Below are 72,089 nucleotides of genomic sequence, written 5' to 3'. Positions count from 1 at the left end.
CAGGTTGCATCTCTACAGTTTATATGTATTGCATTAAACCCCATTTGTAATCATTTTAATGAGCAGGTTGCATCTCTACAGTTTATATGTATTGCATTAAACCCCATTTGTAATCATTTTAATGAGCAGGTTGCATCTCTACAGTTTATATGTATTGCATTAAACCCCATTTGTAATCATTTTAATGAGCAGGTTGCATCTCTACAGTTTATATGTATTGCATTAAACCCCATTTGTAATCATTTTAATGAGCAGGTTGCATCTCTACAGTTTATATGTATTGCATTAAACCCCATTTGTAATCATTTTAATGAGCAGGTTGCATCTCTACAGTTTATATGTATTGCATTAAACCCCATTTGTAATCATTTTAATGAGCAGGTTGCATCTCTACAGTTTATATGTATTGCATTAAACCCCATTTGTATCATTTTAATGAGCAGGTTGCATCTCTACAGTTTATATGTATTGCATTAAACCCCATTTGTAATGATTTTAATGAGCAGGTTGCATCCCTACAGTTTATATGTATTGCATTAAACCCCATTTGTATCATTTTAATGAGCAGGTTGCATCTCTACAGTTTATATGTATTGCATTAAACCCCATTTGTATCATTTTAATGAGCAGGTTGCATCTCTACAGTTTATATGTATTGCATTAAACCCCATTTGTAATCATTTTAATGAGCAGGTTGCATCTCTACAGTTTATATGTATTGCATTAAACCCCATTTGTAATGATTTTAATGAGCAGGTTGCATCCCTACAGTTTATATGTATTGCATTAAACCCCATTTGTATCATTTTAATGAGCAGGTTGCATCTCTACAGTTTATATGTATTGCATTAAACCCCATTTGTATCATTTTAATGAGCAGGTTGCATCTCTACAGTTTATATGTATTGCATTAAACCCCATTTGTAATCATTTTAATGAGCAGGTTGCATCTCTACAGTTTATATGTATTGCATTAAACCCCATTTGTAATCATTTTAATGAGCAGGTTGCATCTCTACAGTTTATATGTATTGCATTAAACCCCATTTGTAATCATTTTAATGAGCAGGTTGCATCTCTACAGTTTATATGTATTGCATTAAACCCCATTTGTAATCATTTTAATGAGCAGGTTGCATCTCTACAGTTTATATGTATTGCATTAAACCCCATTTGTAATCATTTTAATGAGCAGGTTGCATCTCTACAGTTTATATGTATTGCATTAAACCCCATTTGTAATCATTTTAATGAGCAGGTTGCATCTCTACAGTTTATATGTATTACTTTAAACACATTTTAATTCATAACTGAGGCTAAACCTGGCAAAACTTTAGAAAATCTTTAGAAAAATTTGCAATGCACACACAATCCCTGGGGTTCCCTACCCTCAACAGACACATTTGGGATATAACAGTTCTGGTTGCAGTCCATTTTTAAGTACAAACGTATTTATAACAAACAGTCTCAGTGTGCCTTGCTTCTTATCAGCATAGGCCTTATTCAGGGCCAATTCCAGCTACCAAAGCACCACAGGAAAACCTGACGGCCACAAAACACCACTAAACGGAGATTAATTCTTTTCAAAGCACACAGTACAGTTGTACAGTTTTAACAGTTTTACAGATATTATCAGATGTTATTGCGGGCCGCCATTGGCCCCCGGGCCGCACTTTGAAAACCTATGCTTTAGAGTATCCCAGCTAGCAAAACCGGATTTCTCAAAATCAGGATATGGGCTTATCCGGGGGTTCTGAACTCCAGGATATGATGTTTCAATGCCCACAACCACTCAAAGTCCGGATCATAGCCGGGATACCAAAGTGCAGATAAACGCAGTCACTGATCATCATGCAATTAGCCAAGTTAGTTAGTTATAGCCAACTCAATACAGTAGGTGTCCATCTTGGTATATGCAATTCCAGTAAAAATCATTAAATTATTTATCTCCTAAAAACATTCAGGTGATGTGAGTACGATTTCAAAAAAATATCAGTTTCGAAAATATATCAGTTATTTAGTAAACACTCAAAGATGGCTGTAACAATACAGGCCGGTAAAGACTTAGTTCCCATATAACATGCAAGATGCCCCTTATCCAATACTACAACAACAAAAAACAGATTTAGTAATATCTGTGAAAATTAAGATATCAATATCTTCGATTGTTGAATAACAAAGCAAACATAAATTTAGCAAAACGAAAAAAAGAAACTAGGGAAAGACGGGGAGATGTGAGGACACGCTGAGCTGTGGTTTTCCACTATTTCTCTGTGTACTTCTCTTTCGCTGCTGCATGGAAGAGCTTCCCTCCTAGTTCCTCCAGCTGCTCGCGTTTGTCCACAGTCTGGTACAGTCCAGCCGGTACTTTTGACAGTCCATGCAAAAGCCCATAAAGCAAGGGCGTAGGTTTGGTCTCAGCTTTGGTGGGGACACATCCCCAACTCCTGTTGTCACAATACCAACATTAGTGTTTCAATACCAATACTAAGTGAAGAATCTCAATTTCGATTTTTTAAAACTTGATTTGGTTTGTGTGATTTGTGAGATCATTCACATCAGTGGCAATCATAGAATTTGATTGACCCTCCACACACACACACACACACACACACACACACACACACACACACACACACACACAAACACAAACACAGACATACATAGAAAGTGATGGTTGTCATCAGTGTTGGGCAAGTTACTTCAAAATCGTATTATGTATTACTCATTACTGTCATTTCAAAGTAATTTGTTACATTATAATATGTATCTGAATTGTAAGGCATTACCCTACTATTGTATTACTTTTGAGTTACTTTCACCAAAATATCTAGAAATATGAATTTGGAATTCTAAATGCAGTTTATTATGCTCAATGCAGCTCATTGCACTTCTAATGGAGGGCGATGTGGTATAACATAATGACTGAGCTAGGCTTAAGGCTAACAACAGTAGAATGAAATAGGCACAGTGATGGCCTGTCATGATGCAATACAAGGAACAATCATAGCCAGAATTTTGTTAAAAGCAGACCAAAGGTCAAAGTCTGGTCAATTGTGATAGAAATGCTGTAACTTTAGGCTTAGGCCTACTCATTAAAATTAACAGAGAGCCCACTACCTGTATATTGCAACCCAAAACTTAGACATATCAAGATTTCTGAAACATGTAATATGTATTTCAAATACAAAATAGTATTTTGTCATTTTAATTTTATTGGGTTGAAGGAAATGGCTCTGTATTTTGTATCAAAATACTTTATTGGTGTGTATTTTCGTATTTAAAAAATACTGCAAAATACTATATGTGAAAAACACATAATGAATAATTGGTAATTAGGCAACAATGGTTATTGTTTATCGCAATCAGCTAATGTGAGAACAGCTGTGTTCAACGACATTCACAGCTTTTCAGTGACGGCCTTTGCTGAAGCATCAGCTCTGGTCTGAAGTATAAGTATATATACTCTTTTGATCCCGTGAGGGAAATTTGGTCTCTGCATTTATCCCAATCTGTGAATTAGTGAAACACACTCAGCACACAGTGAGGTACCCACTAATCACAGCGCAGTGAGCTGCCTGCAACAACAGCGGCGCTCAAGGAGCAGTGAGGGGTTAGGTGCCTTGCTCAAGGGCACTTCAGCCATGCCTACTGATCGGGGTTTGAACCCGGCAACCCGCCCGGTCCTGGAAGTCAGGCTAACCAGTAGGCCACGGCTGCCCTGAATCACTGGTGTGAAGTCGTTACACAAGTAAAGATGAGCAAGGTTACCTGTGCAAGTTCACATAAGGACACCGACAAAGGCAACAATGTCCTTTTGTATCCAAGCCAATTAACAGAAAAAATGTCAGATATCTCAGTGAACCACAATGACATCAATAGATGGTAAGGTGTTGAGTGTGTTTGAATTCCCTTCCTTGTAGCATCCTTTTCTGCATTGGACAGTGGGGAGAAGTTCACCTTGTTTAATTAAATAACAATTCTATTTCCTTATTAGCTGCATACTTGAGGTTGGAGATATTAAGGCAAGTCAAGTTTCTCACATACTGGAAGTTCAAGATACAGTATACAGCCTTATGATTTTCTTATTCAGTTCTACACTGGACTTGAATTACGAAATTCGGCACAGATACACAATTATGATTTGGCCTATTGGTTAATTGTAAGTATAAGTATATTTTAATCTCTGCATTTAAGAAAATATAATCTCTGCATTTATCCCAATCCGTGAATTAGTGAAACACTCAGCACACAGTGAGGTGAAGCACACACTAATCCCGGTGCAGTGAGCTGCCTGCAACAACAGCAGCTTTCGGGGTAGCAATGAGGGTCGGGGTTCAATCGGCAACCCTCGGTTACAAGTCCGGCTAACCAGTAGGCCACGGCTGCGAATTGAAAGCTCTGTCAGTTGTTTTGGATAAGCATCAGCTAGATGACTAAATGGAAATGTAAATTCTTCAATTATTCTTAATTCTGATCACACTACATGAACTTGCATACGGTATATCCAAAATGGCATGGCGGGGCCAAATTGTATTGTTTTTACTGTATAGTTTATAGGCTCAATGTTTGGGATAAAAAAAAAGCTTTTTGCAGTGCTTTCATACTTCCTTGAAAAAAGTATTTTGAGTATTTTCTAAATACAAAAATACAGTATTTTATTTCGATACATTAAAAATGAGGGTAGGCCTATTAGGTATTTTATTAGATACATAACTGTCATCGTAAAGGTAATGGTAAGGTAAAAAAACGACCGAAATGTAGTGTTGAAACATCGTGTATGAAGCGTTATTAAATATGCAAACACAGATCCCCCCTCCCCGAAAAAAAAATCTCCCGTTTTGGAAAGCTAAATGTTGACAGGTAAGGAAATCATAGAAGAAATATCTGGTGTCTCGCAATGTTTTTTTTAATTTCTATGGAAATGCACTTAGTTTATCTTTTATTTCTTTGCATTGTGCAGGCTACATTCACAAATACACTGCAAGATTGGCAGCCTAGTGGCATCTTTTCTGTGCTATAGCCTATCGCGACTCTCCGTGCGGCACGCCATATTCAACATGACTCCTAACTTTGGTTGAAAGATTGCAGAAGCTAGGTTTAGCTGTGACAATATCCTGGGTAATCCTAACAGCTAATGTTATTTTACACAGTAGGCTAAAATCCGAATTTGAAAGCCTGGTTACTAGTCATGGTGATTGTATGGCTAGTTTGCCTACTTAGACTCTGCATAATGAAAAAGCTTTGTATGTCCCCTTTCTTCTTCTTGGGTGGCATAGCTGATCTACAAACCACAAAAGGGGCAAACATGTACATGCTGAAGGGCAAAGGGAATATCAAAATGTTTTACTTTGGCCTTTTTATGGGTATGTATTGGCAGACAGCCCTGCAACTTACTGTTGTCGTTGACACACCTGCTTTTCTTGACTGCCACTGCAAAGTAGCCTGTGCATTGGCATTCTTCATGCGTGTAACCTCGTGTCAGATAACCCTGGCGTTTCTTGTATTGTCGTGCTGGCTGTGAATGATCAGCAGTACAAATAAGTGCAAATAAGTTAGCTAAAATATTGGTGGGGACCATTTTGTCATCTTAAAATTTTGATTAGGACTAGTCCTTAGCGTCCCACCCTAAATCTAAGCCCATGCCATAAAGACATCCTGCTATTAGACCTGTTACCTCTCCTACAGGACACAAACACACACTACATGTCATCAGCTCACCTTTAGACCAGCACCTGTTCTTCTAATCAGCTTGATCATATATGATCATATGACTTCTGCAATGTTATTAGGGAGTATTGCCTTGCAACAGATACTCAGAGGCAGATGTGGAACCTGTTCTGCAGGTGTGTTTGTATATTAGTGTGCCATACACTGAACCCTGGGCATATTCCACTTTGAAGGCAGAGATTTTACACCATACACACTCTGCTTTAAAAATTGAGAGATCAATTCTGAAGCATCAGCTCTGGTCTGAAGTATAAGTATATATACTCTTTTTGATCCCGTGAGGGAAATTTGGTCTCTGCATTTATCCCAATCTGTGAATTAGTGAAACACACTCAGCACACAGTGAGGGTACCCACTAATCACAAGCGCGGTGAGCTGCCTGCAACAACAGCGGCTCAAGGAGCAGTGAGGGGTTAGGTGCCTTGCTCAAGGGCACTTCAGCCGTGCCTACTGATCGGGGTTTGAACCGGCAACCCGCCGGTCACAAGTCCGAAGCGCTAACCAGTAGGCCACGGCTGCCCTGAATCACTGGTGTGAAGTCGTACACAAGTAAAGATGAGCAAGGTTACCTGTGCAAGTTCACATAAGGACACCGACAAAGGCAACAATGTCCTTTTGTATCCAAGCCAATTAACAGAAAAAAAAATGTCAGATATCTCAGTGAACCACAATGACATCAATAGATGGTAAGGTGTTGAGTGTGTTTGAATTCCCTTCCTTGTAGCATCCTTTTCTGCATTGGACAGTGGGGAGAAGTTCACCTTGTTTAATTAAATAACAATTCTATTTCCTTATTAGCTGCATACTTGAGGTTGGAGATATTAAGGCAAGTCAAGTTTCTCACATACTGGAAGTTCAAGATACAGTATACAGCCTTATGATTTTCTTATTCAGTTCTACACTGGACTTGAATTACGAAATTCGGCACAGATACACAATTATGATTTGGCCTATTGGTTAATTGTAAGTATAAGTATATTTTTAATCTCTGCATTTAAGAAAATATAATCTCTGCATTTATCCCAATCCGTGAATTAGTGAAACACTCAGCACACAGTGAGGTGAAGCACACACTAATCCGGTGCAGTGAGCTGCCTGCAACAACAGCAGCCTTCGGGTAGCAATGAGGGGTCGGGGTTGAATCGGCAACCCTCCGGTTACAAGTCCAGGCGCTAACCAGTAGGCCCCGCGGCTGCGAATTGAAAGCTCTGTCAGTTGTTTTGGATAAGCATCAGCTAGATGACTAAATGGAAATGTAAATTCTTCAATTATTCTTAATTCTGATCACACTACATGAACTTGCATACGGTATATCCAAAATGGCATGACGGGGGCCAAATTGTATTGTTTTTTACTGTATAGTTTATAGGCTCAATGTTTGGGATAAAAAAAAAAGCTTTTTTGCAGTGCTTTCATACTTCCTTGAAAAAAGTATTTTGAGTATTTTCTAAATACAAAAATACAGTATTTTATTTCGATACATTAAAAATGAGGGTAGGCCTATTAGGTATTTTATTAGATACATAACTGTCATGCGTAAGGTAATGGTAAGGTAAAAGCAACGACCGAAATGTAGTGTTGAAACACGTGTATGAAACGTATTAAATATGCAAACACAGATCCCCCCCCCTCCCCGAAAAAAAATCTCCCGTTTTTGGAAAGCTAAATGTTGACAGGTAAGGAAATCATAGAAGAAATATCTGGTGTCTCGCAATGTTTTTTTTAATTTCTATGGAAATGCACTTAGTTTATCTTTTATTTCTTTGCATTGTGCAGGCTACATTCACAAATACACTGCAAGATTGGCAGCCTAGTGGCATCTTTTCTGTGCTATAGCCTATGCGACTCTCCGTCTGCGGCACGCCCATATTCAACATGACTCTAACTTTGGTTGAAAGATTGCAGAAGCTAGGTTTAGCTGTGACAATATCCTGGGTAATCCTAACAGCTAATGTTATTTTACACAGTAGGCTAAAATCCGAATTTGAAAGCCTGGTTACTAATTAAGCCAGATTGTATGGCTAGTTTGCCTACTTAGACTCTGCATAATGAAAAAGCTTTGTATGTCCCCTTTCTTCTTCTTGGGTGGCATAGCTGATCTACAAACCACAAAAAGGGGCAAACATGTACATGCTGAAGGGCAAAGGGAATATCAAAATGTTTTACTTTGGCCTTTTATGGGGTATGTATTGGCAGACAGCCCTGCAACTTACTGTTGTCGTTGACACACCTGCTCGCTTGACTGCCACTGCAAAGTAGCCTGTGCATTGGCATTCTTCATGCGTGTAACCTACGTGTCAGATAACCCTGACGTTTCTTGTATTGTCGTGCTGGCTGTCGGAATGATCAGCAGTACAAATAAGTGCAAATAAGTTCGCTAAAATATTGGTGGGGACCATTTTGTCATCTTAAAATTTTGATTAGGACTAGTCCTTAGCGTCCCACCCTAAATCTACGCCCATGCCATAAAGACATCCTGCTATTAGACCTGTTACCTCTCCTACAGGACACAAACACACACTACATGTCATCAGCTCACCTTTAGACCAGCACCTGTTCTTCTAATCAGCTTGATCATATATGATCATATGACTTCTGCAATGTTATTAGGGAGTATTGCCTTGCAACAGATACTCAGAGGCAGATGTGGAACCTGTTCTGCAGGTGTGTTTGTATATTAGTGTGCCATACACTGAACCCTGGGCATATTCCACTTTGAAGGCAGAGATTTTACACCATACACACTCTGCTTTAAAAATTGAGAGATCAATTCTGAAGCATCAGCTCTGGTCTGAAGTATAAGTATATATACTCTTTTGATCCCGTGAGGGAAATTTGGTCTCTGCATTTATCCCAATCTGTGAATTAGTGAAACACACTCAGCACACAGTGAGGTACCCACTAATCACAGCGCAGTGAGCTGCCTGCAACAACAGCGGCGCTCAAGGAGCAGTGAGGGGTTAGGTGCCTTGCTCAAGGGCACTTCAGCCGTGCCTACTGATCGGGGTTTGAACCGGCAACCCGCCGGTCACAAGTCCGAAGCGCTAACCAGTAGGCCACGGCTGCCCTGAATCACTGGTGTGAAGTCGTACACAAGTAAAGATGAGCAAGGTTACCTGTGCAAGTTCACATAAGGACACCGACAAAGGCAACAATGTCCTTTTGTATCCAAGCCAATTAACAGAAAAAATGTCAGATATCTCAATGAACCACAATGACATCAATAGATGGTAAGGTGTTGAGTGTGTTTGAATTCCCTTCCTTGTAGCATCCTTTTCTGCATTGGACAGTGGGGAGAAGTTCACCTTGTTTAATTAAATAACAATTCTATTTCCTTATTAGCTGCATACTTGAGGTTGGAGATATTAAGGCAAGTCAAGTTTCTCACATACTGGAAGTTCAAGATACAGTATACAGCCTTATGATTTTTCTTATTCAGTTCTACACTGGACTTGAATTACGAAATTCGCACAGATACACAATTATGATTTGGCCTATTGGTTAATTGTAAGTATAAGTATATTTTAATCTCTGCATTTAAGAAAATATAATCTCTGCATTTATCCCAATCCGTGAATTAGTGAAACACTCAGCACACAGTGAGGTGAAGCACACACTAATCCCGGTGCAGTGAGCTGCCTGCAACAACAGCAGCGCTCGGGTAGCAATGAGGGGTCGGGTTGAATCGGCAACCCTCCGGTTACAAGTCCGAGCTAACCAGTAGGCCAATGCTGCCGAATTGAAAGCTCTGTCAGTTGTTTTGGATAAGCATCAGCTAGATGACTAAATGGAAATGTAAATTCTTGAATTATTCTTAATTCTGATCACACTACATGAACTTGCATACGGTATATCCAAAATGGCATGACGGGGGCCAAATTGTATTGTTTTTTACTGTATAGTTTATAGGCTCAATGTTTGGGATAAAAAAAAAAAGCTTTTTTGCAGTGCTTTCATACTTCCTTGAAAAAAGTATTTTGAGTATTTTCTAAATACAAAAATACAGTATTTTATTCGATACATTAAAAAATGAGGGTAGGCCTATTAGGTATTTTATTAGATACATAACTGTCATGCGTAAGGTAATGGTAAGGTAAAAGCAACGACCGAAATGTAGTGTTGAAACACGTGTATGAAACGTATTAAATATGCAAACACAGATCCCCCCCCCCGAAAAAAAATCTCCGTTTTTGAAAGCTAAATGTTGACAGGTAAGGAAATCATAGAAGAAATATCTGGTGTCTCGCAATGTTTTTTTTTAATTTCTATGGAAATGCACTTAGTTTATCTTTTATTTCTTTGCATTGTGCAGGCTACATTCACAAATACACTGCAAGATTGGCAGCCTAGTGGCATCTTTTCTGTGCTATAGCCTATCGACTCTCTCTCCGTCTGCACGCCCATATTCAACATGACTCCTAACTTTGGTTGAAAGATTGCAGAAGCTAGGTTTAGCTGTGACAATATCCTGGGTAATCCTAACAGCTAATGTTATTTTACACAGTAGGCTAAAATCCGAATTTGAAAGCCTGGTTACTAGTCGCCAGATTGTATGGCTAGTTTGCCTACTTAGACTCTGCATAATGAAAAAGCTTTGTATGTCCCCTTTCTTCTTCTTGGGTGGCATAGCTGATCTACAAACCACAAAAAGGGGCAAACATGTACATGCTGAAGGGCAAAGGGAATATCAAAATGTTTTACTTTGGCCTTTTATGGGGTATGTATTGGCAGACAGCCCTGCAACTTACTGTTGTCGTTGACACACCTGCTCGCTTGACTGCCACTGCAAAGTAGCCTGTGCATTGGCATTCTTCATGCGTGTAACCTACGTGTCAGATAACCCTGACGTTTCTTGTATTGTCGTGCTGGCTGTCGGAATGATCAGCAGTACAAATAAGTGCAAATAAGTTCGCTAAAATATTGGTGGGGACCATTTTGTCATCTTAAAATTTTGATTAGGACTAGTCCTTAAAGCGTCCCACCCTAAATCTACCCATGCCATAAAGACATCCTGCTATTAGACCTGTTACCTCTCCTACAGGACACAAACACACACTACATGTCATCAGCTCACCTTTAGACCAGCACCTGTTCTTCTAATCAGCTTGATCATATATGATCATATGACTTCTGCAATGTTATTAGGGAGTATTGCCTTGCAACAGATACTCAGAGGCAGATGTGGAACCTGTTCTGCAGGTGTGTTTGTATATTAGTGTGCCATACACTGAACCCTGGGCATATTCCACTTTGAAGGCAGAGATTTTACACCATACACACTCTGCTTTAAAAATTGAGAGATCAATTCTGAAGCATCAGCTCTGGTCTGAAGTATAAGTATATATACTCTTTTGATCCCGTGAGGGAAATTTGGTCTCTGCATTTATCCCAATCTGTGAATTAGTGAAACACACTCAGCACACAGTGAGGTACCCACTAATCACGGTGCAGTGAGCTGCCTGCAACAACAGCGGCGCTCAAGGAGCAGTGAGGGGTTAGGCGCCTTGCTCAAGGGCACTTCAGCCGTGCCTACTGATCGGGGTTTGAACCGGCAACCCGCCGGTCACAAGTCCGAAGCGCTAACCAGTAGGCCACGGCTGCCCTGAATCACTGGTGTGAAGTCGTACACAAGTAAAGATGAGCAAGGTTACCTGTGCAAGTTCACATAAGGACACCGACAAAGGCAACAATGTCCTTTTGTATCCAAGCCAATTAACAGAAAAAATGTCAGATATCTCAATGAACCACAATGACATCAATAGATGGTAAGGTGTTGAGTGTGTTTGAATTCCCTTCCTTGTAGCATCCTTTTCTGCATTGGACAGTGGGGAGAAGTTCACCTTGTTTAATTAAATAACAATTCTATTTCCTTATTAGCTGCATACTTGAGGTTGGAGATATTAAGGCAAGTCAAGTTTCTCACATACTGGAAGTTCAAGATACAGTATACAGCCTTATGATTTTCTTATTCAGTTCTACACTGGACTTGAATTACGAAATTCGGCACAGATACACAATTATGATTTGGCCTATTGGTTAATTGTAAGTATAAGTATATTTTAATCTCTGCATTTAAGAAAATATAATCTCTGCATTTATCCCAATCCGTGAATTAGTGAAACACTCAGCACACAGTGAGGTGAAGCACACACTAATCCCGGTGCAGTGAGCTGCCTGCAACAACAGCAGCTTGGCCTTCGGTAGCAATGAGGGGTCGGGGTTCGAATCGGCAACCCTCCGGTTACAAGTCCGAAGCGCTAACCAGTAGGCCACGGCTGCCGAATTGAAAGCTCTGTCAGTTGTTTTGGATAAGCATCAGCTAGATGACTAAATGGAAATGTAAATTCTTGAATTATTCTTAATTCTGATCACACTACATGAACTTGCATACGGTATATCCAAAATGGCATGACGGGGCCAAATTGTATTGTTTTTTTACTGTATAGTTTATAGGCTCAATGTTTGGGATAAAAAAAAAAAGCTTTTTTGCAGTGCTTTCATACTTCCTTGAAAAAAGTATTTTGAGTATTTTCTAAATACAAAAATACAGTATTTTATTTCGATACATTAAAAATGAGGGTAGGCCTATTAGGTATTTTATTAGATACATAACTGTCATGCGTAAGGTAATGGTAAGGTAAAAGCAACGACCGAAATGTAGTGTTGAAACACGTGTATGAAACGTATTAAATATGCAAACACAGATCCCCCCTCCCCGAAAAAAAAAAATCCCGTTTTTGGAAAGCTAAATGTTGACAGGTAAAGGAAATCATAGAAGAAATATCTGGTGTCTCGCAATGTTTTTTTTAATTTCTATGGAAATGCACTTAGTTTATCTTTTATTTCTTTGCATTGTGCAGGCTACATTCACAAATACACTGCAAGATTGGCAGCCTAGTGGCATCTTTTCTGTGCTATAGCCTATGCGACTCTCCGTACGGCACGCCCATATTCAACATGACTCCTAACTTTGGTTGAAAGATTGCAGAAGCTAGGTTTAGCTGTGACAATATCCTGGGTAATCCTAACAGCTAATGTTATTTTACACAGTAGGCTAAAATCCGAATTTGAAAGCCTGGTTACTAGTCGCCAGATTGTATGGCTAGTTTGCCTACTTAGACTCTGCATAATGAAAAAGCTTTGTATGTCCCCTTTCTTCTTCTTGGGTGGCATAGCTGATCTACAAACCACAAAAAGGGGCAAACATGTACATGCTGAAGGGCAAAGGGAATATCAAAATGTTTTACTTTGGCCTTTTATGGGGTATGTATTGGCAGACAGCCCTGCAACTTACTGTTGTCGTTGACACACCTGCTCGCTTGACTGCCACTGCAAAGTAGCCTGTGCATTGGCATTCTTCATGCGTGTAACCTACGTGTCAGATAACCCTGACGTTTCTTGTATTGTCGTGCTGGCTGTCGGAATGATCAGCAGTACAAATAAGTGCAAATAAGTTCGCTAAAATATTGGTGGGGACCATTTTGTCATCTTAAAATTTTGATTAGGACGAGTCCCACCCTAAATCTACGCCCATGCCATAAAGACATCCTGCTATTAGACCTGTTACCTCTCCTACAGGACACAAACACACACTACATGTCATCAGCTCACCTTTAGACCAGCACCTGTTCTTCTAATCAGCTTGATCATATATGATCATATGACTTCTGCAATGTTATTAGGGAGTATTGCCTTGCAACAGATACTCAGAGGCAGATGTGGAACCTGTTCTGCAGGTGTGTTTGTATATTAGTGTGCCATCCACTGAACCCTGGGCACATTCCACTTTGAAGGCAGAGATTTTACACCATACACACTCTGCTTTAAAAATTGAGAGATTTCAACAGCTTTGGGAAAAGAATCAAGATGACTCAACCAGACGTCCAGGTAGGAAACTCATTGTATTACACAGCAACAGCATGAAATGAATCTTTACTACATAATTAATAATAATAATGAATTACACAAGATAGCATGAGAAAATGGAAATAGAAAAAGAAATTCAAAACAAAAACTTGTCTCAACAGACTACACTCAAAAGCCGACCGACTGGGACCAAATACACAGAATATTTTAAGGAGAATATCCACATGAGTTTAGATGATCTAAAGCAGGAACACAAGAACGACTACACCCGTAAGGAGGTGGTTCAGCCCAATAAGGAGGCCACAAATTTGGGACAGGTTCCACATTACCCTCGACCTGTAAAGTTCTGTGTGTCTACAGTGGCACATGTGACGACTAAAAGAGGTCTGGAAGGTATTATGGCCGACAATGGATTTAAGGGAGGGGAGAGGGGCTTCCTGTGGTGGGGGCTTGTTATTGGTCAAGAGGAGATTGCTGCAGCGGAGCAAAGGTATCTGGAAACATTAATCCCTGAATGGAGTCCAGAAGAGAGAGAGAGACAAAAGGAAGAGCCTTTCCTGCACAACTTCACCACCTCTCCTGCGTTCAAGGATTGCTATGGCAACTTCACCACCTCTCCTGCGTTCAAGGATAAGTCTTGCTATGGCAACTTCACCACCTCTCCTGCGTTCAAGGATAAGTCTTGCTATGGCAACTTCCGGTTCACTTTCAACCTGGATGATGTTCTGGAGAAGTACAGAACACAGTTCTGTGGAGAAAATAAACCTGTCCTTAAAGTTTATAAGACTGCAATCTACAAACAGGAGGTCATGTACGCTGTGCTAATTCATAGCCCTGATGTTTGTGTTTGTGCTGGTGTTGATGTTTGTGTTTGTAAAGATTACCCAGAGCTGGATGATAACGATCAGAAGGTGTGTGCCTACAGGGATGGTAAGATCATCTGGCGCGCTCAAGCCATCTCTGGAACACACCATTTTAAACTGAATGAAAAGGAGAAACAACTGCATGCAGAAGGCAATTTAACAGTAGAATTTGTTCATTATGTGTGGGATCATGTGACCCTGGCCTTTTATATGCCAGGGGATACAATTCTGTCCATTCCTCATGAGGAACTAGTGGAGGTTCTCACTCCGTGTGGTACAGACTATCCATCAGTGCCCAAACACGATAAGCTGACAAAAGACAAAGCAATGGTGGAAATTCAGAAGTATGCGCCTGAGAGAAAGACTTCAGACTCAGGGTCATAGAATATCTTTGTGCTTCATCAATAATACATAATGTTCTTTTATGTAATATACTGTGTAGACACAAACACAGACATACATATTAATTTACACCACACTTCTTTCAGTAACAGATCAACATGACTGTGTGTTTTTTTACCTGCATCATAACCTCTTCTTTATCTGTGTGAAATTACTGTAACCTGTAATGTCTGTTTTGGGTACTGGGTTGATCTGCTCTACTTAGAATTAGAATTGCACACCATTACCTGTATCTGTGTCAGTTCAAACGAAATTATCTGCATCCTTATTTGGATAGGAAACTGAAAGTGTGTGTTTTACCATGTGTTATGCTAAATCAGGCAAATATTGTATTCTGTACCTAAATATCAATGGAGATGCAATTGCTATTACTATCACCACCATCACCAATAAATTATTTTGGCAACAATAACCAGTCATGTGTTGTTCACATTTTATCTCTTGTAAGGTACACCTCCCTAACAAGGGTCAACTAAAAGAAAAACAGTTTGGGTAAGGAAACAAAATAAAAAATAAAAACATCTTTACAGATTAAATAATTGTTTCACACTGAAAATGAAAAAAAAAAATAGATGTCCCTATCATGGTCTTTCAACACAACCAGCATCCTTAAGAAAACCCAGCAGAGACTGTTCTTTCTTAGGAGACTTAAAAGCTTTGGGGTGGGTACAACATCTCTTACAACACTTTTACAGATGCACCATTGAAAGTATACTGACTGGTTGTATCACAGTGTGGTTAGGTAATATGTCTGCCCTGGATCTCAAACTTTTAACAAGGACAATCCGGTCTGCCTCCAGAATCATTGGGGCCGACCTTCCTCTACTGCAAAACATTTACCCTGTACGCTGCAGGAGTAGAGCAGAGTCTATCATCAAGGATGTCAATCACCCAGCCCATCCCCTCTTTTCATTACTCCCCTCTGGTAAACGCTACCGGAGCATTACCTCACACACAACACGTCTTAAGGACAGCTACCGGAGCATTACCTCACACACAACACGTCTTAAGGACAGCTACCGGAGCATTACCTCACACACAACACGTCTTAAGGACAGCTACCGGAGCATTACCTCACACACAACACGTCTTAAGGACAGCTACCGGAGCATTACCTCACACACAACACATCTTAAGGACAGCTTCTTTCCCCAGGCTATCAGAATATTAAATGGACAGTGACTTGAAATCATGAAGATTCTTAATATAATTGCTTGTGTCATCAATATGGTACCTTATGTATCACAGAAATGTTATATATATTTTTATAATGCCTCAGTGCATCTCTTTTTTTTTAATCATCAGGTCTGCAGGTCAGTGTAGGTCTATGGTCTTACATGTATTTATGTTGTCTTTCACATGTATGCAGTCTTTATGTATGTATGTGGTCCATATGTCTGTGGTCTATATCAAAGTCCTTTTAGGCAAGTCCCTCCACTCGGCGGCCATATACCAACGTTTTATGGGCACTCATCGGGCACAGTCTTTGGGTCGAACTGCGCGTGCGCAAGGCTTCACGACACCAATCTTGCTCCAGCGGCGAGATCACAACACATGATTGGCACGATGTCTTCACAACACACCATATGATTGGCTCAATGTATTCACAACACACCATATGATTGGCTCAATGTATTCACATGTCGACGTTTTGCCGAGGAAGGGGTGGGATATGTGTAGACAACGGCCATATTGGCGTGACAAACTAGCCCCATGCATGTCTATAGAGTATTTTTTGAGTGCTGTGTCTCCACATTAGAAAGTCTCTGCTTGTACTGAGCTGCTGTGATTTCTAAAGACTGCTGCACAGTGGCGGCGACTAGCGTCTTGAGAGCTCAAACAGCGCTAAGAGAGAGCTTAAGAATGGTCCCGACCAACCTTACGAACGTGTGACTTACAGAAGATATACTTAGCGTACACACCGAGCCACCTGCAGGCGCCAATAGCTACAGACGCTAATAATTTCAGATATAGACCACACACGCATTTTCCAGGGGTTCAGCCCCGCATGTAATTTCAAAAGTGGACAGACAAAGTCTATGCTATTTGAAGTTAAACAAAACATACCGTATTTGAGTGCGGTTCATGACGCTGCTTATCAAAGTAGACTCAGCAGGTCTCTTTCAAAATGTCCTGTTATAATTGCAGCTGCTTCCGATTATGTTGAATATTTAGAAAGTAGCTTACATGACGGCATTTGTGAGCTTCTGGCAGAAACTTGCTAATTAACTAAAGCAAGACTTGAGTGATATCACACAAGGCGCACAGAAGTGAATTAAATGAAATAGGTTAACATGCTTTATTTGAACATTGCAATACCCACCCAACAAACCCAGAGACGGCTTAGTAGATGTTTCGGATAGATGACAGCACCTTGTAACCGATTAATGCAATAAAAGCAGTATCATCATAGCAGTATTATCATATCATTAATAATCGTTCACATTTTACTATACGCTAATGACAACCACAGCCCCTCAGCTGGATTTGCAGAGGAGTCTCCAAAGTACATGGAGACAGAACGCAGATGACTTGAGTAGGCCTATGAACTTTTTGAAAAGTGAAAAAAGATGAAGACAATGAGTAAAGGGCGAGGCTAGAGTTGGAGGAATTGTGTCTTATTGCTGTAAAGGAGAACGCGAGAATGACTGCCGCTAACCCACGTAGACACAAGTAAGAAGCATAAATCAGCCTTAAACTGCATTAAGATTTCCACACGAAATGCAGCCTCCTTTTTGTCAGAAGTTCGCATCAGCAAATGTGGTCTGGGAAACGGGGACACAGAAAATAAAAATAAACAGGTTAACCTGATCTATTTGAACATTGCTGTTAATCTTAAGTGATATCATAAACCTCGCGAAAGCTTGGTAGCTTAGGCTATGTTTCAGGTATATGTTTCGAGTAGGTCTAGGCCGCAGATATATTGAAAATTTGAAGCCATCCCGAGGCGACTGGAGCTGTAGAGTTGGAGTCTCCGATGCACAGGAGGACATTACGCTTAACTCAGGAACTTTACAATACAATCAATCATACCAGACCAGAATAAATGTTACTGGATTTGGCTACATTTCAAATCCACCCTCCACACATGTTGCATTGATTGAGAATGAACGTCTCAGAATTCCAAGTAATTGAGCGCTGTCTGCTCCCAGGGGGTGTTGCCTGGGCGCTCTGCTGGTGTTATGCTCATCGGTTTTGGCCCATGGCCATGGGCAGAAAGTTCAAGGTATTTCAACAATGACGCTGCACAAATAGCTATAGGCTATATTAGATGTGGGCTACTACCGCTATAATGGTTCACATCTCTCTGTTTTTTGCGCGGAGGTTTTTTTTAGTGGATGATGTTGTTTATTAAAAGATATTTTGAGCCAAAAGTGAGGGGGCCCTTGGCCCCCTGGCCACTGTGCTTCCGGCGCCTATGTATGCAACCCATTGGCAAACGTTTACACCTGGAGATGTCTTTTAGCTCGTGTCATGTTTGCTAGCTTGTGGGCTCAGTTGTGTAGTGCTACCAAAATCATAGAAATTAATGACATTGCAAGACATTTACCTCTTCTGTGATCCAAGAATGCGATAATTCGAGTTATTTTTTTACATTTATTTTAACTAATGACATAGAAACATCCCGAATTCCATCCACATATCGTAATGCACTATGCAAAAAGTTATTTCCACTCGTAGCCGAACACAGTGAGATGCAAGCCTTCCAATCCACTTAGAAATGTAATTACGCTACTCTCACGTCCTTAAAGTGGCAGGCAGTCAATTAGACGTACACACCACCAATGTAACATTAAAGAAAAGTGTAGTCTAATAGTTTAAATCAATATAAAATTACTAGATACTTAGTTGGCTATTAGTAATTATGCAAGTCACAGAAAATGAATTATTACAAATATATGAACTTAATATGAATTACAACATATATGAATGTATTGAAACATGACATGATGCCATCTTTTTAGGAGGCTGTCTTTTTTGGACAGTTCTACGAAAGGTTATACTGCTTTGTAAATTACCCCAGTCAAAGTATTTACACAAATAAAGTAGGCCTACCTTGATTTTCTGTAACCCTTACTATTTACCTTTACTTACCCTTTTTAATAAGCATCAAGATGATCATTGTGATTTTCGTCTTACTAACCTTAATTGCCCTGAATGAAAAAATAATAATAAAAATAAAAAAATCGCAACTATTTTTGCAATTTTCACTTCCTCCCGCAATTTCTTCGCAACAAACAGCTAAAAACATCGCAACTTCCATCGCAATTTTTTAGAAAAGTTGTTGCGAAATCAGGCATTTTAGATTGCAACAATCTCAAAAAATCCTCGCGAAATCCTGGAGGGACTGCATAATGATCTTGCTCTTCAAATTTTGTGCAGTTTTGAACATGTCAGCCAAAGATATTCCAACGACTCATTTCTGCTTTTTAATTTTTAACTAGGTGGTGCTATATCTCAAATGAGTGGATATGGGGATGGGTTGACATGGCCCCTTGAGACCAACAAAGGTCATCCTAGGTCCTACGGTTCTCAAGATATTCACAGAAAACTGTGTCCGGCCTACCCTCCTCTCAGGGGGCCCAGTGTGGTGGCTGGGCGACGAATCAAAACGCAAAGCAGAGTGTAATAGCTATCAGAAGAACCAAAAGGTGTTTGGCGTATACTGGTCAGCTATTTATGAGGGTGATGGCAATGGAAGCTGCTTCTGTCTGGTTGTTCTGATACGGGAGGTTCAGTAACATGCCTGAGAGCATGGGGGTTGATTAGCATTGTTCTGCCCTGGATTTTCCCGCCAGGATGCAAGCTTGCTATTCATTTAAGTCGGTTGAGGAATAACAATCATATAACCAATTGAGGGAATAACACGTTAGGCACAGCATACAGCAAACACACACTTTTGTACAGTGGGTGTTCTGATCTTGATAAATGAGGTCCACATGAAATATTGAACATAAATATATTAAATTAAAGCATATCAATTGTATTCGCAAAATACAATGTGTAGTTAGACAATAATAGCTTCTAAGATATGTATACTATCATTAAATATAATTTAAAAATTAAAATGTGTCTGTGAATCTAATTGTCTTGGGAATGTACTTCTTCTCCTTGCATGGATCTTCATATTGAAATGTTCTATATTTTGCTCTAACAGACTGGGCTTGTAGACGGCAGCTTTCAGCTTCCTCATTCTGTGAAGGGCTTTTAGTCGGAATCTCTGTTTTCAAATTATCCTCTTTCTTTTGGCATAGGATGATACCTTCATGCTCATCCCCTTGCAATGTCTTATTTTCCACTGGTATAGACAACCTCCCACCTTTGTTTGTATGTACAATGGCTGGCTTATTGTTGCATTCACCTTGTCCATGACTTGCTGTGTGAGGAGAACCGGCATTAAATGTTTTATTAATTATCTGTCTACACAACTGGGTTGTTGAAGTGTCAGATAGTTCAGCACACGTCACATGTGTTTCGGTGTCTGGTCCTTCTGATTGTGATGTGACGGCTTCAGGAGGTGAACTCGTTTCATCACTTTCTGACATCTTAGCGTGAGTTGGGATGAGTTCATTTTGAGACTGAGGTTGAGGTCTATTTGATTGGCATCCGTGTTCTACTGAGTCTGAATTGTGATTCAGGTTTTTCTGTGAGACAGACGCCTCACTCTGGAATTCTGATAGCTGTGCTTTTGTGATAAGATCATTTTGAGATTGAGTTAGAGGTCTATTGGAATCTACCGAGTCTGAATTGTAATTCAGGTTTTTCTGTGAGACAGAAGCCTCGCTCTGGAATTCTGATTCCTGGGGCTGTAAATCTGGTTGAGGGTGGAAGGAACCACCTGGAACAGATGGACACTCGTATAGGAATTCCTGTGGATCTGACTCACAGAGTTGTGGTTGTTCACAGAGGTCCTGGCAAGGTTTGGAGTCATGTGACTCTGCTGCATGTAAACATTTAGTGACTTGCTTTCCATCAGCCTCCCCAGTAAGATCTGTGGATTGGGTTTCCAAATAATCTAATACTAATGATGATTGGTTAGTGCAATGTTGTGAATCTATACTCAGCGGTGTCACTAATGGCAATTCAGTAGTGGGCAACCACCAGACCTGGGGATACGATAGAATGGCAACCCTCTGTGTGTTCTGTGGTTCAACAGTGATGCACAGATTACTGTGAGGTTCAGAGCTGTTCTGTTGAACCACCTCACAGACACTATCTTCCTCCACATTGGCCCATTTCACTTGCTGAGCTGTCTGAGGTGAGATGTGCCTGCCATTATCTGAGCTTTTCTCTTGTACATCCTCACCTGAAAGTTCACTTGCAGTTACTTCTCCAGGAACCTGCTGTACAATATCTGCATGATCTGTTGCCACGGTCCACACAGCCTCTGCCATCACTAAGCCACATGTAGAGTTTTTAAGAGAGTGTTGCTCTGATTGGTTTCCATCTACATTCTTTGTTGGGCTTTGAACTCTAGCTGACTTATCTGATCCTTGACCTCTCCCTTTTGTTCTTTGACATTTGTCATTCACATGTTCATCAGTATCTTTGTTTTTCCGAGCTGTTACACAATCATCTCCACTGTGGACAGAACCAATGGTCTCAAACTTCTCTAAGGCAGCTAAAACCGATCTCCTGACATGTGGTCTGGCCCCATGCTGTACCATCCGCATGTTGTTGGCGTCGCTCTTTTCCTTGGCTGCAAAGATGGCTGACAAGTGTTTCACACTTCGAACACCTACTGTTTGTCGCTTCATCGAATCTCTGGAGGCTTGCCTGACAAGGCCACCAGACCGCTTGAAAGAGCAAGACCCTACTTTGCATTGTCGAGTTTGAGTTTGATCGGATTTGGGTCTCAGGAACTTGGCTCGAAGGAGCTGGAATGATGTTATATGTCTAATGTCACTGCTTTCTTGTGCTCCATTTTTGATGATGTGTTTTGGTTCCGACCTTTCTTGGCTCTTCTTGTCATTCTGCAGGTTGTTTCTGTTGGATAACTCCTGGATGAGGTACTGTAGAAGGCATTCCAGAACGGCACGCACTCCTGGGAGGGTCATCCTGTCGCGAATAATTCGCCTCAGAGTTTTGGAGTCCAAGGGAGCTGTCGTTGCTGCCCACACCTTTGCCATCATCATGGGTCTGAATGAGATAAAAGGCTTCATTTTGCTCGGGAAAAGAATTACAATATACTCACACAATATCAACGCAGCCCCTAAAAGGAACATTTTTGGTGAGCACGAGAAACTATCTGGTGCGCACTTGAAACAAAGAAATGTTTTCCCCATGTCCTCTTAGGGGCTTTGAGTTTCTGGTGAGCATGTGAAAGTTTCTGGTGCGCAACAGAAATAAAATAAAAAAAAGTTCGCGTGGTGGAATTTGGCTTGCAGTGGGCGGCAGATTTATACAATTGTCGGACGGCAAATGTGAAAAGCAGGTGCAGAGGGAAGTGTGCGAAAAGGGTGCAGAAGGAAGTATCTGGAAATGGCATAATCTAGAAGCATAATTATTTTCATTAACTAGAATCAATCAATCACAACCATAAAGCATAAATAGACGGTTGATCCTGCAGGCACAAGCAGAACGCATACTAAGTAGTTATGCAAAGTTATACACACAAATAAATCCGCACTAACAAACCACTGTGCACTTTTTTAGAACAATTACATTTTGCTGTATAAGAACAAATTAGAACTGAATTACTTTAGTTGTATTAGGGAACTTTCAATCTAATACAGCAATAACTTTCAATCATGGTTATTTATTTAACAGATGCTTTTATCAAAAGAAAGAAGAGGGAATTAAGTAACAAGCTATGAGGTTCTCCAGTAAAGATGTAGCGAGACTTGACCATCTGTCTTTACCATGACACATGAGAAATTTTGAAAACTAAACCAAACTTAACTTTGAAGGACAAAGTTAAAAAGAACACCTACAAACTGGTATAAGTCTATGTTTACATGTACCTAATGAGCAAAAGCTTTTTAAAAAAAATTTGACACACGCAGACTAAATCTCTCCTCTCTAAAATGAGTAGAGCATGAATCCCTTGTCGCCCCTTTTCCATCAGAGTTTCAAGCGAACTAACTCTTATATCCATTTAATTTTGAGCGACATAAGAAGCATAAAAACGGTTTTCCATTAACAGAACAATTCTACCGAATTAAAATGATGTCATAAAGCCCCATGTTCAAGCCTTTTTTTCTGACACACTAGTTGGTTTTCCGTCACCAGTGTAGCAAATTAGAACGTAGGGAATGAAACACTTTTGCTGTGTCCTAAATTCGCGCATGCTTCCCTGATAGAATATTTCCTTGCGAGTCTGGTTCTACGAAGATGTGGCTGGAGTCCCTAGCATTTTCGGACTCTGCTTTGGAACAGACTAGCTTGTGGACGTGCACATCACCGCGGTTCTGCCTGAGCACTTCCGCTTTTAACTGCATGCTTCCGTTTTGACAATGGTGCTGCTCCAATGCATGTCAACGCAGAGAATTTTGGGTACCGTAAAACTCCAAATAATAGCCCGGGCTTTTATTTTTCCAAATCACCTGCACCGGCTAGTATTAGAGACAGGCGTCTATATGAGACAGGCCTTTAATTCCCTTTACACAAAACTTTTCCTCTGTAAAGATGGAAAATATTATCGAATTAATTATTTCAAACACACTGAATGTCTACCTATATGACTAGGCTATCTGTTGACAATTACGGATCATCATTCATTTAGTGTTGAGATGTTGTTCATTGAGTGAGATACAGTAAGATCCAAATAGCGGGGATAGCCAGAACAGATGGAACACGTTTTAATTAAACATAATCTACAAAGAGATCGTATCACACTGAAAGCTCATATTTTGTCACTAGCAAATAGCCTATATCGGTCCTTTGTCAAATACAGTTGCATTATCAGCCCTGACCAAAACCGTTCAGGAATTATTTATGCAAAAGTGGAACGTGCTTAATGTTTCATTCTCCCTCCTTTTCAGCACGAATGAAACAGCATGAAGTCGGACATATAGGCATAGTTCATATTGGAAAAAAAGTTATACAATTTGGAACTCTAGCTTTTCCCCACCGCAGTCTTTTAATGCCATCTAATCATAACGTGCGCAGTCTGCGCCATACTTAAGCCCAAATCACACCCAAGATTTGCAACGAGGTGAGCAGCAACTTGATGCAACATTCTAAAACCTTGCAACTGTGACCAGACATGTGAATGCTTTGCGACGGCTTATAACAACGTGCAACATCTAATTCACACTGCTGTAACCTCCTTTCTGTAACGGTTTCGTGTCATTGCGAATCTTTAAACAGACGATCTGACGGGTTTTAGAAGATTAAATACAACCCGAAACTAAAAAACAGACCAGGCCTCTACTGGAGACCGGCCTTTAACCCAAACCTGTAGCCACGCCATGCGTTTAAAAGAGACAGACGTCTCTTAGGGACTCGGCGATTATTATAAGTTTTACGGTATTTATGTTCACCTGAGGATCCACAGATGCATCCTTGAAAATTCTCAGAACGAAGGGCGTGAATTTCGGAGTATTCCGAGGGGCACAGCAAAACATGAGAAAATAGCTCAGACTCAGTTTAATTTATAAAACAACAGGAGGAACACGGAAATAATGTGTCATTAATCCTTTAATGTTGGTGGTGCACTGCTGCTGAATAACATAAGTCTATAATAGCCATTCAATTCACTAGTCTGCCAAAGATACAATAACAGAGTTAACTAACAAGATTGTCTTTACTAGGGCAATCTTGATAGACTTCACCCGTCATAGGCTACATCACAGTATTGCTGTTAACGGGGTAACACCCCAAACCACAAGTCTTAAATGTGTAACCGAATGTGTACACTCCCTGAACAGAAACAGAGCTAAACAGAGATGATGAGTGCAAATAACGAGTGATTAGCACCTGTTTATCTGGCCATGCAGTCTGATCCATCATAAGCCATGCGGGTGCAAGTGAAGATCAGCTGTCTAATGTGAGTAATAAACCCATGAAAGGAAAGGGTGAATATCACAGACGCGTTTAAATGTTAGTCACCTCTGCTTAAATAACAATGGTAATATTTAAACGCCTGTGGGGATTATTTTAAGGGTGTCTCCAGTCTGTGCAGTTTACACAAGTTTGCTGAAGAGGGGATGGTATTGATGGGGATTGTGAATAGTATATGCTGAAAGAAGCAATGCGCTTGAAGAATTTGATCACAAAAACATTCTAACTCAATAAACAATTTCCTGTAGTAGAATTTTCATAATTCCACATAATCAGGCAGGTCACAGAAGCAATCATATTTCATTACAATCCAAAGAATGTTTTTGCCATCTTCTGTAACCTGCTTAAATTGATGTTTTAAAATTGATACAATGTACAGTATATATGATGAAACTACATCTCTAAAGTGAGATTACTTAATTTTCCTTCAACCTGTACTCACCCAATATGGCGTATGTGAACGACCCTGAAAACACAGACAAATGAATGAGGGCTTATACAGCAGGTCATTCATTTTGAACACTGACTGCGTTTACAAGTCTCCTGGTTATGAGGCTTATCCCAGTTTTGATCATATTCGGAATATGCACAGAGAAACCCATATGCATTATGAATACTAGTATCCTGGTTACCAACAATTATGCATGCAGCCAGCCACATGTCCAGAATAAGGTATAAACATGGAACAGTATCCCAGTTCCTTTAGTATCCCAGCTAGCAAAACCGGATTTCTCAAAACCAGGATATGGGCTTATCCGGGGGTTCTGAACTGGGGATATGATGTTTCCATGCGCAACACACAACCACTCAAAATCCGGATCATAGCCGGGATACCAAAATGCAGATAAACGCAGTCACTGATCATCATGCAATTAGCCAAGTTAGTTAGTTATAGCCAACTCAATAGGTGTCCATCTTGGTATATGCAATTCCAGTAAAAATCATTAAATTATTTATCTCCTAAAAACATTCAGGTGATGTGAGTACGATTTCAAAAAAATATCAGTTTTGAAAATATATCAGTTATTTAGTAAACACTCAAAGATAGCTGTAACAACACAGGCCGGTAAAGACTTAGTTCCAACAGCAAAACACTTCTACACATCTCTATTATTATAAGAACTATTCTTTTACAAACAGTATTTACTGTTATGCAAAATGCCCCTTATCCAATACTACAACAACAAAAAACAGATTTAATAATATCTGTGAAAATTAAGATATCAATATCTTTGATTGTTGAATAACAAAGCAAACATAAATTTAGCAAAACGAAAAAAAGAAACTAGGGAAAGACGGGGAGATGTGAGGACACGCTGAGCTGTGGTTTTCCACTATTTCTCTGTGTACTTCTCTTTTGCTGCTGCATGGAAGAGCTTCCCTCCTAGTTCCTCCAGCTGCTCGCGTTTGTCCACAGTCTGGTACAGTCCAGCCGGTACTTTTGACAGTCCGTGCAAAAGCCCATAAAGACATCCTGCTATTAGACCTGTTGCACTGCTCTCTCCTACAGGACACAAACACACACTACATGTCATCAGCTCACCTTTAGACCAGCACCTGATCTTCTAATCAGCTTGATTATATATAGTATACATTGCACGTGTTTACATTTGTTTAGAATGTGCCTTGTGTGATCCGATCATAAGTAGTCAGACAAGACACACCGTGGTTTACACATGTATTCAGAGATGTTGCTGACCACCTGTCTTTAGACTCTGGACATATAGGCATATGCGTCTCAGACAAGTTCACACTTGTATTGAGAACTGACCACTTGTGATCAGATCACTGAAGATGGATTTGTGGGTTCAATTCCTGGCTTCCACCGTTGTGCCCTTGAGCAAGGCACTTATCCCCAAGTTGCTCCGGGGACAATGTAATCCCGTGTGATATAACTGACATATGTAAATAACTTTGGACAAAAAGTGTCTGCTAAATGTAAATGTAATGCATACACATGTCATTATACTGTACCTCCATGGAACATTGCTCTTTTGCATAGCTCTGTCCAGTCAGACCCTGCAGCCACTAGAGCATCATATGCGACCATGGGAGCGTCATGTCCTCTTCTCCCTGGCCGCCCTTCGGAGCTCCAGTGCTTATACATCTTGGCATAAAGGAACAGAAAGTTACTGTACTGATACAATATACATCCATATTAATTTACTGCATGTTTTGCATTATATTTGTATGTGTGTGTTTGTGTGTGTGTGTGTGTGTGTTTAATCACCTTGTCTGTCTCGACAGCATCATAGTTCCCAGGAAAGATGGGCTTGTCTTGTCCTTCCTCTATGATCCCTCTTTCCTCCAGGTAAAACTGCCACTTGGCTTCAAAATAAAACCATCTCTCCAGGTACTCTGGGGAGTAAGCATGTAGGCTACGCAAACCATAGAGGGAGATGTGCAAGTGCTAACAGGCTAATATGTCAAATATAATTTTGACAATATGTGACATATTGCCTTTGTGAGATAACGCTCTTGTTTTACAAGTCAAGTTTATATAGCACATTTTAAGCACAGGGGTCATTCAACATGCTTTACATAAACAAAAGCAAAGAGTAATAGCAAAAAAGCATAAAAGGGTAATAATGAAAAAAAAATAGCTTAAAAAGTAAAGTACATAATAATTAAAAAGAAATCAATGAAAGATCAAAGAAATCTCAAATGGTTTAAGTTTAGAATGCATTTCCCTGTAGATGTATATAGATCTTAAACAATACATAAATATACAATTTAAACATTAAATAAACAATTTAATCAATAAATAAATATACACATGTTCTCTCTTTTTTTCTTCTACCTGCCAAGTGACGAATGGTTTTTCTGCAGTATTCCTCAGCTTTAGGAATGACTTTCAGAAGGTCACGACCCCAGCTGACCACTGGCTTGCCCTGTAGGGCATAAGAGGCAAACAGCGCTGTGCAGAGCGAGCCCAGGAAACCTGTAGGATCAGAGGCTACAGGTTAAGCAGGGTTCACATTACACGTGCAAATGGCAGCACTGGGCTATGAAACCCATTATTTTTCAATGGCGTGCTTGCGCAAGAACTGGTTTGCCGCTGCTGCGCTGAGCAAAGTGTGGCATAAGCAGCATTTTGCCGCTTTGCTGCTCTTTTTGTGTGCCACTAAGTATTTTGTGCTAAGCCAGGCAGCAAGCACAACAACATTTTTGGGACAATACAGTACCTCAACCAAAAGCAAGCTAGCGGCGAGTGCATGCTGCGTATAATGTGAATTCCCCCTTTACACTTAGCTCAGACAAGCTCAGATTTTTTCAAATCACCTTATTCAGCCCCGCCCATTTTTTTAAATTCCACGTTGTCTTTAAACTTCCAGTCGGCTAGCTACGTCTAGTTAGCTTCATTGGGATAACACAGCAGAAGAGGATAGAGAGGCTAACTTATAGAACAGCCGCTCCAAAGTCAGTTTTTTCCTAACTTCAGATAGGAAAGCTGTATAACAGAAATGTCTTAAGTCACCAAAATCCTAAATAAACGTTCCTAACTTTAGGATGACCCATAATATATGATGCCAGTCATCTCGATAGAGCTCTGCTATCTCAATGTATCGCAATGGATGTACTGCTCAATCGGAAGTTCGGAGACAATGTGGGCAAAGCTAGCGCCCCCATGTTTGCGCGCGGAATAAGGTGAATACACATTCCTAGTGCTATAGGAAGGGGATTTCAAACAACAGTCTATCAACAACCAAGCCTATTTAAGGTCAGAAACAAAATCACTAACAAAGCAACCATTGTATCACCCAGAACGTATCACCCAGAACGGTTTTCGAGATAATTTCACTGTTATCAAGCAGCACCTTCCTTCATCTGTGTTTCATTGGATTAGGCCCACAGCACCTCCAGAAGGCTCAACATTCATGATAGATTCTCTCCCAACAAATACCGACATATTATTCAGTCACTCCTCTTTGCTGCTGTGCGTATGATCCCATCAGTAACATAGCCAGACAAACTGCAACCCCTTGATGCGGGCCGCCACAAATATCAACAAATGTACAAGTAATCTACTCGGTTCAAATTGAGATTGAAGCAGTCACTTTAAGGTAAAATAACTACATAGTGTTGTTTTAATATGTGATTACCATGAAATCATGCCTGATTGCCCTTGTGGATGTACACAATTCTAGAATGTTCAGGAGTCGAGCTCGCAAACACGCTTAAAGCCCAGGCTGCTAGCTCTCTTGCTAGCACTACTCTTAAGGCTCTAGGAGGGAGGTTTACCAACGTACATATTGCACAGCAGTACGTCTTGAGCAGTGATTAGGAAGAACGTTACCTGTGGGATGATTGTGAGTCATACGACCTGTCTCAATGCTCACTTCGATAAGGCTGTCGAGTCTCTCTGGTTGCCAGTATCGCATTCCTACACACATGGCTTTTGTTGCAGCACCAAAACCTGAACCTGACACCAACACACACACACACACAGATTTTATATACACAGATACACACATATATACACATTTAAAAATGTCCAATCCCCAAGAACCAATCAAAACCAACAAACACAATATTTTTTGTTTGCAAATAATAATTTGTCTGAAGGGTACTCAAAAGTAAAAGAAAAGCAGTCATGCAGAAATAAATTTTAGTTTGGAATATACAGAAAAATAGCTTTTGTATGGTATGGTTTAAAGGTACACCTTCAATTTCTGTGATACAAACAATATACTTAACTTTTTATACAATTAGACATTGATATAAAAGCTTGTCTGGTCATAAGTTTAACAATGTTACTCATATAGTTGGCCTCAAGCCTGTGACCTCTGACCTTTGTCGTTGAAGGGGGTGTGCCAGGCCAGTAGGAAGTTGTCGGGCTTAAGATAGGCACAGCCCTCCACGGTACTGGGATCAGGGGGGCGACCCTGCAGCAACACCATGGCCACCACATACTGCTTCACTAGCTCACGATATAAGTCCTCCAAGCACCAATAATCTGTGATTAAAGTGATTACACACACACACACACACTGCACATCACAGAGTAGCAGCAGATGTTTGGTGTTTGACAAGATACTTTAGATGCAAACAATCAAACAAATTTCAACTCATACTTTTGTAAATGAAAAATGAGTTTTGCTGTGAGAGGACCGCCAACACATTATTGCATTGTTTGAGCTTCAAGGACACCAAACCAGACGCTATCACTCACACAGACGTGTGGTGATAGCCTCCTTAGGCTCCTGAATGTTTGGCATGCTTGTCTGATGAGTGGTTGCTGTGCTGTGCTATGTTTAGCTATGATTAGCTTCTGCCTGGACTTAGCGACACTTTCCGTGCATTAGGTGGTCTGGGGGGGATCCAACTATAGAGTCCCTCTGAGCCTCTCTCGTCTATTGTTTCACAGATCTGAGCTCTGTGTTTGGGAATATAGATGAATGTCCAGATATAGACAAAAGGGGTCTTAACATTCTGTGTTTCACACACTATGTTAGTGTTTGTAAGAGAGTATGTATACAATGAACCTTATTCTGCCATTTCAGATTACATGTTATCTGTCGTTGTTAGAAGAGTCTAGATTGTGTCAAGGACATTATAACTACAAAACCATTCGTTTCTTAAAACTCTTTCGTTGAATCGTGTCATCCGGTTAGTTATATTGTGCATAGATGTTCTATAAGGTGTCAGTTACAAACTGTGACCTATTTTATAATTTATCATTGATATTTCCCCCCCACTGGCATCATAGACACTGTAGAAGCAGCACAATTACACAACAAAGCAGCAAACCCAGCCAATCAAAAGAACACAGCCTGTCAACATCAGACCATCACTCTGTGTCATTGCTTGCTGTGATAAAAAAAAAAAGTGTCAACATCTTGCCATGTCATAATTTTATACATAGACACATTGTATTAAAACTTTTCAAAAGCCAGCTGTGTGTGTATGCATGTATTTATGTATGTATGTATGTATGTATGTATGCATGACCTCAAATGGGTTCATTTGATTATGATTTCATTGCAATTGAAGAAGCAGTCAAACTCTGTTGACATATTTAATACTTCTGAAAGTATTTAGTGTGCTAATGGGCATGCAGGAAAAAAAAACAGATGGATCTGTTGTCGCTATTCCTGTCTCTCTCTCTCTCTCTCTCTTTTTACAAAAGATGAGTGATGATATACGTCAACATAACAAAGAGGCATCATCGGGTTATGATGATGACGACGATGTTAATAACAGACTCAATATGACACCATCATATTGGCATATTGCACAGCATACAACAGCACAACGTGGTGACTAAGAAATGTCGGAGTAAAGCATACGTGTGCTATGTATGCTCCGTATCTAGAAGTCATCTATGTCAGTGTTTCTCAAAGTGTGGTCCGCAAGCTATCCCAAGTGGTCCGCGAGCAGACGTGGTAAAATATGATGTAGATGAGTTGTTTGCAATACTGAACCAACTTGTATGTAAATCCAAACAGTTCTGCAACACTGTCTATGTAAGCTACGCCAGTTTAAATCATATGAATCCTCTGACACAATAAGCAAAGTGCAAAGACAGTAAGCAAGCGAGTAGGCCTACTGTGTAGGCTAATATACTGTTGAAGTAGGTCTAGCCTTTTTTTAGGTGGTCTGTGCATTTCTTTTTTATTGGTTAAGTGGTCCTTCGTTTGAAAATGTTTGAGAAACGCTGTTCTGTGTGGTCAAATCCTCACCTGTGACCAATGCCTCGGCTGTAGTTATAAGCATCAGGGCTCCATCACTTAATGGCCAATTTTCAGAGTCCAGTTTCAGGGCCGCCAGACCCCCGAGAGTCGCAAGCTCTTCCTGGATTTTAGCTCCAGATGTACACCCTTCCCAGTGTCCTTTGTAGTATCCTAGAGCATCTCCAACCCCAGCTAGCACCATACCAGCCTTGAATCTCTCTACAAAAGGGTCCATCACCTGCCTGAAACCAGCCGCACGGCTCCTATAGGTTGGTAAAGAATTCTTGCACTGGTTTACGAAAAGAGCACAGTTTCTTGAATTTCCCCTGAGGATCTATCTATCTATCTATCTAACTGTTACCCCACTCTTTCCAATATGACAACTAATCTTACGGCTGATTAGGCTCCAATATGACAACTAATCTTTCGGCTGACAAGAGGCTCTAAAGACAGAAAAAGAAAAACACGCTGCTTGTTGTCTTTTCAATGGCTCTTATTTTCTTGTGTCTCCATACAGGCCCTGTCTCACATCCTCCTCGCGCTCCTCTTCAATCCCCAGGCCACACACCCTCGGCTCTTTATAAGCTCTTTGTGAGGCTGGCTTAGCTTGCGATCAGGTGTCTCCTAAAAAGGCAATTCCCATGATATCAGTGACTGGAGACCAGCATGCCAGCTGGTCCGCAGATTAGAATTTAAGTTGTCTCATTCTCAAATGCACACACACACACACGTGATCCCCCCCCGAATAGACGTTACCATTTGTCTGACTTGAACAAAAGATCACTCTGTTTATTTCACTATCAAACAAATATTGTCAGCAAAGCCTTTATATATCCATAGTAGTATAATAGTATTTCTGATATGTTGCTGATTGGATCATAAACGGCCACAGCAATAAAGAAAAGTGAAAGTGATTGATAATGACTGACTGACTATTATTATCCAAATGTAAAGCACTTTGAGCTGCATTCTGTGTATGAAAGGTGCTATACAAATAAAGCTTATTATTATTATTATTATTATTATTATTATATTAAATAAGGCTTGCAAAAAGACCAGCCAAATTCTATTCCATATTCATATTGACTGACAGACTAGCATCTTAAAATTCTTCAGTATAATCTGTTCATGCATCAGTGATCCCTCTGTGGGGTAACCTTTTTTTATCCCACACCAGGCCTACGATGGCCAGCCTCCATCTATCCTGTTTGTGTTCTTGTTGTCAAAGGGAGGCCTGCCATGAAAGGTTTGGGAACCACTATACCCAAGCAGTTTATGGCAATGTGCCTATTGCTATTGCAAACTCTAAAGTATTGACAGATGCAGGTAATTCCTAGCTAAGGTCTCCTCTGCATTGTAGCTTAAATGTTATTTTATTGCTGTAAGTTGCCTTGGTCTGCCAAATAAATAAATGTAATGTACTGGTCATCCCGCATAAAAAATATATTCCTTTCCTCATGTGACAACTTGCACTTATAGGTTGCACACTTAGGCAAATCAATAAACAACAAACAGCACACAAAAGAACAAATAAGATGTTTTCCCAAAGCCTGCAAGCCAACGTCTTCATGACATTTTAAGAGGGAAATTTCATATACTGAGAAAATAATCATGCTAGAGCACCTTTTCACTTGCAGAAATTTACATTAAAGGAGAATTCCGGTGTGATATTGACCTAAAGTGTATTGAAACATGATACCGAAAGTGAACGTTTGTCTCATAGCCCATCTCGGCTTGTCCCCTGCACTCCAAAAATCTGGCTAGTTAGCCGATGCTACCAACAGCTTTTTCAATAGTGGTGCTTCGCATCGGGCTAGCCATGCAAATAAATCACTGTTTTACACCCATTTACGAGGGCTCAATGTATCTCCACACTTCATTGGTAGACTTCCGAGGGCCCTGACATTTAAAAACGAGACATTGAGAACTTTGAAAAGCACTGGTAGTTTACTTACAAGACGATTTATACAGACAGTATCTTCACGAAGTTTAAGCGTTTGCAGCCATCTTGAATTTAGTCCGCGATAAGTCGAAAGCAACGAGTAAGAATGAACAGGTATGATAAGGGATCAGATTCCAAAAATAATTCAGTGGAAATGCATGGATTCCAGTTTCTTCCAGTAGCAGCAACTGGAATCCATGCATTTCCACTGAATTATTTTAGCCGAGATGGGCTATGAGACATACATTCACACTCGGTATCATGTTTCAATACACTTTAGGTCAATATCACACCGGAATTCTCCTTTAATGTATTAAAATATTTACAATAAAGCCTAGTCCACACAAAATGTGCCTTTTTTTGTGATAAGTTTCACTGAAAACAGACTTCTGAATATTCCCAGGTGAAGATTTTGGAAAACCCCACACAGTAAGCTCCAGTGCTTTGTATGATGCCTTTGTTTATGGCGCACACATTATGCCAATGTTTCCTGGCAAGTGGGATGTGGAGCCTCCAGCCTGCTGACAACAGCTGAAATGATGAGTCGAAGGTTGGGGTGGGGGATAAGGGCATAGACCTAGGTTACCCTTTTGGATGTATCGGTACGTTCATCAAAAGTAAGTAGTAAGGCCTTGAAATATCATTATTTGTGTTTTGTTGTTGTTGTTGTTTGTGTAATCTACATTTATTGAAAGATAAAACATTTAAAAAAACACGGATTCACCATGGGCACTATGAGTCAGTCCTGGAAACATGGACTCCTGTATATCCTGTCACTCATGCCATTGATATATTCTATCAGTCCAGTCGTTTCACTTTGATCATACATGATTCCAAATGTAAAACCCAATACACCAAGAATACACCAAATCTATGGAATGGATTTTAAAAAATACAAATACGATATATAACTTATATGATATACCTACAGTACTGTATGTGCATATATTATCGTAGTGACCTGCTGCCTTTGAGGTTTGAGGCAGAGCTGTTATTGGTAGAATTATCTATCTACTGCTGCCATGCTGGCAATCATCAACACGAGCGCGTCTTATCACTTCAAGGCTGCCAGAGGTTGTCAGTCACATCAAAAGAAACGCAGCCTCAAAGCCAACAAATCAGACACACGCACGCATGCACGCACACACACACACAGCAGTTATGTCTAAAGGAATGCAGCCTCAAAGCCAACAGATCCCAGACACACACACACACACAAGTCATGTCAATGTCATGTCATGTCAGAAGGAACTCGGACAAAAAAAGCCAACAGATCCAGCATGTGATTCTCCACACCACAGATACGCTTCATCAGGGAAGGAGATGAGGCGAGGACAACCATCTCCCAGAGGGAGTGATAAATACTTGAATGATAAATACAGTTTTACAGTTGCTTACAAATCCATTACTTACAAAGCTCTGAATGGCTGAGTCACCTGGTCCAAGCAAAAAAAAAAGGACGCTCAGGGGACTGGCGGAGGACGCAGAGAAACGGAGCTTCTGGCTATGGCTCAAACGAAGAGACCCCAGGTAGGGGAACGAAGGATCTTAGGGCCAGCCAGAGGGAGTGGGAGGTAGTGGTGTGCGATACTGTAAAATTTGGCTTCGATCCGATACCAATTAATAATAGGGCCAGTATTGCCTATACCAATACCATACCATATACTGATATTTGTAACTAAAAGCAGTTTATATACTTTTATATAGGGGAGAACATTGTGTCATGATTTATGACGTGAATAAAATATCAAACATTTCAGCAACGAAACATTGCAGAGCGGGCATGCAAAATGTGAAAGGAATGGTGTTTGCATGACTGTAGGCTAGCCCTTGGTGAAACAGGAACAATGCATTTTGAACAAACTAAGAGATATTGGAAGTGAGGTAAAATTAAAGTATCGATCCCATAATGGTGATCCGATACCAATACCAATGTTGGTATTGATACTATCGATATTTGGATCGATATGCCCACCCCTAGTGGGAGGGAGAGGTCTGCTTTGGAAGAAACTGTAATCCATGCATTTCCACAGAATTTTTTTTGGAATTGGATCCCTTATCATACCTGTTCATTCTTATTCGCCGCTCGACTTATCGTGACCAAATTCAAAATGGCTGCAAATGCTCGTTTTAAATGTCAGGGCCTTCAGAAGTCTACCAATAAAGTGTGGAGATATGTTGAGCCTCGTAAATGGTGTAAAACAGTGATTGTTTTGCAACTTTTTCCCATTGAAAAAGTTGTTGGTAGCATCAGCTAACTAGCGCCAGATTTCGGAGTGCAGGGGACAAGTAGAAATCGGCTATGAGACATATGTTCAAACTCGGTATCATGTTTCAACACACTTTAAGTCAATATCACACCGGAATTCTCCTTTAAAGGTAGCCTGGCTAGCGCCACCACTTCTCAATGAGACGTGGTCTGGGAACCAAACGTTAATTTTCTCGTATTTGAAAAAATGCCCAGATCCGTTTATTGGGTGCCACGGATGTCTATCAAATGCGTCTGTGCATAGCTCATCATTGTCTTGCTTTCCCCCTTGTTCTGTGATTGGTCCCCTATCTCAGGCGAAAATTTGCTCCATGGTCTCCAGGCTGCCTTAGCAGCGTGAATCAAATCGCGCGCAAGGCAGCATGGGAACACCCAGGCTACTTTAAAGGGGCAAAACATCTGTGAAGGGTGAATCCTAGCTGATGACGGCGGAGGTGTGTCAGACAGAAATGCCTTGCAGGCAATGGATACCTGTGCTTTCAACCCATAAGGGAAATAACAATGACAGTAACACCCATGACAATTTAAAGAGAGAGAGGGAGAGAAAACAATTTTAATTAAATGGCTATGTGTCAGACCACATGTCATCAGAAACATACAGTAAAAATCACTTATTATGTATAATCTTTATGTTAACGAGTTTACTCCCACAGTAACCAGTAATGAGTTACAAAATGATGTAGGACTAATAAAACATTTTGATCAAATCATGACATTTCAAACAAAAGGTAAAACATTTTACAAACCGAATGCCTTTCTCCGCTGCAACTCTTCCTCTGACCTCTAGTTTGTGCAATATTTCAAAATAAAAGTGTTTTGTGTAGGTTAATAAAAGTGTAGGCTTTGACCTAATTTTGGGTGACAAATATATACAGTAGGCCTACATATTTTTTACCATTTCAGTGCTCTATTTACTTCATGTAATGTTAAAAGTAGCCTAGCATAAATAAATGAGATTTGAGATATATTTATAAATATAGGCTATATTTCAAAATGAAAAGTAGCCTACACAACTCAGCTTCGTATGATTAAGGGACATGCATGCAGGGCAATGACAAATAAATTGTTACAATGAAACAGTGGACATTATAGCCTATAAATAAACTTTGTTCTATAATTTCAGGAACAGTCTATTGAATAGACTATAATAAATGTGATTATTAGGTCAAATTAAGGCTGCAATAGACTGCAATTTTGTCTGCAAGACCAATTCACATTAAAAGTTAGAAGATTATTTCATAAACCGCGTAGCCTGGGCTATATTTATTAAAGGACCTTTCACTAGCAAATATGGCTACATTAAAGCATGCGACGGCCTGGTTTAGGCTACTACTGCTTGCCCTGAGTGGGCAAGTCTACAGACTCGATCCATATTCGTTCATTACAGTGAAGTCTCTGTAAGGCAAACTGAGGTTTCTGTGTAGGAGTGGCATAATTTCTAAGACCCTGATTGTTCTGTCAGCCTGGCTGCTCCTGCTCCTGGAGGCTAGTTCACCCAGACGTGAAGAGAACACGCCGAAGCGAAACAGGTAATCCTGGTTTGTTGATGATGTGGTTCCTAACTGTGACATTCCGCAAGATCTTTTTGTTATAATTTACCCCATCACAACTAAATGTTAGACTTTTCGTCTGCATATGGGCATCTATTTTTACGGTAAAGTCGTGCTTCTTCTTTGAAATAGCTTGTTACCATAACATAGATTTAGCTTTGCTCATCTGCTGTAACGTTTTCTCGAATCATCAGAGCAGGCTATGTATGAAGTTTGGGTAGGCAGAGGCTAGTTTGCGTTTAAATTAAACCGGAAGATGTGATTCTGCTTGCAGTTTATTCCTCTTTTAGTTAGTGCTAAGTCGTGATATATCGTTAACGTTAGGTTTTAGTTCTTGTGAACTGTCACCTACATGTATCAATGGTAACACGGCATCATCATCTCAGGTCTATGAGAGGTTATGAGTTAAAGGAAAAACTTACTGATGCGCTCTTCCCATCGCTTTGAACAGGCAGATGTAGGATAGCCTACTGAATGATGCTGATTGACTGCTCAGTCTGAAGTGATCTAAAATGTAGCCTAAAGTTTGTGTCATACGTTTGGTGGATCATGAAATGATTATGAAGACGTTGTGAAAAGCAAGGCTAACTTTACAATAGCAAACTTATGGTCACACAGTGCCGTTAGCCTAGGCTATGTGCTAAGCTGCTGTAATAGTGGTGAAGGTATTGCTTATTTCATTATGAATTTGCCATGTCCTCAGACTCAACATGTGATTGGGATTCGCTGAAAACATGACATGTCATAGCCCTAAGCTTCCAGGAGACACAGGTGTGCCCAGGACACGTAATGATCATGGTTGAATCACCCTAAACAAAAAGAAAACTGCCTTTTTCTGTGCTTACTGAAGTCTCTTAGTCTTAGTCTCTTTGGTCACAAAAATGTCATGGAATGGTGTCAGTTTTACTTGCTTGTGTAGAAAATGCACAGGGTGGTGCCTGTCTGTGGTGATGTGGCCCTTACTGTTTACTGTTGAGCTGGGCTTGTTTCAGGGCTTCATTTCCTGGTTGATCCTTGTTTAAGCCCAGCCCAGTGGCCCATGCAATAAACTCTCCCTGGGCCTGGAATTTAGTTTGAAAACAGGTTTGTTCACATACATGGCCTATATTGCTAATTAGACTATTTCAATATGCAAGCAGTAGAAAGCTATGCCAGGGGGGTATTCCAAGTATGTGATTTAGTGACAAACCTGGGTAAGTTAACTCAAAGTAAGTGGTAAATCTCCTACAACAAGAGCCCTATGCCATTGTTTTGTTAGGAGAGTGAAGCCATACAGCTCTTCTATTGGGAGGTTTACCACTTACTCGGAGTTGACTTACCCAGGCTTGTCACTAAACCACGTACTTGGAATACCCCCCAGAGCTGTAGCCTATATGAAGAAAACTGTGAAAAAATAGGTGCCAGTCAATGCAATTGATGTGTTTTATTATGGAGAAGAAGATGGCGTTGATAAATAGACGTGTCAGTAATAGAATACAGTTAATCACAAACGGCAGCCTTGAAAGGGAGCACACTGTTTTCAACAGCTCTATAGTTTACAATAAACACAGATTATTGGGCTATAATGTTCATGAAGTCCTTGTACATTTGGGTATAGTATTTTCCTATGTAGCCCTAAACAAGGCTGCGCATTCAGTGTGTCTCGTTCTGTGTGTCATATACATTTCTACAGTACAAAGTTGCACATGGCTATATCTGAGAGCTTGAACAGAATATATATTCCAGTGTTTCCCACAGAATTGAATTCTATTTGTGGTGGTAGGTTTGCAGAATTAACTTGAATGCAACAGTTTTTAACAAATTAGCGCAGCGTGGTTATGATGCTAACCAGCTTTAAGCACAATTTAGTACAACCTGGAAAATCATTGTGTGGGGGTCAATGTTGAAATTGTGGTGGGCCGCCACAAATAAGTCAATGTATGGGAAACACTGTATTTGTAATTGTTCTGTGTAACTTATTAACAGAACATGTCATTGTTGTACAGAAAGACAGACCAGACTTACTTTACTTTACTGCATAGCACAAAGTAAAAATGGGCTACCAAATAAAGAAGATAAACATAGGGAAACATCATAGGCAGAACTCTACTCTGTATGTTTGCCAGATGAATGAACAAGCATGCACCTCTGAGATTGTCCACACAGCAGCCAGCTCCCATTTAAAGTGGTTTTATTTTGTGACGTTTCGCGTTAGGTGGTTTGATGGTTGACCAGTTTGTTTGACCACCCTGATGGTTGACCAGCTAGACCACTAACTCGAAAACATACCCTCAGCTGGTTTACCCTGCTTTCAATGGTAATTCAGTTGGTCATACCACCTCAAACTGGTCATTTTGTTGCTGGTCTTACATTGCTGGTTTAACTGACCATGCCAGCTTATGTTGGTCATTCAAGGAAACCAGCATGACCATTTTACACCAGCAATATTAAGCTTGGCAGGCTGGTCACCAGCATGAACTTCTTACATTAGCTGTATCCCACATGATGGGCTGGTCACACCAGCATGACCAGCTTCCTCAGATGGTCACACCAGCATGTCCACCTGGTGGCCCAACCAGCAAACACCAGCAAGAGCTGGAAGAAAACCAGCAAAGACCAACTAAAACCAGCTACCAGCATAAACTGGTTTCTAGCTATTATTTTTTTTTTTTCAGCAGAGCTCTGAAATGACAAAAGGTGTAAATGGACAATGTGATTTTACGCGTTTTAAATACTGAATTCTGTTATTCCGTCCATATCAAGTCAACTTGTCATTACGCTTTTCAACATGACTGGATCATGATGTCATGGCACCATGCCATTTTAACCTGTGTGACCTGACCTGAAAGCCAGCTTGTTTAAGGGATATTCCAACATTTGGGGAATTACATTCATTTTCCACCTCCCCTTGAGTTAAACAATTGATTTTTTACCTTTCTCCAGTTCATCCAGCCGTTCTCTGAGTCTGGCGATACCAGTTTTAGCTCCAGCCTAGCATAGATCATTGAATCTGATTAGACCATTAGCTTCTTGCCTGCTAGCATCACGTTTAAAAGTGACTAAAAGAAAAAATGACTAAAAGATTTCCGGTAATTTTCCTATTTAAAACTTGTCTCCTCAAGTTAGAAAGTGTAATAAAACCAACGGAAAATGAAACGAGAAGCGATTTTCTAGGCTGATTTGACATGGAACTATACTCTGCTACTATAGACCCTTTCAACAATAAAAACAAAAACAATGCTTGAACGTTCTATTTGGTTCCCAATCTACTTCCTCTGCATTAACCCTTAAAGGAGTACTACTTACTGAGAAATTAACATTCTAAAGAATATCTGAGTTCATTGAATTCAACATAGAATTTTAGAACCTTCAATTGTTGCGGAACTTAGAACGTTCAAAAACCTACACCTTTAAGGGTTAAGATAACATATGGAATGTTAAAACGGAAGCCTTGTGGGGCCAACTATGATGCTGATAATGGAACTCTCTTGAAAGGGTCTATATGCACCACCAATTACTCTGTAATCTTGCTTTTCCTGTTGTGTATCTGCATAGTTAATCCTCCATCACACCTTTCTCCATTATTCCCTTCAGGTGACACCAGAAGGGCTTTGGATGCGAGTTCTCTGTGTCCTATAGGTGACACCAGAAGGGCTTTGGATGCGAGTTCTCTGTGTCCTATAGGTGACACCAGAAGGGCTTTGGATGCGAGTTCTCTGTGTGCTGCTGTGGTGGGTAGGCCTTGCAGTGGCACTACGCCAGCAGCAGGACACCGTAGCTCAGCATGCTATTAAGCTGTACCGCGGCCGTGGAGCTGGGGCATCGTTTGGGCACCGATGGGTGCGGGAGAACTGCCAGATGCTGGCAGGGCTGCTGCGGCAGAAAAACGCCGCCATCAGGAAGCTGTCATTAGCTGCCGTGGCGGCGCTGCGTGACCCTACGCTTTCGGATTCCGAGCGGTTGTACCAGGTGCATACGCTGGAGGTGTTCCAGCGAGAGCTGAATGAGAGCGAACACTCGGTCTTCCAGGCCGCACTGGGACTGCAGAGAGTACTCCACGGCGATTACAGGGATGTAGTCAGCATGAAACACAGCAGCAGGCAAAGGCTGGAAGCACTCAGGGAGGCTGCGATTAAGGTAAGGGAAAGTTTGGGCAGCCGTGGCCTACTGGTTAGCGCTTCGGACTTGTAACCGGAGGGTTGCCGGTTCGAACCCCAACCAGTAGGCACGGCTGAAGTGCCCTTGAGCAAGGTGCCTAACCCCCTCACTGCTCCCCGAGTGCCGCTGTTGTAGCAGGCAACTCACTGCGCCGGGATTAGTGTGTGCTTCACCTCACCGTGTGTTCATTGTGTGTTCACTGTGTGCTGAGTGTGTTTCACTAATTCACGGATTGGGATAAATGCAGAGACCAAATTTCCCTCACGGGATCAAAAGAGTATATATACCTATAGTTTACATTTGTGTTCAGTATACATTACTGTTACACAGTATTCTTATATTAAAATGTTTACTGTTATTTGTATGTTACTTTGGACAAAAGTGTCTGCCAAATCCTATAACCATAACCACACATTGTATGTTTTTGAGATAAAATGTTTAGATTTTATTACAGCCGGTGTTTCTTTAATTAACTTGGCCAATAGACTAGTATTTCTCAGTTTTTAATGACCATTTTTGTGTAGGAGGAAAAAGACTTCTTGGACCTGTTAGCAGCAGAATCATCTTGGAAAATAGGCTATTAATAATTTGTTTTTAATGACCATTTTCGTGTAGGAGGAGAGAGAGTATTTGGACCTGTTAGCTGCGGAGAAGCACCAGCAGGAAGCCTTGAAAAGTGCCAAGGATCAGAACCGGACACTCTCGATTCTGGAGGGGATTCTGGAGGATGTGAGAAAAGCTGCTGACCGGCTAGAGGAAGACATCGAGGAACATGCCTTCGACTACAAGAAAGAGGTGTTGATACTCGTTCAGTAATAGTGTTGTCACAATGACACAATTATGACATTGGTACGATACTGTGCCAAAGTATCTCGATATCTACTGATATACTGAAATAATACCACACCAAAAACCAGAACTAATAATAACAGAACTAATAATAAGAATAGGCCTAGATGACATGGCACTAATAAAAAAAAAATAATCAAAATTAGTGAATTTGAAATAAAAAAAAAATATTGACTGATATATGAACAATGATTCTGATTAAATTATTCTTAATTAAATTACCATCCTTCTGGTATTAATACTAACAAAATGGTGTATTGTAACTTGTTTTATTTCATGGTATCATGACACCTTTTGAGCATCAGTGCATTGTGCAACACTATTCAGTAATATCATAATTAATCATCAGATCACCATAATAAATGAAATTGACCTGGGTCCTGGGTCATCTGTGTGTTAAGCAGCAAAGCTAACCACTGTGCCACTAATGCTGTGGTCACATTGGGTGCATCCTAACCACTGACATGGATCCTTACCAATAGTCATCTTGATTAACAGTAAATGTACCCTCTGTGTCTAAAACTACGCTGTGTTGGGTTCTTGAATCTGAAGGGAAAGGGTCTGACAAATCCTTGAAAAAGCCTTGAGAGGTCCTTGAGTTTGATGTTGAAAGAGTGGACTAGGCTAGAATACACTGAAGCCGCTTAAATAAGCGTGGCTCCATTGCCTGCCAGCTACAGTATGCTTAATTTTGCACATTCAAAAATGTTTTCTTGTGTCATTCCATTTCATCCCATTGGAAAATAAACACTAACAATATCTCACCATACTCAACTCTTTAAGCAACATTTCCTTTGTCATCTTTGGTTCACATGACCCTGATTGCCCACCCCTCACATTTGGCTTCTGTAAACTGTTTCTCATTCGATAAAGGGGATGAATGTTGAAGCAGTGCTGAGGGTGGAGGATGATGAGGAGAAACCGAAGAGCAAGAACATCTCTCACAGGAAGCTGTCTGAGGGTGAGGGGAGCCTGGGGCTCAGCATGCTCATCGACTCCCAGAACAACCAGTACGTCCTGACCAAACCCAGGGACTCCACCATGTCCCGTGCTGATCACCATTTCATTAAGGTCAGTGTCCAGGTCAATTTGATTTTTGCTAATAAATACTGGTAGAAAATCAATAGAATAGGGGGAGCGTTGGCGCAAGCTGCAGCACCCCTACCAAATTCCTAGTGCCCGCAGGGAGCCAGGTTTGATGCCGACATGTGGTCATTTCCCAATCCCATCCCATATCTCTCTCCCACTTGCTTCCTGTCTCTCTCTATTCTATACATAAAGGCAAACGCCCCAAAAAATTAACATTTTAAATAACATTAAAGCAACACCAAAGAGTTTTTTATACCTTAAAATAATCTTTCCAAAATCGTTTCAGTGGTTCATCAACTCATAACAGGGTGAACGGCAATTCTGCATTCGCTTCGCGGCCCTCTATCGGCTATAACCGCACTATGTAACTTTGCCAGATCGGGTAGCGGATCTGTAGTTCGATGGAATGAGACATAAGAAACTACAAATTTGACTTGCATCTGATGTCGCAATACATCGTACTTTTAAAAGTCATGCAAAATATTCTACCTTGTCTGTGGACATTGTTATTTGCAAAGCCGCTGCTGGATAAACAAATAGCGTGCGTGTGACAGAGGGAAAGTTCTTTGGTGTTGCTTTAACATTTTGCCAATTGCTTTGCTGCGTCACAGCCTCTATGCTAATTAAAACAGGATTGTCCATTCAAATGATAATGTTTTATTCCCCTTGTAAAAAATAATCATTATACTCATATGATGTATGTCTCAGGTCAGTTGTCTCTAACTTGGTGTGTTGTGCTTCCCTTTGTTTTATCACTCAGGATATAATATTAATAGTGATGCTCTCTTTACCCTGCGGTTGGCTGTGTATCCAGCTGGGCCTGCCTCCCATGTTTGGCTATATAATCTGTGGGGTTTTGCTCGGGCCATCGGGGATGAACAGTATCAAGGTAACAGCAAAGCAACTCTATATGGGAATTAAATGACATATACCGGACATAAAAAAACAACACCAAGCACTATAATAATGTTCTACAATAATACATTGTAACAGCAAAGCATATCTACAGAACATGGAAATGAAAGGACATAATACACCAGGCATGGACAACAACAAAACAACACCAAGCACTATAATAATGTTCTACAATAATTCATTGTTTTAAGTATACATGAGTATGTTTTTTTGTGTCAGTCTATGGTTCAGGTGGAGAGTATTGGGGAGTTTGGTGTGCTATTCACACTTTTTGTGGTGGGCCTAGAGTTCTCACCAGAGCAACTTCACAAGGTAGCGTTTGGATTTCCCTTTTCAAAGAACATGCTAATTATGTGTAGGCTGCCGCCTTGCATAGCCGCCTCTGCTGTGTGTGTGTGTGCGTGTGTGCATGTGTGCGTGTGTGCGTGTGTGTGTGTGTGCGTGAATGTAAGACATGAAATTGTAAAGTGCTTGGAGGAGTAGAAAACTGCTTTATAAATGCTGAATGCTGTCCATTTACCACACCATAACCATTCAAGCATTAAACACTGTCAAGCATCTTGGTCTGATGAAGAGATGAACTCAATATTTAATTGTTTTTCAAGTGTGACCTTTTCCTGTCACACCAGTGTCATATACAGTACATCTCTCTACTTTGTACAACATGCAATGCACCATGCCATGCGTTAAAATCATCACACACAAAACTGCTGATTTGAATAGTGATGATTTGATTACGAGGCAAAGGATCTCTGTAGGCATCTCTGTGTAGTCGGTAAGAAGCTCTGACAGTTGTGTGTTTTTAAACAGGTTTGGAGGATATCTGTGCAGGGCACCTCCTGCCTAACGCTGCTGATGGTGGGAGCAGGGCTGGTATGGGGGCAGCTACTGAGGCTTAATGTCTCACAAACTGTGTTTGTGTCCAGTTGTCTGTCTTTGTCTAGCACCCCACTGGTGTCTAAGTTCCTCTCTGGCGCTTCACGTGCGGAAAAAGAGGGTAAGTGGTCATAAAGGAATTATTTTATTGCTAACTTATCAATAGTGTGTCAGTGTCTCCTCTGCCCAGCAGACTGTATTGTACCCACTGTACTCATTTTTATTAGTGTGTGTGTGTGTGTGTGAGAGGCAGGCAATGAGAGGAAGAGGAGAGAGAGAGAGAGAGATGAACACTGTGCGTGTGTGTGTCAAAGAATGATCCACTCACTGCCCCTTATCTTGTATGAGAAGAAAGGTGTGTGTCATGTTCCGAAACATGGAATATAATGTATAGACTTTCCTGACTATCCTCAATTTCATTTCCTGATTTTCCTTGTACTTAATGGATCATTGATCATCATAAAAAAGCCTGAACATTCAAACAGTGCTACTGGAATAATTGTCTCTCCAGTGCTGTTGGATACTGGAGTATACTTGTCTTTTGTGGGGATTGGGATTAATTTTGCGAGAATGTGTTCACAGGTGATCTGAGGATTGGGATTAATTCTGCGGGAATGTGTTCACAGGTGAGCTGGAGCCCAGCAGTGTGTTACTGGGCATGCTGGTGATGCAGGATGTCCAGTTGGGTCTGTTCATTGCCATTATGCCGACCCTCATTCAGGCAGGGGATGGACAAGCAGACAGGTAAGCCTACCTGCAGCTACACTCCTATAACCTGCAGCTACACTCCTATGACCTGCAGCTACACTCCTGTAACCTGCAGCTACACTCCTTTAACCTGCAGCTACACTCCTATGACTTGCTATTATTATTACTACTACTATTATACTTCTACTACTACTAGTACTACTACCACCACTACTACTACTATTTCTTCTTCTTCTTCTTTTACTACTACTTGTTATTTACTTCTACTTATTCTTATTATATTTAATTATTATTCTTATTCTTATTATTATATGACTAAGATATAACCTCCCTTTTCTCTCAGCCTGAGGCCAGTTCAGATCTTAAGGTCTTTTTTATTATGGCAAGACTGTTGTAGTCAGCAAAATGTTTCTCTGGGACTTCCCTTGATGACTGGTACCACTTAGTGAATGGTACATATATAGCAGCAGCAACAACAACATTTACAGTATATGGTACTTTTCAAGACACCCAACGTGCTTCACAGTGAAGGGGGAACCTCACTATTGCCTAACTATAGCAGAAATGTAGCACTTAACTTGCCACTATCTTTGGCACCTTCAACATTTTCACAACATGGATCACTACTACATGCTTTGGAAGTATGCCAAATGTTTTGAAAATACATAGGGCCAGGGGGTGCTGCAGGGGACACATTTCAGTACTGTCTTATGTCTTATTTTTAGACTTCTTTTGTTTTTAGTCCAGATTGTTACCGGGAACCAAAACATTCGTCATTGAGGTAGAACGCAATGAAACGGCATGGAACACAATGGCAATACAATGTAATCCTGTGATTACCTCAATGATTGTAAAGAAACTGCAGACAGTGACTTTAGAAATGCCATGTCTTAAACCCACAGAAATGTAAGAGAACATCATAATTGAAAGCACGTATTTAATATATTTAAAATATAAAATATATTTTATATATAAAATAACAAAACTAAGGACTGTGACAGTGCATAGTTTATGCATGTCCTGTATGGTTGCACTGTGCGTATAGCACGTGTATGTATCAGATTTTCCTTCCACTGGCCCTTCATATATTTCTACACTGCCGTTCGTCTAAGTTTGGGGTCACTTAGACATTTCCATTCCTCTCCATTATAGACAGAATACCAGCTGAGATCAGTTGCATTGCTTTTTTAATCAGGGCAACAGTTTTCAGATTACATTATGTGCTTACATAATTGCAAAAGGGTTCTCCAATGTTTTCTCAGTTAGCCTTTTAAAATGATCAGATTCAATCAATTGGTAAACAGAATGGGCCTTTGGAACATTGGATGGATGTAGATATTGCATGAAAGATCAGCCATTTCTTTCTGCAACAGTCATTTACAACATTAATGATTAAAACGAGGGCCATTTCTAAGTGACTTCAAACTTTTGAAAAGTAGTGTATCCACAAAAATTAACTTTTACATAAAACTGTTATTCTATAACATTGTAATGTACTCCCTGTTATTAGTCCCACACACTTAGCTTCAACAAGTTAGCACCAGAGGTAAACTGAAATGACTCATGGCAGTCATGATGGGTGTTCCCTCAGAGCAGAGCAGTGCTTTGCTTTGCGACATCTATGTTGTTTGTGTTTAGATATGTCTTTACAAACATGATTATTCAATGACTCATGGCGGTGATGGGCAGAAAAATGGACCAAAAAACAGGCCAGTGACTGGCCTACCAAAGTGCCCTTCTTGCTCTCTTCACTTGACCTGAGCCAGCAGGCCAGTGCTTCTTGCTCTCTTCACTTGACCTGAGCCAGCGGGCGGGCCAGTGCTTCTATTGAACCCTGGCTTTGGTTTGATAGTGAATCCATTTACATCATCATGCATTTTTACATTACATTTAAATTTCTTTATTTAGCAGATGCTTTTATCCAAAGCGACCTACAGAAAGACGATAACATCCAAGCCACAGTGCAGAGGAGACTTTAGCTAGGAAATACTACTGCTTCTGTCAATACTATTACTAGAGGATAAGAGTGGCAACATTAGGATAAAAACGGCAACATTAGGATAAGAGTGGCAACAGTATCATGGGTATCATCGTCATCGGTTATGTTGTGTCTTTTACCCGCATTGACATTTTTGCTTTTGTTTTACCCACAATGTGTTTTCTGGGTATAAGCAGTTAAATGTTTGATAATCAACAGAGAACTTTATTATTTTCCCATGAGAGAAATGTATTTGTTGTTAGACACACTTACACACATGCATTCCACACTAATAATAATAATAAAAAAGATAAATAATAATCTAAAATCGATAAATAACTTTGAGCAGCTTCCCTAACTGACTGTGTTTTTTGTCTTCAGCTCTGTATCAGGTGTGGTCCACGTGCTGTGGCTGCTGGTCCAGGTGCTGGTCTGCCTGGCAGGAGTACTCTTGCTATGTTTTTTCTTGCGGTCATTCCTGATTGGCCCCTTCTACAGGAAGCTCCATGCCGAATGTCGGGGCAGCAAGGAGATCATGGTCCTGGGGACAACGGCCTTCATGTTCCTGATGCTAATGGTAGGGGCTCTTCTCCTTCTACAGCAATTCAAGTCTCAAATTCAAGTTTTATTTGATACTCACAACATCAGCATTTACAGTATGAGATAATATAAGATAAGATACGATAAGACTTTATTTAATCCCACACCGGGGAAATGTACTTGTTAGAACAGCCAGGGAAGATAGATCCAGCAAAAATAAGAATAAACAGCAGAGTTATAAAAGATGAGAATTTCCTCATTCCTCGTCATCCTTTGCTTTGTAGTGTCATTAATCATTTTTTATTTCAGTGTCTTTTTTAAAATGAGGGATGGTCTGATGTATTTTGTGTATTTCCAGGTGACTGAGTTCCTGTATTTGTCCATGGAGCTTGGCTGCTTCCTGGCGGGGGCGCTCGTTTCCTCACAGGGCCACATGGTCACTTCGGAGGTGATGCGCTGTGTGGAGCCAATCAGAGACTTTTTGGCTATAATATTTTTTGCTTCCATTGGTGAGCGATGTTCTTTTATGGGCAATAATATGTGTACTGTTTTGTGTCGTTCTGTTCTAAAGACTTCAATGACAGTTGAAGGGCAGCAGCATTTCAGATTTTGAAAATGAAATATGGAAAAGGCACACCAGGGCTCCAGAATAATTTTTCAGTTGGTCACCCTTTCTTTTTGGTACAGCACAGGGCAAGAAAGAAACAAACAAACAAAAGAAAGAAAGAAAGAAAGAAAACTTGCTTTTGAAGAAAATGGCTTTCACAAGCAATCAAACTAAACATGAAGAGAATGTACAACAGTACGCCTCCCTTGCTTCTGCTTTAGCACACTAATTATAGCTCAATACAATACTCAGGAAGGACTGTTGACCTTTTGCTTAAATCCCATTGATCATAGTGTAACATGTTCACCTGCCGAGTGAGGCCACTGTTGGGTCAAGCAGTACATTGTAGGACGCCACGTAAAGCAACAAAGGAAATTAGCTCATTTGCCATCTATTTGCATATTGCCTTGAATTTCCCCTGGGGATCAATAAAGTATCTATCTATCTATCTATCTATCTACCCCAGAATTAGATAAAAGGATACATACATACCCTTCTCTTCTTTGTGTTTGCAATAACCTAGTTTTACAGTGTTAACCTGGCTTAGCATAATTCACTGGAAATGGGTTGTTCCTGTTAGCTCATCGCTTCCTTTAAAGCTTAAATCTTAACTGTTCCTTTAATGTTGAGAAACTCTAAATGTTTCAACAACATGGTTCAGTTGATACAGTCCTTCTTTATACATGGGAAACAAAGTTTAGTCGATCTCTATGATGGTGAATTTAATCTGTTTCTGGCAGGCCTCCATGTGTTTAGATTAGATCTCTATGATGGTGAATTTATTCTGTTGTTGGCAGGCCTCCATGTGTTTAGATTAGATCTCTATGATGGTGAATTTATTCTGTTGTTGGCAGGCCTCCATGTGTTTCCTACCTTTGTGCTGTATGAGCTGACCATCCTGCTGGTGTTAACTCTGTCACTGGTCATTTTAAAGGTGAGTAATCCTCTGCGACTGCACTTCGATACAAGGCCTTTGCTACTGGGTCATAGTGAACCCACTCATTGTTGAAATAGTGGCAAATTCATTCACATTTCATTCATGTTTTGAAACTTAACTTGTACATTTTTACAAGTATTTAAATATTTTTCATCCCATCTAATTTATTTTAATGTAGCTTTAGAATGCAGACAGACAGGTATCATGTGTTAACTAAAATAAAATGCTAAAACTCCTAAAATAATATACTGTTAATAATATTACTACATCGGCTGAACCAAAGCTTTGTTACACAGTATAGAATGTGCATAGACAATGCAGGGTCTGAAGTAGTCCACAGTATTTTACGTCACCAAAGCAGCCTGTTACGGACAGGTGCTGTATGAATGTGAATAAAGACACATCTGTATTACCCCTCCGACAGGCGATGCCCTACAGTACACACAGTGTGATGCACGTGGTGGGACTGACGCACAGTGACCATCACAATCATAAAGTGTCTGACAACATGGAAGGAATCCCTACAGAAATAGACCAGGCTGGAAAAAAAGATGACAAAATTAAGACCCAGGTTAAAAATGGCAAAATTTCCCTTTAAGGGTTACAGGGTTCCGGTACAGTGGCCGATCAACAACCAAGCATATGGTTGCCAAGTCGCAAACATGTCCCATGTTGTACCCGTGACCTGCACAGGCCTTCCTTCACTGTACAACATGCCCTGTGCACAGTATAATAACTAGATATTTTACTAAAATGTTTTATTTTCCTAATTGAATATCCTTGTTTTTCCTTCACGGTACAACATGCCTTGCGCACAGCATAATAACTAGACTTTAAAATAGTTTCTACTTTTGCTCAGGTAACGTCCTTGTTTGTCCCTCTCCCCCTGTTGATTATACAGTTTCTCATGGCGGTGGTTGTTCTGTCCACCCTGTTGCCGCGCGGCTCTCGTCACATCTGCTGGCTGGTCTCAGCGGGCCTGGCACAGGTCAGCGAGTTCTCTTTCGTGCTCGGCAGCCAAGCCCGTCGCACAGGAATCATTTCACGAGAGGTGAGCAGCAGCGTCATCATCATCATCATAATCATCATCATATCCTATATATCATATTTAATTTCATTTAATTTCTTATACAGGAAAGAATTCAAGGTTACGATTCAGTTACAGTGGAATGGGCCTGATTGAGTTTAAACTGGTTTACAGCTGGTTCCTGTTCTGCAACACATAAAACACATGAAAATCACATCAGCTATCGACTAGATTCTCTTTCTTTCCCTCCTCTCTGTGTTCTCATTCCGTTTTCTCTTCAGTGTTTATAGTACTATAGTACATTATAGTATGCTATTATAGTATAGGGCATCAGATGCATTTTACAGTGTTTTGCAGCCATTGTTGTCTTATCAGCCTCTTGGTCACTGCACAGTGTACACTAATAATCTTTTTCGGGGAGGCTGGGGGGGCGCAGTAGAGAGAGTGACAGGAAGCAAGTGGGAGAGAGAGATGGGGTGACCAGTTGCGCCAGAGCGCCCCCCGTACACTACTAATCTTAACCGCCCTTCCCTCCCCTCGTCTTCTCCTGCAGGTCTACCTGCTGGTCCTTAGCGTGACCACTCTGAGCCTCCTGTTGGCCCCAGTGCTGTGGTGGGCCGCCAGGCTTCGCTTCATACCTCACATGGACCGCAAGATGGTCACCTGAACTTCTGCTCTACTGGTCAGAAGTGGCCAGTGCAGTGGCAGTTGGGAAGATGGGTCCATCCTTATTAAGACAGTAAGGATCGGGAATGCCAGACAGTGAAGATTGGGAATGCCAGAGAGTAGAGATTGGGAATGCCATGATCTGCAAGTAAGGGTAAAACTGGAGATGCTCCCTGCCCTTCAGGTACAGAGAAGGTCACTGCCTGGACAAATCTGGCTCTGTCAAGTCAAAAGGAGTAAAATGGGTAAAATATGTTATTTTTATTATTATTATTATTATTATTATTATTATTATATTTAATTTGGTCAATGCTGTGTTTCAGCAGTTGTTCACAGAAGTATGTGATTTATTTTCAAAAAAAAGATGTTTAAGATAATTTTTCAAGACATAATGGTTAAATTTTTTGGAAATAAAGGCCCCGGTCATTAGAACTGTTATTAAGTTGTATGTTAGCATAACTTGTATGTTAGCATATTATTTATAGCCGTGAATAGTTATAGCTTTGCCAGTATCCATAGTCATACACGTACAGCTGCTGCTCACTGTAAAGTTTGTGAACCCCTGAGAAGTACCTCCAAATGTATGTAAATATGAAATAAAATGGGAATCTAACTGGGAATCAGATTAAAAAGGCCAGTGACATATATTCATAGAACTGTGTACCTATCTATTTGTTTATTTATTTACAAAATGTTCTGACATAGCCTGACGAGCCAGACCCACATTAAAATGTAGGGTCTGGGCACTCACCGTTCGCAGTGCTCAGTCCGAGGGGCGGGATAATCGTTGTCTTTCAAATTCCATCTGCACGCAATAGGACAGCGCTATGAGTCCCATGTGTTTCCCACCAACGGAGCTAGTTGGCTAGTTCAAACTTTTGCCAACTTAATAAAAGCTTAACTCGTGTCACACTGTTCGCCAACAGCAGCATTATCTTATTTGTTTTCAAGTAGCAGGGAATTCAAGCCAAACCGTTGCAACTCTGCCATCAATCATTATGTTAAGCCCGCCTAACGACTCTATACACAATTTGATTGGCCTGATAGAAGTTTAATTTTTCGAGCTCACAAGCCAACGGAGAGTTGCTAGACTAGCCCTGGCAGCAAATGTAATTTGTTGCCGCTAGGGTGTGTCTAGATTTCTAGGCTAGTTCTGACATTGAATGCCCAGACCTTCAATAGTGTAATTGCACGCTTTGACCTGCAGAGGTCGCCAAAGGAAAACGGTCTCTGTCCTGCTGCTTGAGAATGTTCTCTTGACAAAGTCAATGTCTGCTTTATTGTCAATTTCTTCACATGCCCAGACATACAAAGAGATCGAAATTACGTTTCTCACTATCCCACGGTGAAGACAAGACATATTTTACCAATTAAGTCCACAGACAAACATAACATTCAAGTAAACAATAAATGAGTAAATAAGAAGGCACATACAATAAAGAAATAAGAGTAGCAAAATTGGGTTGAAATTGTGCATAGACAGTCAATACAATAGTGCAAAGTCAGGCCAATAAGTGGCTGAGGTAGTTCTGTTTGAATTAAGCAAGTGGCATAGTGGTGCAAGATATGATGACCTGTTGTCCTAACTGTTCTGCAACACAGTTGCCACTGGCATGTTACAGTCAGATGAGGTATAAACTGTTTTCACTGCCCCTTAAGACAGATAGAAAAAGTTATAGCACACTGTAGTTGCCATAAGACATCACACACTAAATTCTGCAAACACATGAATATTTAGCTAAAGATTTATAAAGACTTTCTATAAAGACCTTCTAAACCATCTACTAAAAGGTATAGTCCTCAATTAAATCATTACAATTTGCATACATTTATACAAAATTATCCTTGCATTCATTTGGCTGTCTATCTTCCATTCCTTTGGTTGTCGTTGCCTGAGAACCAAGCAGGCGCCGGATATGCATGGCAGCATAACGTGTGCGTGTTGTTACAGTTTTTTATACGTTTTTACAACTCCATTTTCAAGACTGTGTCTATTTTTCAAAACATTACACACAAAACTCACAAAATGCAAAATGCCTCAAATCTCCAGCAAAATCACACATAACAAAATTGAATTCAAAATAGTCATAAACACATCTCTAAAGCAAACATTCCTCTCACATTATAAACACTTTTGTCATAATATGACATTTAGGATACATTATGTACACACTGTTGCTCAAAACCTAAAGCTCTTATGTCTTTCATAGGCTTTATATGTATATTTCCATACAAGAGTGAAAGTCATCTACAGAGAGAAGTTGAAATACACAGTAAACATGCAAGCAATTGAAACCAAAAATAGTGATTTTTTTTCCCAAATTTCCCAAGAGTACTCTCGATATCTATTCATAGGCCTACTGTATTGTAAGGCAATGATCGGATGGTGTTCAGTAAAGTAATGAGTGTTTGTACATTGAGGACTGAGTGAATAAGTGGTGATTAAGTGTAGAATTTTGATTGTGTTTGAAAAATGAAATCAAGTTACTTCCTGTTGGATTTTTGTGTGTAAGGTAGAGCTTCAGACACACTCCAAACAGTGTCCTATCAGCGTCCTTGACGAGGAGTTGAGGGTTTCTGACATAGACTGCATATATGGCGTCGCCACGGCGGCTTCAATTCCATAGAACACTGCTGAATGCAGCCACACTGTCCGGTTCTATATATATATTATACTGTCTATGGTTTCTGACACAGCAGAGCCACAGCTCCATGGGGACTCAGAGGAGCTCTGGAGTAGGTTTGGCAGACCACGCCATGATGAGGGCCCAGAGTGCTGAAACCGGTCAGCGTTTTTTTTTACCCTTATTATGCCCCGATATTAAATTAAGAGCTTTTAATAATTTGATCCTTCTCTCCATGTAAGTGTGCCTGCCTGTAGCCAGCTAAGCAGCCTTGTAGCATCGGTAGGTATTCTAGTGCAGACAGGCAGGAAAGTTGTTTTTCTGTGATCCAAACACCTCTATTTACTATAGATTTGTCTAGGATAAGGCTTTGAAACTGTAAGACCAGGATATATATCTGAGCCTCTTTATTGCATTTTAAAGTAACTACTGAAATCAGATTTATTTATTTTTTTATATATGTGTACACATGGATTTTATCTTCTAGAGTAAAACTAAAATCATCTTTAAACTTTATATTAACAAACATCCCATGGTCCAAAAATCAAGACTTCCAAGCATTTTGGACCACAGCCCAATGCCGACCAACGCTAACCACAGTCTCTCTGCCTCCCCTGCAGTTCCACAGCTGACTGGTTAAGAGGGGAAAGGTGATGAGAAGGGAGTTAATGCTCTAATGCTCTAAATACATTTGGCATTTCACAATCACCGCGTTCACACTGTCACAGCTGCAAACACAGCTGGTGATGAATGAATGAGGGCAATAGAAGGCTATATGTGAGCTGAAGAGGACTATATGAGAGCTATAGGGCTATATGCATATATAGGCATATGGCCTACTGTATGGCCTATTCTCCTCAATTGACTTAAGAGTGTTGGGCACAGCTTTGGCCTTTAAGTTCCACTCCATCTACGGCGGTAGACTTTTAGTATATGATTCAGGACCAATAAAAAACTATGAGTTATTTCTGTTGCAAATTTTCTGTCTCTTTGGGTTAGATTGACTGGCCTACCATATGTGTGGGCTATAGAGGGCTTTCTGTTGTATGTAATTTTGAACAAGGAACATGAAGGGAAGTTAAAAATAGATTAAGGTATGCTACACATTATCACACATAACCTACTTGGTTCTTGTAGGTGAATGAATGGGATTTCACTAGCCTGACGTAGCCATACTCAAATCTAGTCAGAATATGAGTCTGATACTGCTCCATTGGGATGTAATTATGGGGCGTGTTTCAACCGATACAGGGGGGGAATGCCTCTGCACTCAACTGGATAGACCTAATCAATCAGAGCAACGAAATAACTTACGTGAGATGTAGGAGGAACACACTAACCATCTTTCTTTTCCACAAATGCCCTAATATTGTTTTCTGGTCTTTTGTAAAAGTTATTTTGCTGTCAATATCTCCTATAACACTCATTAGCGAAATCTAAGAGATACGTAGTAGGGTAGGCTATTAGGAAAAAACTGATAGCCTATATCCCCTCCGTTTTTAAAAATAATTCTGTTGAACATTGATATGCTACAAATACTGTATGTTATAAACAGCTGGGAAAGGCTGTCGCAAATCCCTCGAACAGGTGGTCAATCAGAGATTTCAAACGAACGAGGGAACAACATGTCACAATGCAACACGCTGTTTTCCCTTGATGAAAGTGAAACCATGAGTTTTCCCACACTGGTTAGCACTCTGCACTTGTAACCGGAGGGTTGCCGGTTCGAGCCCCGACCAGTGGGCCACGGCTGAAGTGCCCTTGAGCAAGGCACCTAACCCCTCACTGCTCCCCGAGCGCCGCTGTTGTAGCAGGCAGCTCACTGCGCCGGGATTAGTGTGTGCTTCACCTCACTGTGTGTACACCGTGTGCTGTGTGTGTTTCACTAATTCACGGATTGGGTTAAATGCAGAGACCAAATTTCCCTCACGGGATCAAAAGAGTATATATACTTATACTTATACATCTCAAAGTCTGGCCAAAGTCTTCAGAAATAATCGTTTTCAGTGATAAAATCTCATTGAAATAATATGCATTTTCCATATGGGAAAAAGCCATCTGTCTCCTTCTAGCCACAGCGCTTTTGTTGCAAACATAATCAACCTAAGCATGCCCCAATGACGTGATAGACGAGGCGCTGTTGTTCACCTGTCCATCATCGTAAAGCCGATTTGATTGGTTCGCCAGATTTTGGGTGAGCATAGTTGCTCCGCAATGGAGCAATGCCAGAATGAACTTCCCGACCTCAAATGTTGTGGGCGGGACTAAGTTCGGCTGGCACCCAGGCTAGGATTTCACAGCAGGGTGTTGGAATTTGGTGGTTGGTGAGAACTGGCATCAAGTTCTGTCACTGCTGGGTTTGCCAGTCTGGTCTCATTCAGTAAAGCAGCTCCTGTCAGATAAATGGGTGTATATTCTTACGGGCATTACCAAACAAAAATCAATTTATTTAAATAAATTTAAGGTTATATCAGGTTACAGTGAGGATTTTAAGTATTGATTTTAAGCACTGATGTCATGATGATTTTAAGTAGGCCTACTGCTTTTTAAGTAGGCCTACTGCTGTCCTCTAACAATATTGGTACAAATTTGAATTTACATGTAAATAAACAAATGTATTTAATTAACTTGATTTGATAACTTAATAACAAGGGGGAAATTATTCATATTTATGACCTAGACTGAACTTTTTCAACTCAGAGTACTCCACACAATACCTTCTGCTAAACAAAGGGTTAAAAGTGAAATGCATGAAATGTACAGTATTTAATACCTATACCTTAAATACCAGTATTTAATTTGACCTCTAAAATCATTACAAAATAACTTTTTACAAAATGACAGCTTGCCAAATTCTAATTAAGTAAGAGGAATTGCAGACTGTGTTGACAGATCACAGCAATATAAATCCAATTCTATGGTACAATCTTAAGTGTTACTCATGCAGGGTTTCCTGGTCTAGATTTGCATAAGGTTTCCATGGGAATTAACATCTCCATTATCATTGCTGGGGGGTAGGATGACCTGGCTATGTAAGCTGCTCAGAAAAAGGCTGCAGTCAGCAGGATTACGCGCACATCATCACTGTCATCCTCTTAATGAAACAGGCTACACTCAGCCGTGGGATCGGAGGCTGAGGCTCTTTGGTTAAGATCTAATTCAACACCCACATTCATAGTTGCAGAGTGTGGGAGGTAAGAGGAGGAGTAAGGGGAAAGAAAGATGAGGCTCAAATAAACTGCAATCCTCAGTCTGGCTCAAGACACGATACACAAGTCACACTCTTTGTCGTCCTTTTCTTGTGAGCTTTTTGTGTAAGAGTGCCTTCATCTGAAGATCAAATGCTGCTCAGAGCATTGATCTGCTTAGTTAGTGGTAAGTTTGAATAGCATAACGTTAGTACACTGATAGGCCTGATAGACTGTGTCATCTGCCACAATTGATTATGCTCGGGTTCAAACCTCCATTTTGTTATAACCAAAAATGACCCAAGTTAGTTTTACACCGAGCATTTCAATTATCTTTTCTAATACAACAGTTAGGTCCAGTAAAACTAATTAACTAAATTCATTTCTTTTGATCTGTGGACAAGAGGCACTCTGGCTCTGGCTCTGTAGTGGGAGCTGAACTGGCTCAAGCTGGCTCTGTAGTGGGAGCTGAACTGGAGTGTATCACTTCAATATCTGACAAAAGAACCCTGAACAAACTGATCAACATTTTGGACAATGAGTGTCATCCACTCCACAGCACTATTGTAAAGCAGAAGAGCCTGATCAGCTGGAGACTTAACTGAATTCTGGATGGAATTTTATAAAAGATTCCAATTATATAAAACACTATGGGGAATCTACGTTGTGGAATCCTGGAATCCTGGTTGTGGGATGGGAATGTGACAGAATAATGACCCAAATAATATTCAGTGTAATTTTTTAATTCACCTCAGCTGTCCATGCTTGTTCTCACCTAATTGTCCCAAAGTGGAAGTGGCTACAATATTGAGAATCTTCCCTCAACTGGCTCAGCATCCAGTATTGATTTCCATAACAGCTTTGTGCAAAACTTAACCGATATTGTGAATTATGATTGGTCAGTGTTTCCCTCTGCCCCAAATGATCTTTTGGCTAAACCCATCTATGCAACTGTTGATGCATAGGCCTATCCCATACAGATTAAGTTTATCAATCTATGCGCCAGATAAAATTAGGGCCTGCATACAGCCAGTGAGTGAAGTAGTCAAGAACTACTGCCTGCATCTGAGTCTACATCTGCAGCGATAATGGGCGCTGCGCGCTCAAACGAATTCCCAATTAAATGGAGTAGCATAACGTTCAAGTTAGATCTTAATGTAGGTTGAGAGAGAACCTTATATAATATCCTTATGTAACATGCTGCTGGTACATATTGACATTGTAAACATTCTCTAAGAAGATTAAAAAGCAGTTTGCAGTTAAGCTATTTATTGGCTAAATGTTGGTGCCTCCTCTGTCCCTTGGTAGCCTACCCACAGTGTGTGATGCGCGTGGTGGTAGTGGTCATTTTCGCATCTAGAGGGTTATTGCAGAATATAGAAATATGATCAATTATTAAAAAGAAAATATAAGAAAATAAAAAATATTTAATAGGCCTTTTTAAAATATTACATATTGAACACGCAGGCACAATGAACCACAACACACTGAAGATGTTTATGTTTTAAAAGGGAGTTTGATGGTTGATGTCATAACACAAGATCTAACACTCGATCTTTAGGTAATGGAGTCAGCCAAATTATATACAAACTTAAAAAAAGATTATTAAAGAGAAGGAGTTCAACATTACTATACAGGAAAATCAGAAACTATCAATGAAGATGATGAAGTAACTTTTTGTTTACTAGACTGCATTCTAAAACACTGAACTACGGTAATTAAGAGGCACTAAAACACAAACCAGCAGGATACAATAAAACAACACAGAAGAGTATCAGACTATTTCATTGTGATGTTTGTTAGATAAATATGCAGTTACTGTAAAAACTCGATTAATGGCCTGATTAGTAGCTTTTATTTGCCTCAATCACTGAATTCAACCTTATATTTGGGACACATGTCTATATGGGCCTATAAATCTGGCTGTACTCTATTTTGGTGCTCATGGTATGTATGTAAAATAAACGGACCTATCGAGAATCAAACCGATCTAACAATGTTTACAGCATGTCCATATAGATAGAAGTTTAAACATTAGGAACTCTGGCTAACACTGCCTGCCTTTCATCAGAGGCAGGGCCGTCTACTCTAACTTCTGTGTGTGTGTGATCGAAACAGCATAGAACTACAGTAGCTGAAGCAATAGATTTGGTGGGATAAGAGGTTTTATACAACACTTCATATACTTCCATAAAAACTAGACAAGGCTTCTAATTGGGACCTACTTTTATTTGTCCAAATCTGTAGCCACACCAGGCCAGTTAATTGGGACTAGGCTTTTAATCGAGTTTTTACGATATTATGTAAGACTTACAAAAGTACAATTTACATGTGAATGTGTGCATAGTCTCCATTAACAGGTGTCACTGCTGTGAGTTGTCACCAGGGTTTAGCTTGTGGCCTCAAGGCGGAAGATGACTTTGCCTTCGTAAGGCTCATAGAAGTTCTCGTAGAAGATGTTGTGGGCCACAACCCTACACTGGATCTTCGCCGAACGCTGCTCAATCAGGTGGAATTTCACGGCCACTAGGGGATTCAAATAAGTTGGCTACAGAAAAAGAACAAGAGATGGTCAGTACGTCTTATAAGTACCATTAATCTGAGATTCAGATGTGTTTACTTGTGACCTGTGTTTACATACATGAATATGGCTGTATCAACAGGAATTCTGTATTGATGGAAACTAGCAGGGTCTTCATTAAGCTTCAGGATTGCTTTTGCTACAGCTGGAAGTACATCCTACGAGCTTGAGTGACATAATTAAGGCTGAGAGCTCTATTTTAATCACGCTTTATGACACAGTCTCATCCAATACACTTTTTGATCAATTCAGCAAATTGCTCCTCGCAGTCCATTTGCTGTATGTGCACTCAGACATTACAGCACTACAGCAGCCATTCCATGCGAGGGTCCAAATATCCACAGGGACCCGCAGGTTTGAATCCGACCTGTGGACATTTCCTGATCTCACCCCATCTCTCTCTCCCACTCATTTCCTGTCGAGCTTTGCTGTCCTGTCTAATAAAGGCAAAACGTCCAAAAAATATACTTTTTTCAAAAGAAAAAAATGATTGATTTAGATGGCATCTACCTGTGCTTTCCGTCCATAGTAAGGGAAGTAGGACAGGTCGAATGTTCCATTGGTCGGGAAATACTCAATGTTTCCCACATTCTCATGTCCCTCCTGTATTGGAACAGTTCCAGACATTCTATATATAAGTCTTGAATAAAGATGTGACGTACAGAAAAGGCAATGGTTCATTGTCACCACACTCACCAATACTGTGCAGTTGACATAGGGTGCCATGTTGGTTCCGTTGTTGGGCAGGAAATTAATTATCTATGGGAAAACAACACAAATTCTTTTATTTGAAACAGTATATTTCTTCACTTACTATCGCACTAAATACCTTAATCTCATTTAGACTTGGTATTAAATTCTTTAAAGGAGAATTCCGGTGTGATATTGACCTAAAGTGTATTGAAACATGATACCGAGTGTGAACGTATGTCTCATAGCCCATCTCGGCTTGTCCCCTGCACTCCAAAATCTGGCTAGTTAGCCCGATGCTACCAACAGCTTTTTCAATAGTGGTGCTTCGGCATCGGGCTAGCCATGCAAATAAATCACTGTTTTACACTCATTTACGAGGCTCAATGTATCTCCACACTTCATTGGTAGACTTCCGAGGGCCCTGACATTTAAAACCAGACATTGAGAACTTTGAAAAAGCACTGGTAGTTTACTTACAAGACGATTTATACAGACAGTATCTTCCGCGATGGTTTAGCGTTTGCAGCCATCTTGAATTTAGTCAACGATAAGTTCGAGCGACGAGTAAGAATGAACAGCTATGATAAGGGATCAGATTCCAAAAATAATTCAGTGGAAATGCATGGATTCCAGTTGCTGCTACTGGAAGAAACTGGAATCCATGCATTTCCACTGAATTATTTTTGGAATAAATGGGTGTAAAACAGTGATTTATTTGCATGGCTAGCCCGATGCCGAAGCACCACTATTGAAAAAGCTGTTGGTAGCATCGGCTAACTAGCACCAGATTTTGGAGTGCAGGGGACAAGCCGAGATGGGCTATGAGACATACGTTCACACTCGGTATCATGTTTCAATACACTTTAGGTCAATATCACACCGGAATTCTCCTTTAAGGTAATGGATGTATAATGTTTTTAAATAAACAATCACACTCAACACCTATACAGGTAATGAATATAACGTTTTTATAACGATTTTAAATCAACGATCACACTCAACAGTCTTTTTCAACTTTTGAATTGCCCCACCGATGTTTCAGGCCAGAGACTATTCTTTAACCAGCGCACAATGAAGAAGGGCGTCTGGCCCGAAACATCTATGGATCGATTAAAAAGTAGACTACTGTTGAATGCTACAGTACCCTTGATTTAAAATATTATATTCACTTATCTGTAAAACTATCCTTTACAATTTGTTGTGGTATCTTGATATGTTGTTGTATACACGGGTTTCCCGTTTACCAACAAAACTAGATGCGCGCGCAGCCGTGGGGCAGAAGACGCTTGGTGGCCGTCCACAACGTTATAAACTTAACCTAAATAGTCGGCTGCTGTAAGCTACAATCGGATTTTTTTGTATACCCCTGTTGTCTCAATGATAATAACATCTCATTTTAGACTATATTTCAAAGTTTGCCGTTCATTTGCATTATTAATATAACATCGTATTTTGTCATTTTTGGTGAAGACATGCATTCCGTTAGGGATATTGAACATATTTAACATTCTCTAACCATCGTGATTTTGAATTGGTGCAGTTTTCAGCACAAAAACTAATTTTATTCTTTTGCTCTTTTGCATTGCTCTATGCTGTTCTGTGGTGCTTTCTGCCTCTTGGTTGCGCACGCATGTTTTCGTGACGTTGCATAGAAATCCATGTATACCCTATTCATTTTGATGATTACACATGGCTGTGTTCCATTGTAGCCAAATGTATCATCATCCTGACCAGAGCAATTTCCAAGCACAGTTGGGTTGAAGACGCAAGAATACTTTCTGTGATCAGGAGCCTCGAAATGTTTCTGAAAGTAGTATGTCCCCTTCTTGCAGTCTTTGTTCATCATTTTGCAGTGTTCCTGTTTGGTGTAATTGTAAGCTGTAAGACAAAAAATTTGGACAAGGATAAAATGAATCATAACAATCAAGTTAGTAGATATCACTATGTATTTTCATGTGGCTAAATTCATTCAACAATATAATATACCCATTTTAAGTGAATGAAGCTAAAGGCAAGTTCAGGATGAATCTACCCCAGCATAAGAGGATACAGTACATACCCTTTTCTTTTCTGTGCTTGGAACACCTGGAAGTAGATTATACCAGTTAGCTTGCAGCTCCCATTTAGCCATAGGCTAACAGGTGTAACCTACTTCCAGTCAGGGGCGCTGCTAGATAATTTGCAAAGCTAGGCTAACAGTAGCTGGGTCTGTATCCTCTTATCCAACTTTGGGGAAGATGACAGATAAGCTAATTTCCCCTAAATTTGGTGTGTTCCTTTAAGTCATTACATTTACTAATTTGACCCTTACGGATGAGAAAGTCTTCCAGGCACTTGGACATCTTCCTCCAACTGTTCTTCTCAGACATGTTGTAAACCAGCTCAAGGTCCTCTTCGTTGTATGAGTCCGGCCAAACCATTACGCCTAAATATGAATTCATTTAAGACATTTAAGGTTTATTTAAGGTTTATTAAAGTGCCTCACAGAACTATAAACATAATGGTATTGCCATTTTTACTCTCCAGTTTAGCTCACAAAGATTTATATTTGTTATGTACTCACCTGGCGAACGTAACCGGTCTTGGTAATCTGGTGCATATGGATCCAGGGTGTACATCAATACCCAGATGGACAGCGCAAACAGTCCTGTCATCACCACATAAAATGCCACATAGTAGAGGCTGATGTACACTGGCAGAGGGAAAATCATTTATTAATTATGACAGACATATAGGCTATGAAGAGCATGCAACCATTTTGTAAGGAACATTTATAAACATTTATAAACCATCATCTTCAACAAGCAAGTGGTTAGTTTAAGGTGACCATTTTGCTGATATCACATGTGGGGGCCTAGTTGTTAAGGGGCCTGGTACTTTATTGGGTAACTCTTTACTTGACAGTATCGACATACTGTAACAGTGACATGACACTCTCATGAACACATGACATTGTCATGACACATGAACCCTTACCCTAACCCTAACCCTAAACCTAACCTTAATCTTAACCCTAACTTGTTATGACAAAAACCGAATGACACTTAATGACAGAAACGTTATGTCATAAACGTTTATGACTTGTTTATGACGTTCATGACAGTGTCATGTCACTCTTATGTCGATACTGTCAAGTAAAGTGTAACCCTTTATTGATAGTGGGCCCTAATTAAATGTTTTTGCTCATGACCAAAGCAGCAAGCAATGCAAAGCATGTGACTGACATACATTAGCAACATTATTTTGCCACATTATTGTGTGGTGGTACAGTGGTTAACTTTGCAGGTTTGCATACGGTTGTTTAGATTCAGGAACGCTGTGAGTCTCTGTATGATGTTATCAATAAAATTGTCTGCTAAATACCTGACCTTCAGCATTAATTAAATTAGAGCCCGAAGTCTGTCCTCTTCCAAGGTGAGGACTCTGCTGTTGTATTGCTCAGAGGACACTGGGCAGTCATTACTTAACAGTTATTATCACACCTTTTAAACATTGTAATGGTGATAAGGAGAAGTGGTCTTTATCACAAGGTTGCGACAAAGTTACAGTATGTTTGCTGTGGCTCCAAACGAACAAGAACTGCCACTGGCCATTGATCGTTGGTTGATGAATGAAAACTTTAAAGTAAGCACTCATATTTCATATACCTTTAGGACAACACTTTTCTGACAGAGGCTAAACAGAGATGGAGAGTACAAGAAAAAGGATGGAGCTCATTCACCAACCATTCTAACTAAGAATGTTACCCACATACACAGTTTTCACAAAGCTTTTGGCATTCTACACAGTCTTCTTATCTGGGATGTGTCCTTTGGTAAAAACCTTACCACACTCAAGAGCACTCTCGTGCACATTTGAGAGCTGACATGTTTGTGCAAAATAACTGGTTACTGCATTTTTATTGTTTCTGCAGATGTAAAATATTATGGGAATTAAATGTCAAATATTTTGAATATTAATTTCCGTCATTTTACAAAGCATTATGGTCTAAATAAACACAACAAATAACACTTCAATTCCCACCAAATGTGCATCATTTTTAAATTGTATACCCAATACTGACACTAAATAAATTGGCAGTTCACTTCCTGCATAGTACCTCCACTTTAAAGCAGCCATCATCATCATGGTCATCAAATGTTCTTGTGCATATAGAAACAAAGATTGTGGCGCCTCAGTAAAAACAGCAAAAGCCGTTACAATTATTTACCAGTTTTTGTGGTAACTTCTTCAGAACAAATTGAAGATATTAGTGAATGAGGCCCACTGTGGTTTTGGAATATGGAAATCTATTTTAGTAGAAATGGTAGTGTCTAGTATTTAGGATTCATCAGTAGTACCAATAAAAAAACATAATGCAGCTTTAATTTTTGTGTATTGGGATTACGGAGCATATGCCATTGTATTTACTGACTGATTTATGCTACAGTATGGCTAAATGGAATAAATCATTTAGGTATTTGCAAGGTAAATTGACTTACACAATCAAATTATTTTTGAACCTAACATCATTGTAGGACTGTTTGGAAATTCAAGCCCATGACATTGTTGAGTAATTTAGTACTCATGACTTGTCACTTACATTTCTATAAACTCAAATTCTATACAGTTTCTATCTGAACTCTCTTCGGTCATACCTACCCCATTTGATCGGGGTTCTGCCCATTAAGGTTCCCTGGTCTGGGTTCCACACAAACCGCCCAAAGTCCTCACATCGCTGCCCACACGTTCTCTTCTCCTTCAGTGTGGCCATCTTAGCTGGTCAGATTTATATCTTAAAAAGAGAAAACAAGCAATATAACTGTCATATCATTAATACATCCATCCATACATACATATATTCCATCCATACATATATATATATATATATATATATATATTTGTTAACCCATACTGCTTTTTTACCACTCCTACCCACTTTTAATTTGAGATAGATGTCCACTTTCTGTACTCTTCTCTGAGCGCCTTGGTGAATGGTGAATGCCTTTGCCATGTCTTTGCCCACAGACTACAACTTTATATGCTCTGATAAGGACCAATTCCATACGCACAGACTGGGCGGGCTGAGGCGGCCGGCGAATGCGGTGGAGGTAACCAAGGTAACCTTGGAGGGCTGTGCTGTCCTTCGAGTCCGTCATACGATCGCCACACACCAAACTACAGAGGGCCTGAAATCAAAATGTCTTATCTCAGAATCCTTCCCAATCCATATCATAGGCCTACTCAAAAGACTTCAAAGATTAGTGTCCTCCTCTCAAGAGGGAGGAAGTTTTTTTTTATGTAACACAAACAGTATGTTGATAAATCATACAGTATATTGCTTTACAAATTAGCAGATTAAAATTACATAGTTCATAGCTGGGACAATTTAGTGGGAAAATAACTTTAGATAGATAGATAGATAGATAGATAGATACTTTATTGATCCCCAAGGGGAAATTCAAGGTCTCAGTAGCATACAGACATCACACACACATTCACTAACAGCAGAAAAAAGTCATTAAAAGTATATAATATAAAAAACAGTGCTTAGCAAGTAGTAGAAGATAAAGAATATACTTAAATACAAATTATACTAAATAACAAAATCTAAGCCTAAAAACAGTATCCACATAGTGGGTGATTAATCATGAGGCGCTTGCAACTTTGACAAAATCAGTTTCTATCACATGTCATCTGGTGGTGTTGGTCCACTGTGTTTTATCAAGTCCAGGGTCAATGCAGCCTTCTACCAGAGCACTTCATGCTGGATGAAACAAAAAGTAAGCGCACTGTCAAGCTTCAACTCTTGTGACATGCTTTCTTGAATATTAAAGAGTTAAATCTTGACAGTGTGTTTGCTTTTTGTTTCATCCAGAACTTCCTTTGTTTTTGTACCCATCTGAGATGAATTGGATTTCGAGTCTAATTTTGGAATTGGCCAGTGACTACAGCTTGTACACCTTTGATGTCTGAGTAATTTGGTTCCCAACCAGACCTCCAGCAGCAGGAAGGCACTTTGACATATTTCCTTATGGTATTGCCAACCGATCAAAGGTCTTGCAGGTATGTTGCTGAAACATTTCTGAGAGGTATTTTGGTCTGAGTGGCATTTAGTGATGTATTAATAAATATGCATTTAATAATATTTAAATATTTACATAGTATGGTTATGGTTATGGTTATGGATTTAGCAGACTCCCTAGTTTAACATTACCCTAGTTATATGTATGTTTAGTGGGTATAGTGTCCTTATGATGGCATTCGTTTCGAAGATGGATAGATAGGCAGTATTATGATCAGATAGGCTGTATTATGAGCAGAGTTTGTGCGTAATGGTTTGATAGCAGTAGTAGGTAGCCATAAACATAGTTAACACAGGCAAGCAGATTTGGTGGGAAGACTGCAGCAGCATCCCAAAGTAGAGTTTAGAGCATGTGTGTGTGTGTGTGTGTGTGTGTGTGTGTGGGTGGGGGTTGTTTGGACATTTTACATTTTTGTTTAACACAAGAATAGATTTAGCTTGATTCATTGTGCTTTTTGTTGTTTATACATTTTTAGATATCTATTACTAATTAACTATTAATTTGGTCAATGTATTGATAAACAGTAGAGAAAAGGCCCTGTGATACCAGGCAGTTTATGTTTTTCAGTACGGTGAGTAATCAATTTGGAAATTTGTGTGAGATTCTAGTAGTTCTGTCAAACCATCACTGACGTTGTCATAGCGATCTTGATTAGTTAAACATCTCAGAGAAGCTCTCACCATCAGTCTCGCTTAAGAAAGAAGAGCCCACAATGAACATCTATCTGCATTCGCTCTCTTGTATAAGACTTATGAAGGGTTAACATGGGGAAGGTATTATGGCGTTAGGAGATAAAGGCTTTAGGGAAAGGTGTTGAGTCAGGGGGATGTGTGGGACTGTATGCCGTGCCCAGCTAAGTCCTACAGTGTCGTATCTGGCCTCAGCCTCTCTCTGTCTCTTTCTCTAACACGTTCTGTTTTGATTTCTATCACTCCAGGGGGGCCTGTGTGTTCCCAGTATTCGAAGCCAAGGGACAGTAATCCTCGGACTATCCCCTTCTTTGGTTTTTGAACGTAACACATGTTGCTTTTCTCTGCCCCTCCCTCGCTGTGTGGGGCGTTCTGAGCGGCATATCTCCGCGCCATCTCGTTCCGTCTTCTCTTCACTCAGGGCACCCTTCTTCTGTTCTGCCCGTGAGGTGTGAAAAACACCTCTTTCATAGTCTGTACTCTCGTCTCGTCTCGTCTGTACTCTCGTCTCGTCTCGTCTGTACTCTCGTCTTTTCCTTTTGAAGCCTTTCATCCATCCTTTGTTGCCATCATGGATATGGGCAGCCTCACCACAGTGGTCGCAAACTCGGCCTACATCTCTGCACGTGGCAGCTTCGATGGTTCTGCGAACCCAGCTACTAGCCGCGACAAGAAGTACCATGCCAAGCTGAAGTTGCCACACATCACGGTGTGCGAGGACCTCCGTGAGACGCTAGACCTCTCGTTTCAGAGCATCTGTGTGGAGCAACCCATCGGCAAGCGTCTCTTTCAAGAGTACCTGGAGACAGCCAACGAATACAAAGGACCCTGTCGCCTGTGGAAGGACATTGAAGAGTATGACACAGCCGAGGACAAAGACAGGTTGAGGAAGGCGTCTAAGATCATCGAACGCTACATGGAGCCTACTGCCAAATACTACTGTCCCTTTCTACCTGAGAACGAAATCACCAAGGTGAAGGAGAAACATCAGGAAGCGTGTGACGATCTCTTCCACCAGACCCTAAACTGTGTAATGGACTTCCTTAAAGAGGTTCCATACACATTCTATCTGGAGACCATGTACCTCAAACGCTTCCTTCAGTGGAAGTGGCTGGAGATGCAGCCTATGGCAGAAGACTGGTTCCTGGACTTTCGTGTGCTGGGAAAGGGAGGATTTGGAGAGGTGTCAGCGTGCCAGATGAAGGCCACAGGCAAAATGTACGCCTGCAAGAAACTCAACAAGAAGCGACTGAAGAAAAGAAAAGGATTTGAGGTAAGAGATGCTCTTCAGATGTGCACTGGGTAGGCATTGTTATTGTTATTACTATTATTATTATTATTATTATTATTATTACAACTACTACTACTAGTACTACAATTTATCTGGGGTAGAAGAGTCGTTGCTGGTTCGAGGCTGTCAAAGTGTTCTTGGGCAAGACACTGAACCCCAAACTACTCCTGATGTGCAGGTTGGCGTCTTGCATGGCAACCTCTGCCATCGGTGTATGAAGGGGTGAATGTGAGGCATTACTCTGCAAAGCATTTTGAGTGCTCGGAGTCAAGTGCAATATAAATGCAGTCCATTTACCATTCTATAAAGATCAGTCAGCGATTGTTAGGCTACTACTACTACTACTACTCCTACTACTACTATATCTGCTCTTCTAAAAAGATCACATGTGATGATCCATATGTGCTGATCCTGGCTGTTCCATAAACATATGATCACTTAACTGGGATATTTTCACAACCAAAGCCGCTCACCTTCATCTGAATGTCACTGGCACCCAGATTACGTTTCATGCTTACGTAAGACTTAAATCGTTTCGGAGGGAACTTGTATCCAGTTATCTAACAGACACACTCTGATATGAGTTATTAATTTGGTGTCATATTAACTCGGTCATAATGAGGTAACTCGGTCATAAATAGTTCACAAACAGAAATGGTTGACATGAGACCCTGTAGAGATTTGTGGCTGTTTCCTGAGCAAAACTGAAAGGTCTGTAGGCCTAGACTTTGGAGCCTATACTGCACACGCCTCCCTTAAATTATCAGAATGACTCATCTTGTTTCATTAAAATATTAAATTATTTCTTGTTATTGGAAATCACTTCATAACAATATTCAGCCAGAGGTGACTGATCAGTAGGTAGCCTATGTTATATGGGAATTAGCATTTAAAGAAAATTAAATCAGTAGCCTACTAGCTTATGATTAGCTCAGCTGTGTAAAGACTTTGAAAGGCACATTGTTAAGATAATTTCAAGAATGTTATGCATGGTAACAGGGTGACAATTAGCTTTAAATCTGGTTAAATATGTTACAAAGTTTAGATATTTCCAAAATAAAATGATGTTCTATGTACACACATTAGATGTCATTAAAACAGTGCTGTGAGTGAGCTATGAGTGTTCTGAAAATCATAAAAAAAAAAAAAAATAGTCTAAATATAAGCTCATTTCATCAACACAAGTGAATGAAAAACGTTTTTTAACAATTCAAAATTGTCGAAGAAAGTCTGCATGAGTAGCATTCCTTCACAGTTAGAACCATGCAGTAAACGGCGTTAGCATGTGCATTAGCATGCGTGCTGTAGTATCAGCGCTGCTATTGAGCTCATTAGATAGTGCAGTAAATGATGTTGTGCGTTAGCATGTGCGTTAGCATGTGTGCTGTTAGCCTAGTATTAGCGCTGCTATTGAGCTCATTAGGAAGTGCTAACTCCAACATATTTATATATGGAACAGATTTAATGTGACTGCCAAAGGACGGGCAGAAGAACAGACAGCACAAACACAATGAATCAAAAGGAACATTATTACCTTGACTGGGGGACTTTTTCAACCTCTTTCTACAACCCCAAATCAGAAAAAGTTGGGACTTTGTGTAAAATGTGAATAAAAACAGAATGTTATAATCTGCAAATCTTGTAAACTCATATTTAGTTGCAAAAAGGACACAGACAACATATCAAATGTTGAAAATTACAAATTTGACTATTTCATGGAAAATATATGTTAATTTTGAATTTGGTACCAGCAACCTGTTTCACAAAAAGTTGGGACAGGGCTAACAAAATGCTGGAAAAGTTGGAAATGTTTCATAAGTAATTCTTTCAAAAGGAGGAATGTGTCATAAGTAATTAGGGAAACTGGCAACACAACTGGGTATGAAAAAGAATTCATTCCAGAGAGGCAGGGTCTCTTAGATGTAAAGATGTTAGGTATTCATCACTGTGTGCACAAATGATGAAACAATGTTATCTTAATGCTTCTTGAACATGAAATTCCGACGTATTTGGGGAGTGATCATCCACAGGACATAATATTATTAAAACATTCAGAGAATCCAGAGAAATCTTTGCAAACAAGGGAAAGAGCTGAAAAACAAATTGAATGGCCATGGTCTTTTGGACCTCAGATGTTACTGCATCAAAACCAGACCTGTTTCCAGACCTGCCATTGTATGGGCTTAGAAAACCTCTGATAACCATTGTCTATGTGCACAGTTTGATACTCAATTCAAAAATTGCAGCCAAATTTGTAACAGCCAAAATTGTATTGACATGATGCAGAAAATACCATCGTCTTATCTGGGCCTGAGCTTGTTTGAAATGGACTGAGGTAACATGGAAAAGGGCCCTGTGGTTAGACCAATCAAAATTTCCCATTCTTTTTGTGAAAATCATGGAATCATCTGGGCTAAAGAGGAGAGGGCCTATCCAAGTATCCAACCTATCCAACTTGTTTTAGTGCTCAGTTCGAAACCCAACATCTATGACGGTGTGGATGAGCATTAGTGCCTACAGCATGGGAATCTTGCACATTTCGCAAAGCACAATTAATTCTGAATGATGTATATAGCCTACAGTAGGTTTTGAGCAACATACTGAACTGCCATCCTGGCAATGTCTTGAATATTTCAGGAAAAATTCTGCATATTTAAACAGTATTTCTCCATAGGGAAGGAGTTCTAAAATGCCCTGTCTGCAGTCCAGATTTGTCAAATTAGGTGCATCATGGAGTGAAAAACATGACTAAAAATGCCTCATACTGTTGAGCAGCTGAAATCCTATATCGGGGAGTATGGGACAACATTTCATTATCAAAACTTTAGCAACTGGTCTTATCAGTTCCTAAACATTTACAGAATTTTGTTAAATAAAGAGGTGAGGCAGCACAGTGGTAAACATTCCCTGTACCAACTTAAAAAAAAAAAAAAAAAAACATGTTGCTGGCATCAACTTCAAAAGAACATATATTTTCCAGATAGAGAGATAGATAGATAGATAGATACTTTATTGATCCCCAGGGGAAATTCAAGTTCCATGAAATTCCATGAAATAGTCCAAATTTTCATGTACAACATTTGATCATTTGTCTATGTCCTTTTTGCTGCTAAATATGGGTTTACAAGAGTTGTATATTATCACACTCTGTTTTTATTTGTATTTTACACAAAATCCTAACTTTTTCTGATTTGGGGTTGTATATTAAAAAAAATACCGTAAAATCAACAATGACATGAATGAAGTCTCTGACACTTTGTGTTGTCTGTGGGGATGGAGGAGACTGGCACCTTTTTCAACCTCTCATTATCCCGTATAACAATTGCTG

At 40.1% G+C, this 72,089-nt stretch overlaps 4 protein-coding genes across 9 annotated transcripts in view; 2 read left to right on the top strand and 2 right to left on the bottom strand.

Annotated features, from left to right (window-relative positions):
* Positions 1–19,624: 19,624 nt before the first annotated feature.
* Positions 19,625–32,103, bottom strand: adprhl1 (ADP-ribosylhydrolase like 1). The gene is made up of 9 exons (XM_048234347.1): positions 31,550–32,103; positions 29,659–29,823; positions 29,164–29,289; positions 27,667–27,807; positions 27,097–27,224; positions 26,841–26,973; positions 26,217–26,370; positions 25,309–25,332; positions 19,625–22,001 (listed from the first exon to the last, which is right to left on the bottom strand). The coding sequence occupies exons 1-9, from the start codon at positions 31,773–31,775 to the stop codon at positions 19,925–19,927; spliced, it is 3,174 nt and encodes a 1,057-aa protein (XP_048090304.1). The 5' UTR covers positions 31,776–32,103; the 3' UTR covers positions 19,625–19,924.
* Positions 32,104–37,195: 5,092 nt separating this feature from the next.
* tmco3 (transmembrane and coiled-coil domains 3) lies at positions 37,196–52,283 on the top strand. Of its 6 annotated transcripts, none has more exons than XM_048235490.1 (15): positions 37,196–37,280; positions 40,875–41,417; positions 42,054–42,233; positions 43,161–43,358; positions 44,137–44,265; positions 44,511–44,603; positions 45,102–45,288; positions 45,415–45,522; positions 45,794–45,911; positions 48,235–48,430; positions 48,752–48,902; positions 49,855–49,934; positions 50,362–50,508; positions 50,839–50,988; positions 51,518–52,283. In XM_048235490.1, the coding sequence occupies exons 2-15, from the start codon at positions 40,986–40,988 to the stop codon at positions 51,629–51,631; spliced, it is 2,283 nt and encodes a 760-aa protein (XP_048091447.1). In that variant the 5' UTR covers positions 37,196–37,280; positions 40,875–40,985; the 3' UTR covers positions 51,632–52,283. The 6 variants fall into 6 exon arrangements, with proteins under 6 accessions (XP_048091447.1, XP_048091448.1, XP_048091446.1 ...); XM_048235491.1 differs by lacking the exon at positions 37,196–37,280 and adding an exon at positions 37,311–37,405 and having other exon boundaries at positions 45,421–45,522; XM_048235489.1 differs by lacking the exon at positions 37,196–37,280 and adding an exon at positions 37,311–37,405.
* Positions 52,284–59,831: 7,548 nt separating this feature from the next.
* On the bottom strand, positions 59,832–65,469 carry LOC125288791 (potassium-transporting ATPase subunit beta-like). The gene is made up of 7 exons (XM_048235427.1): positions 65,358–65,469; positions 63,280–63,408; positions 63,028–63,141; positions 62,383–62,594; positions 60,720–60,782; positions 60,534–60,626; positions 59,832–59,990 (listed from the first exon to the last, which is right to left on the bottom strand). Exons 1-7 carry the CDS (start codon positions 65,467–65,469, stop codon positions 59,832–59,834), a joined length of 882 nt encoding a protein of 293 aa, XP_048091384.1.
* A 2,185-nt stretch (positions 65,470–67,654) lies between these two features.
* Positions 67,655–72,089, top strand: part of grk1a (G protein-coupled receptor kinase 1 a) — a 10,237-nt gene continuing 5,802 nt past the window's right edge. The window contains exon 1 of the mRNA XM_048234803.1: positions 67,655–68,743. Within this exon, the coding sequence (XP_048090760.1) occupies positions 68,042–68,743 (702 nt within the window). The 5' untranslated portion in view covers positions 67,655–68,041. The remainder of the gene's footprint in view (positions 68,744–72,089) is intronic.

The sequence above is a fragment of the Alosa alosa genome, chromosome 23 (genome assembly GCF_017589495.1).
Source record: "Alosa alosa isolate M-15738 ecotype Scorff River chromosome 23, AALO_Geno_1.1, whole genome shotgun sequence".
NCBI classification, from domain to species: Eukaryota; Metazoa; Chordata; class Actinopteri; order Clupeiformes; family Clupeidae; genus Alosa; species Alosa alosa.
Note: the sequence above shows the minus strand (reverse complement) of the source record. Positions and strands in the feature narration are given on the sequence as shown.

Coding starts and splice junctions, on each gene's coding strand:
- tmco3 (XM_048235490.1), top strand. CDS start 40,986: ATGCGAGTTCTCTGTGTGCTGCTGTGGTGGGTAGGCCTTGCAGTGGCA. Junction 48,431..48,751: donor TCATGTTCCTGATGCTAATG/GTAGGGGCTCTT, acceptor GTGTATTTCCAG/GTGACTGAGTTCCTGTATTT. Junction 50,989..51,517: donor CAGGAATCATTTCACGAGAG/GTGAGCAGCAGC, acceptor CTTCTCCTGCAG/GTCTACCTGCTGGTCCTTAG.
- LOC125288791 (XM_048235427.1), bottom strand. CDS start 65,469: ATGGCCACACTGAAGGAGAAGAGAACGTGTGGGCAGCGATGTGAGGAC. Junction 60,783..62,382: donor TAATCATCAAAATGAATAGG/GTATACATGGAT, acceptor GTTTTCCCATAG/ATAATTAATTTCCTGCCCAA. Junction 60,627..60,719: donor ATGTCAACTGCACAGTATTG/GTGAGTGTGGTG, acceptor GTTCCAATACAG/GAGGGACATGAGAATGTGGG.
- adprhl1 (XM_048234347.1), bottom strand. CDS start 31,775: ATGGACCCTTTTGTAGAGAGATTCAAGGCTGGTATGGTGCTAGCTGGG. Junction 27,808..29,163: donor GACTCACAATCATCCCACAG/GTAACGTTCTTC, acceptor CTGATCCTACAG/GTTTCCTGGGCTCGCTCTGC. Junction 26,371..26,840: donor AAGAGCAATGTTCCATGGAG/GTACAGTATAAT, acceptor TGTGTCCTGTAG/GAGAGAGCAGTGCAACAGGT.